Source organism: Cricetulus griseus, chromosome 3 (genome assembly GCF_003668045.3).
Source record: "Cricetulus griseus strain 17A/GY chromosome 3, alternate assembly CriGri-PICRH-1.0, whole genome shotgun sequence".
NCBI lineage: Eukaryota > Metazoa > Chordata > Mammalia > Rodentia > Cricetidae > Cricetulus > Cricetulus griseus.
In genome coordinates this window covers 260,893,430-260,960,691 of record NC_048596.1, presented here as the reverse complement: position 1 = coordinate 260,960,691, position 67,262 = coordinate 260,893,430, and the positions used below count along the sequence as shown (strand labels likewise).

The window sequence follows — 67,262 nt, the reverse complement described above, 5'->3', positions numbered from 1 at the left end:
GCAACCCCTTTGGGGGTAACGAACCTTCCATTGGGATCTCATATCAGATATCCTGCATGACAGGTATTTACATTACAATTCATAACCGTAGCCAAATTACAGTTATGAAGGAGCAACAAAATAATTTTATGGTTGGGGGGTCGTGCCACATGAGGAACTGGATTAAACAGTTGCAGCATTAGGAAGGTGGCGAACCACTGAAATAGGGTGTATCGGGCCTAGTCAGCTGTTCTTATCTCTTCCCTCCTCCATCGTCCAGCCTTTCCAATTGGGTTGATGACATCTCAGACTCTTCCTCGCCCCCCCCTTTTTTTCAGCCCATGCTTCTCCCCGCTCCATAGCAGAGAAGCACACTTCAGTTTCGACTAATTGTTGCTTAGTTGAAAGCAGGGGCGGGGGGGGGGGCGGGGGGTCAACAAAAACAAACAACAAGAAACGGTGATCACACAGTAGAGAAAGCACTCAACCCTTGGCCAACTGAGGCTGTTAAAGTTAGCCTCATGAATATGGAGCAAAGACACATGGGTCCCAGAAACAAGGCCCTGAGACGGACTCAGGGTCATCTTGAAAAGACAAACACAACATGAAGAAATGTGCATTCTAGTTTTCAAAGATGGGGGAAATAGATTCTGCAAAGGGGGCATTGTTACAAAAGACAGAGAGGGGTTACTGAGATGTTTCCGATTACAGCAGGCAGAGAGATGCAGCAGCTGGGCACAGATGCCTGCCCCTGAGCTGGATCCGATCTCTGAGGAAATAACCAAGGGCATTGTTGGGTCAGCTGTCAACACGGAAATACAGATGGTAAATTAAGCAAATTGAATCAGTGTTCAATGTACTCAAGTTGATAAATACTCTGGTGTTCTCTAAGGAAAAGAATGCCTCTCTTAGCAAAGATGTAGTCCAGTATCGTCGGGTGTTCTAAGATAAAGCAACATGTTACATATGTTACAGACCTGTGTTTCTTACACATGTTACTAGTAAGGGAACCTCAGTAAACTGTGTTTGCTACTACTATTCCTACAGTTTTCCATCCGTTTAGATTTTTTTATTTTTGCAGTGTCCAGGACTGAACCCAGGGTCCTGTGTATGTGAAACAAGCAGTCTCCTACTGAACTATGTCCCCAGTCCCTGGAAATGACTTACAAATGAAAAGCAAAAACAACACTATCTTAGCCTTATCTACAAGGGTTCAGTTTTCAGTCTCATCTCTATTAGCTATGTGACCGGGAGTTCCTTATCCCCCCCCCACACACACACACAAGCTGTAACATGTCACCGTGATGTGACTATGATGACGGTGCTAAATCAAGGCTGGAGAGATGGTGTGCATGCACATACATTTTTAAAAAAGGAATTAGAAACAGTAGCTAAATCAAAAGCCTGTTGAAAGGCTGCACACTACAAGTGGATACTGGTGAAGGCATGGAGTCAGGGCCTGACCAACGGTAACACACAACTGCTTTGGTATTCCGGGTTTCCTTTTCATTATAAATTGACTGGCACTGTATGAGATGTGATTTATGGAAATGATGTGTAATCATTAAATCAAGCTCAGTAGCATCCATCACCCCAAATAGTGCATCGAGAACATTTGTAATTCACTTCTAGCAATTTTTAAACATTTGATTTTCTACCATAAATTATATATAATATAATATAACATAATGTGTAATATAATAAAAAAAATCCTTCCTGTCTAATGGAGACTTCTTGGCTTTTGATCATCATCTATCTCTCCAACTCCCTTATATAAATATTTGATAAAAGAAATATTGGTACTATTCTTAAATTACACATAAAACAAGCACATGAAATTTTGCCCATTGGGATTTCCTGGGCTGACTATGATATTACTTGTCAACATTTCACAGACTTAACATGAACTGTTTCGATTGCGTGGTGCCAATCAAAATCAAGCAGAGTTAGAAATATGGGTGAGCTTAGGCTCCTCATGAGAACACACTTCTGCAAAAGCAAGGAGATAGATTAAGGATCAGACCCTGAGCTAAATGAGCACAAATCAGATGACTACTCATTACTCATCTGAACTCAGCTCTGCCATTACTTTGAGCTTCTGGAAAATAAGGAGAAGGGGATACGACACTATCCTCCACATCTCAACTTGTTTCTGGATGCAAAGCAACTAAAAACCCAGACAGCATCTTCTTACAGTCAAAACTGATGCTACGAATCCTACAGGACACTGTCTTGTGACATTCTAGACACATAATCAAGAGACCACTAATTCTTCCTATCTTTGGCCCCTGTACTATAATTGTCCGGGGAAAAGGGCAGAGTTGGCACAACCAAGAATCAGTTTTATCTAAAGCTCCTGGAAGCTCTTGCTAGGAAGGTCCTTATCTCATTCGGGCCTGGGTAAGTACTGTCCTCCTGGTCCTAGGGTCCTGCAGCCTACCCCAGGGGTGGGCCCGTACCATCCCCACCACTTTGCTCCAGGAAGGAATGAAGGGCAAGTTCACTGCACCAGGAAGGCAATGATAAACCAATGTCTTAAAGGTTCCCCAGGATGTAGCATCTGGTCAATGCAGCCACTAACAAGTGACACACCTGGAACCAACTGCCTTGACCTCCAGATCTCAGAACTGTTCTTACTAGCTTGATACCTACCCACTTGACAGAGGTGCAAGCAACATCCTCCACCCCCAGTCACTGAGAGAATGTCCTTTACATTACAATTACAATTTTAAGAAAGAAGTTCATTCAAATATCTTGGCCCCCTAACTTGAATCCCTGTGAGTCATCTGTTTTGAGTTTGTGTGAGCTTGAAAATAGATGATCTTCTGCATTAATAAACACACAAAAAATTATTAAGATTGTCTATGGTTAGCTTGTCTATTGTCTTGGTGGTGCACGCCTTTAATCCCTTTAATCCTCTGCCTCGGGAGGCAGAAGCAGGCGGATCTCTATGCATTAGAGGCCAGCCTGGTCTCCAGAGCAAGTGCCAGGATAGGCTCCAAAGCTACACAAAGAAACCCTGTCTTGAAAAAAAAAAATTGTCTATGGTTTTATAATACTAAATGAAACACTGACATTTCCTAATCCAGTAAGATATTCTATTGGGGGAGGGGGGTTAGAGAGATGGCTCTGTGGTTGAGAGTACTGCCCTGTCTTCCAGAGGACCCGAGTTTAGCTCCCAGCACCCACATAGCAGCTTACAACTTTCTATAACTCCAGTTCCAGGGGACCTAATGGCCCTGTGACCTCTGTGGGCACCATGAACACATATGGTATATAGATGTACATGCAAGCAAAATACCAATACACAATTTTTTTTAAAAAAGCTATTCTAGGGAGAGAGTGGTTATTATTGTTTGAAGAGAATGAATGCAAAACAATACAATGATGCACAAAGATAAAGATGGACAAGCACACCAACAGCAGATCTTTTCATAGAAAGCTTTTCTCCTCCCCATTTCCTCTCATCCACCCGTTTGATTATCAACAGACTATCTCACTGGCTACTTGGTTAAAATAAACAATAGCACAGGGCCTGAAAAGATGGTACAGTGGGTAAATGTGCTGTCCACTGCAGACAGAATTTTCTGGGGGGGGGGGCTACCAGCTCACAAAATAAAACATGGAGACTTATAGATTGTGAAAGCTTGGCGTATAGCTCAGGCCTATCCCATTACCTCTTATAACTTAATTTAACTCATTTACATTAATCTGTTTTGCCTCGTGGCTTTTTACCTCTCTTCTGCCTTCCACCTCCTATTTATTCTCCATGTCCTCTGGCATCTCCCCCATGCCTAGATTTATCCCCCCTTCTTTTCTCTCTGCCCCGAAGTCCTGCCTAACCTCTTCCTGCCTAGCTATTGGCCACTCACTTCTTTATTAAACCAATCAGAAGGTGCCTTGTCAAAGACGCATCTTCCCAGTATACAACAAGATTAGCCCACCACAACCCACAAAATTGTGAGGGCTCAAGTCTGACTCCCCAAAACTCACATTTTAAAAAGTCCCAGAGCATTCGTAGTCCCAGAGCTCTTATGAAGGAAAAAGAAGTGGAGACAGGAGACTTCTGGAAGTTTGCTGGCCGCCTCGTCTGCATAAGCAGCTATAAAAGGGCGACAATGAAACCCTGTCTCAAACAAGATGGAAGACGGGGACTGACACTCGATGTGGCCCTCTAACATCCACACAGGCACTGCGGCGTATGTGCACCTGTATTCCCATACACTCATGTCCCAGGATGAGTGAATTCATTAATTTAAAGAATAGATAATAGTACAGTAGGTCTGGTCACATATACCAGTTACTCTATGTAGTAGAGAGAAAGGACGAGGGTGGCGAAGCGGTGAGCGCAGGCAGAAGGTGTTAGCAGCAGGATCCATCCCCCATCCCAGAGCCGGCCTTCTCAGGCTCTGGGAAAGGGCAGCACATCGTTTGCTTTTCACTCCTCTCCTCAGCAGAGCCTGTCGTTGATTATCTGCCCGTGAAATTGGCATTTTCTCTGCCTCCATGACAAGCCATGGCCTTCAAGAAGGCTTCGTTCAGTCCCTGTGCTCTCTGCTTCTGAAACAGAAAAAATCCTGGCCTACCTCCATCCTAGTCCTGACCCTTCCCTGAATTGTTTTGTTTTGTTTTCTCCCCCAGCTTAATGGAGGTATAATTTGACAGATTGGAATTTTGTGTTTGTGGGGTGGCAAATGATGTTTTGATACACAAAGGCATTGTGAAATGATTACATCACAGTCAAAAAATTAATGTATCCATCACCTCATTTAGTTGGTGTTTGTGTATTCACAGGGGGGCTGTTAAAGATCTACTTTCTTAGCAAAATTCAAGCACACTGTGTGGTTTTATTAATGATAATCTTCAAGCTGTATGCTAGGAGAACTCACCTTACATAATTGGTGGCTACAAAAGGAACCTCCATCGTCTGTGACCAACAGCTCCCCTCCACTCTACACGGTTTTCCTTAGGTATTGACCTGGGGATTCTCCATTCACTGGGTCACACAAAAGAGCCGGTGACAGGAAGGGCTAGGAGGAACTGAGAAAGAGGGCCCTCTAGAAGGATGGAGCAGGCAGTGAGTGACATTTCTATGCAAGTGCCCAGTTGTATATGGATGTCCCTTTATAAGGACCCTTGAGACATTTCTCTTGGACCTGGGAAAGCTACTATTTATAAGATATGAAATGTCCATCGGTAGATAAATGCATAAAGAGACTGTGATGTTTACACAAAATGGAAGCCAGGAAAGGGGGCTTCACACCGTAATTTCAGCACTTGGGAGGCTGGGGAAGAATAATTGTGAGTCCCAGGTCATCCTGGAGAGACCTTGTTTCAGAACGCTCCCCCAAATAAATAGTAACTAGAAAATAAACAATATAATACAGTTGTAAAAAAAAAAAAAAGAATGAAATCTTGTCCTTTCCAGCAGCGTGGATGAAGCTGAAGGACACTGTGTGAATTAAAGAGCCAGGAGGAGACACAAAGACGCCATGTCCTTACCTATTGGCAAAGCTGACAAAGGTTAATCTCATAGAAAGGGGCAGTGTTAGCTCCTTCAATAGCTATCCTCATCTAATGTAACATCCTTTTAGCTGTCAGGTTAATCCTTTGGGAGTATTCATTTAGCAGGCCACTAACCTTCACCAAGCACAGACTAAGACTGTCACCTGACAGCATTTGGAACCTACAACACAGTCTTGCTGGCTTTGCTATAACCTGCCTACCTGATGTTCCCACCAGTGTGATTAGTGAATGTTGTGTGATATTTTGAATTCATTCTGACAATAAGCTTTCTTTGAGTCAGAGGGTGGAGCTAACCACTAGCTGACCAAAATTAACCATAGAGGTCTGGAGGACTGTGGACAGATAGGAGACAGGAAGTAGTAAGGTGGGGCTGTGGGAGGAGCTCAGCCTTTTGGAAGAAGGAACAGAAGAGGTGGGAAGTGACTGGTGGTTTCCCTGCAGCTTCTCTGATCATTCAGGTTCCTACCCCGATATCTGACTTCTGGTTTTTTATTGATAAACAATAATTAATTAAGGTTTCATGTGAATGCATTGATTTATGATTTTCTCTTGTCCTATGACTATCATTGCTCCCATGGTGGACCGTGACATTCAGTACCAACGGAATCTGTGTTCCATGGTCACTTCCTGCTCTAATCTTCATCAGCATCCATGAATGACCTCATATCTCCATCTGGCTCTCTGACCCCAGGGTCTTGGACTTACTTTGTGAATTTTCTCCCAGACATGGAAGCACCTGTTGAACACTTGCCCACCAGTTATGAAAGGAGTCACTTCTCCTCCAAGTTCCCCACCTCCAAGTTCCCACAGTCACTGAGTTCTGCATTCATGAATGTCACCAGGGTGGGGAGGCCATCGTACCCATCCCCGTCCCCCATCACCTTCTTTTCCATGGAAAGGAGATGCTAAGTGGCATGCAGCATCTCAAAATCCAAGTGTGAAACCCGAGTAACAAACGCCACGAAGAGGAATGTCTAAATTATGGGTAATAGGCACAAAAGATGCACAAATAATCTAAACCAGTTCAGAAGAGCCCTGCTGTGTAGCTAACTCCCTTCTTCTACAAGTATCCACACACCAGGGCTGAGTCACAGAAGAACAGTGAAGAATGGCCCTTCAGTTGCCTGCCAGGAGCCGTGAATGCTAAGGTCACAGACTGAAGTTCATGCCCTCTGGTTTCAGTAGCTTGTGAAGAATTAACCTTTCTGCCCAAAGTGTTCTTTTGTCTAAGCTTAAATTTCATTTTGGAAACTCTGGGCCAGCTCTCTCCAATTAAAATGAATCATGTTTCCGAGATATGGAAAAAAAATCTTCAGTGTTTCTGACCAGAGTTGGGGGGGGGGACCTTGGGAAAGTAGTCGGTCAAAGGGAATGAGAGCTATCGAGTCATTTTAGTCAGAAAGATGAGGGAACATACAATGATGCTTGTGAAAAAATGCTCCGTGGGGACACATACTTCTCTGGAATGAGCAGTTTCAGGAAATAGAATCTGAACAACTCCACACTCAAGTAGGAATAACAGAAATGTGGTCATTGGCATTTCAAGTTTCTATGGGAAGTCACCTAATTTCTACAACCAGCTACAGCGTTCCCTCTTGCAGATCAGTCAGGTTTCAATGGGAATTCTCTCAGACTCATCCTTCGAACAGAATAGCATAATTAACACACTGCCGTATCAGGACTCTTCAAAAGGCATCCATCTATCTTCATATTCATATTTAAATGGAGAGCAACATCATCTCCAAAATGGCAAATGGATTTATTAAGGAGCTAAACTAAATAAGTAATTTTCACTCAAATGAATTTCTTTAAAGATGAAATGAAGAATTGATTAATAGGAATGGAAGCAAAAATAACGAATAAAAAATTTTAAGTAGAATTTATAGGGTGGGTAAGATGGCACAGCAGATGATGGTTCCTGCTGCTGAGCCTGATGACCTGAGTGTGAGACCCAGGACTCACATGATGGATGAAGAAAACTTGACTGGAAAGCTGACCTCCACGGGCACACTGTGCCATATGTATCACACACACACACACAATAAATAAATAAGCAAATGATTCTCTAAAGTAGAATTGTGCTTAAAGCCAAAATTTTTGTTTTTAAAATCCTACATAAAGGCAAATGCCCAGCAAGTGTGCACAGGGGGAAAGGATAAAAGCTGAGTCTGTAACATTAGCATGAGACCTATGTATAGGTGGAGAAGGAAAGGCTGAGCGCAACTCTATACTAACATGTTTTAGAATCCAGCTAAAGAAGGACAGGCCCCCACAAAATTAACTATTAGGGTAAATAAAAAAAAAGGAACAGGAACTTCCATGGAAAATAATTTCTAGAAGGGAAAGTGAATGTTTTCAAATAATTACCCCAAATAAGACACTAGATTCAGATGAAGTTTAGACTTCATGCTACCAAAGACCCAGAGAAGATAGAAATAAGTCCTAAATGAGTCAAACTGTCCAAGAATAAATACAATTATGAACATCTTCTATTTCAAACCTGGAAGGATACCACAACTAGAGAAAGAAAAAAGAAATCAAATCCAATGAGACAGATGCAAAATCTCTAATTAAGATGTTTATGACTTAAAAGAATAATGCATCTTCTGTGCATTAAAATAATTACATACCACCAAGCGGTGGTGGCACACAGCTTTAGTCCCAACACTCGAGAGGCAGAGGCATAAGATCTCTGTGAGTTCAAGGCCAGCCTGGTCTAAAGATTGAGTTCCAGAACAGCCAAGGCCACACAGAGAAACCTTGTCTCAAAAAAAAAAAATCAACAAACAAAAAGAATTACATGCCATAACAAAGTACTTTTTAGCCCTGTCAGAATGGCTAATAACAGAAGTAACTCTGTTAGAATAAATTATCACAAAAATAAGTTGAAGCAAAATAAATCCATATGACCATCTTGTGTTTTACTTGAGAGATTTTCCAGAGATTCCACATCCATCCATAACATAAAAATGTTTTCCCTAAATTACAGTAGAGATGATTCCATAACGTGAAATCTAAAGCCAGCATCATGCATACTAAGGAAATAATGACATCATCTCCATAAAGCTGAAACAAAATTGTTCAAATCAGCACCACAAAATCATGAAAAAAAAAGATTGTTTTGGGTTTAAAACCAAATATTAAAAATAAGTGAATTTCTTATAAATATTAAAGAAAAAATAATAGGAAACAGGTGAGCCTTATAAGGGACTAGAACCAAAAATTTCAGGGGAACAGAGCTGCAGACTGTTTCCTTGAAGCCTCTGCCTCTGTCTTTACGTGAGCAACAAGATCCTGAATTTGATTTATTATCCTAAAGGAATCTGTGAACTCATGCTTACACATGTCATCCCCATACTGATCCAAAATTTGACTCAGCCCTCAAAGATGCCTATAGCCTGTTAGGCCTGTTAGTAGACACAGTCTTAGGATATCTCTATGCCCCGTTCTAACTCTTCTCTGTCCTTTTTGTGCACCCAGTTAAATGAATGTCAGAAGTTTTTCATGTGACGTGTGTCTCTTGCTGTCTTTAGATATGTGTATCTTTTTGTCTATCTACACTTCTCCTAACTATTCCTTCAGCTTGTAAATTCTTTCTTCAGCCATGGTCAATTATTCTTTGCAGTTATTTTATTTTCCAGTACTATAGTTTTAAATTACTTCCTTATACATTTGAAAACTACAGTTTTATTAGTCTCTAACTGAAACTGTTTCAGGATTTCAATATGTGAATGTTAATTCCATGTTTTCGTTTTTTGCTTTTACTAGCTATTAAAATTCCACAACAAATATCTTTCCATCATCAGCCATTTTGTTGCCTTGAATTGGCATTGGAAAGAAAAATGCATTCCAGAATAATAGTTGATGCTCCTGAAATCACCAGAGGAATCCAAAATGTTTTTCTTTGTTTGTAGTATTCTTATTGGTGCCCATGGGGACATCCATGTGGTCCAGGTGACCTGTCTGGTCAGTACCTGAGGTGGAGAGTGTGGATTGAGAAGAAACAAACTAGGGACAGAAGATGAAGTTGGGAAGGCATTCAGTGAACACTGGGATCTGCCTTAAGTTTGTTGCTCAAAGTCCTTTATCCCCAACCAAAGCGGGGGGGGGGGGGGGGGGAGGCAAAAGACTTCTTTACCATGATACAAGGAACAAACAGGCACAATTACTTCCTTAATTCTCAAAACATTTAGTAACCACACCTTAGATCAAACCTCTTGTTATCTGGCCTTGAGGATTAAGACATCTAGTAACCTTAGACCAAGTAGAATTATGCAACCATTTCTGGGTGTGATGGTACAGGCTTATAATCCAAGTACTTGGGAGGCTGAAGCAAAAGGAGCATCACAAGTTCAAGGACAGCCTGGACTACAGAATGAACCCCTACCCCAAGAAATAAAAAAGGAACAAATGAATGAAAGGAAGGAACGAAGGGATGACTATATGACTATTTCAAATAAATGATGCCCTAGAATATATGGTCTTCTGTGACTGGTTTCTTCCATGCAGCACTGTTTTTGAGACTCATCTGTACTCTAGACTGTATGAGGACCATAGTTTTCTTCACTGCTGGTCAGTGTTGTGTTGCGTGAATTTAGCTTACCTGTCCATTGATAGACATTAGGTTCCAGCCACCTTTTTGCTATTTTGATAATATTGCTATGTATATTCATCAGCAAATTTTTGTATGGACATGTTTTTACTTCACTTGGATAGACTTGCAGCAGTGGAACTATTGCTACAGCACACACTAATTATAACATTTTAAGGAACTTCCAACCTCTTTTCCAACATGACAGCAGGGTGGTGTTTTGTTTTGGTTTGGTTTTTGGGTTTTTTTTGTTTGTTTGTTTGGTTGGTTGGTTTTTCAAGACAGGGTTTCTCTGTGTACCTTTGGAGCCTATCCTGGCACTCGCTCTGGAGACCAGGCTGGCCTCAAACTCACAGAGATCCGCCTGCCTCTGCCTCCCGAGTGCTGGGATTAAAGGCATGCGCCACCAACGCCCGGTGACAGCAGGTTTTAATTGCCATGCTGGGGAAATCTAAGGTTTGGCTTTTCTCCATGTGTGCACTAACACTTGTCTGTTAGAGTCATTCCAGTGGGTGTGAGATGGTGTAACTCAAGGGTTTTGTTTACAATTCTCTGATTACTAATGGCAACAAGCACATTTTTATGTGTCTATTAACTTTTCATTGTGTCCTTTGGGAAATTTTTTATTCAACACTTCTCTCCATCTTTAAATTCAGCTGTCTATCCTTTTATTTTGAGTTGTAAGGATTCTTTATATATTTTTAATACTATCTATTTTCAGAAAGATAATTTGGGGAATTTTTCTGTGTGTTGTCCTCCTACTCTTGGTGGTGGGGGCAGGCACAAGGGATCAGGGCCCCCTTTTCATGCTAAGAAGGTGGCCTCTTCCTGAGTTATAACCTGGTCTCTATTTTCTGGATAATAACCTTTGGAGTTCCCAGAGTTTTTAATTTTGAAGAAGTCCAAGGTGGTAGTTATATTATCACTTGACCACATCTAGAACACCTAGGAGGCAAGCCTCTGGGTGTAGAAGACCTGCCCTGAAAATAGTGACAATGTGCCCTGCATTCGGATCCTGGACTCCACAAAAAAGGAAGAGGCTATCTGAGCACAAGCATTCATCTCTCTCAACTTCTAGCTACAGAAGCTATGTGTAATGTGTAAGTATAGCTGCTCCAGATGCCCACCACCTTGCCTTCCCCTCTGGGCTACTAGTTCTGTGTCTACTAGACACAAGCTAGAGTCATCAGAGAGGAGTGAGTCTCAATTGAGAACCTGCCTCCATGAGATCAGGCTGTAGGTAAGCCTGTAGGGCATTTTCTTAACTAGCAGTTGATGTGAGAGGGCCCAGGTCCTTTGTGGGTGGTGCTATCCCTGGGGTCATAGTACTAAGAAAACAGACTGAGCAAGTCATGAGAAACAAGCCAGTAAGCAGAACTCATCTGTGGCCTCCGCATTAGCTCCTGTCTCCATGCCCTGCTTGAGTCCCTACCCTAACTTCCTTCGGTGGTAACGTGGATGAGTAAGCCAAATAAACCCTTTCCTTTCCAACTTGCTTTTGGTCTATGTGTCAAAATAAATCCTTTCTTCCTTAGGCTGCCATTGTCAGGGTATTTCACCATAGCAACAGGAAAAGGAACGGATGTATGCTTGTACTTTGTTATCATACTAAGAAATTATTTACGATCTAAGATTATGAAAGTATCTATGGCTGTGTATTCCTCTGTAGGTTTACTGGTTTTATTTTTTACACATAAGTCTATGATCAATTTGGGGATAATTATTGTGTATCCTGTGGTTTGGGGGTAAAACTGAGATTTCTGCATATAGTATTCTTTTTTTTTCTGGTTCTGTTTCTTGAAAAAAAAACTATTATTTTTGTACTGAAAGGCTTTGGTAACTTTGTTAAAAAATAAGTTGACCATAACTGTACAGATTGATATCTTGATTTTCGATTCTGGTTCATGTTTCTCTTGTGCCAGCACCACACTGTCTTAATCACTAGAGCTTTGTGGTATGTTTAGCACTCAGGAAGCTGGGCATACCCTCTTGCCTTTTCAACAGCAGGTTGTCTAGGTGTCTTTGAATATTCAGATGAAGGGTGACAGGGATTGAGTTTGAAATCTGTAGACGGATTGGAATTATTGATACTCAGATAGCAGCCTTCTGATGGGTTATCATGAAATATTCTCCCATTTATTTAAAATTCTCTAGTTTTTCCAGTACTACTTTGCAGTTTCCAGTGTGTAGGATATCTTTTATTTAGTCCTGATCTCTTTAATCAGAGTTAGAAATCTGCACTAGGATCAGAAATGAAGATTCCCCCATGTTTTCTTCTAGTGTTTGTTCTGTGTGTGTGTACTTGTGTGCACATACATGTGTGTGTGCAGTTATAGATGCACATATATGCACGGACATGTGCAGGCCAAGGTTAAAACCTCAGATGTCATCCCTCAGGTGCTGTCTGGGTAAAGAAAGGAAGCTATGGATGAACAACCCACGTGGAGTTTATTGACAAGAAGAGGGGGCAGGGTGGGGTTGGATTGTCAGCCAACCCAAGAGGAGCCAGAGAGAGAGAAGGGGGGAAGGCTGGACCTTTCAAAGGGAAGGCTGCACATGCACACTGAGGGTTTCACGAATGTGCAGAGTCCTCACACATGCTGTAATGCGTGGCGGGTGACGTGGTGATGGCATAGCACATCTTCTTGTGCGAGCCCCGCCTGTCGTTAGGGGGCGGGGTCATGCAGGTATATGTTCTTACACTGTCCGTCCTGTTTTTTGAGACAGAGTATCTCACTGATCTAGGACTCACAAATTAAACTAGGCTAGCTTGCTGCTGAGGTGCAGGAATCTGCCCTTCTCCCTCTCCCCAGTGCTGGGATTACATGCATACTTGATCTTTTTTGTTTATATCTGAAATGCATTTGTGATTTAGCCTTGAGTTTAAACTTTTCTTAAAGCCCAATTTGAACTTCCTCTTTACAGCAACCCAGTTGCGGCTGGAGAGATGGCTCATGGGTTAAGAACACTGTCTACCCTTCCAGACGTCCTGAGTTCAATTCCCAGCAACCACATGGTGGCTCACAGCCATCTATAATAAGATCTGATGCTCTCCTCTTCTGGCATGTAGGATCTATGTGTAGATATATAAAATAAATAAATATCTTTAAAAAAAAAAAAGCAACCCAGTTGCTACAGCATGGTTTAGAAGCCTGGAATTCCCTTCTGACATCAGAGCTGGCTTTGCTAGGGATCCCACTAACGCACTGATCTAGAGTCTTTTCTTCAGGCAGTATCTAGCTAGCTGCTCTAATCTGGAAGATTTATGATGTTTTAGCTAAAACATAACAGGATTAACCATGCATGACAGTGTGGTCTTTCCAAGTATTTCCTGGTTATTCTCATGTGCTTATTCTTTCATATAAACTTTTAAATCAACACATCTCTTTCTAGGGAAGAAAACATATGAGGTTTATAACTGAGAGGTGCAATGTAGGACAAAATAACATTACTATGATGCCAAAGTTTTCCTATTTAGTAGTAGAGTATAAAAGCCAGGTACAATGGTACATCTGGGTAATCCCAGGACAGGGGAGGCCGAGATAGAAGGATCAGAAGTTCAAGATCATCCTCATCTTCATGACAAAGTCCCAAACCAGGCTTGGCTGGATGAGACCTCAAAAGATCAAGGAAGGTGGAGTGGAGACCACTTTCCAGTTGTTTAAAAGTATTGTTAATCCTGTCAAAAATGTCTTACAGTGTTCCCATCAGTTGCATATTTGTTAGATTCATATCTAGACATGTGCATTGTGTCATGGTACACAGGATCTTCTTTTTAAACTGCTTAATGTATCATTTCAATACGTTAATTTACTGTAGCATTGCCTTACTTTCTTATCTTTGTATTGCTTTCCCACTGGTCCTTTGGAGTTTTCCTGACATGTAACTGTATTTGCTGCAAAGGAAGGCAGTCTGCTTCCCTTTTCAACATGGATACCTCTAGTTGTCTATTAACTAACATTCTAAGGCTGCATGACAGGACTTCCAATCCCAAGTTGTAAATACACGTAAGGACCTGTTGGACCGCAGCTTTTACTCCCAAACCTCAAGACACTTTCAGAAATACAGCTCAAACTTCTAGTCATGCATTCAAGACCTGAAAATGATTATCATACAGTTGGTTTGCTCTCTAGATCTTGTGACCTCCAAGATTTCAACCTGTAAAGCCTCATTACCTTCACAGTTTTGCACACTAGTTCCCACCTCCAGTCATTCTGACCGTCTTACTCTGTATCTCTCGTGCTAATCCTCTCCAATTGCCCTCTAAATGCCCTGGAAAATAGGCAATCCTATGGGGCTTTCCCACACTCCTATGGCCCCTTTGCAAAATGATTAGCGCCTGATTTGGCACAAAGGAGTGGTTTTTTTCATTTTCCTAATCACATTTCCCTGCCTCCCAGCCAGAACTCCTCATTGGCTGAGTTCTTCAAGGAGGTACAATCTTCCCAGTGTCTAGAATCATTCCCTTCCCAGATTCCCCATCCTGTTGTTTGTGGATTCAGATCTTTATCTAATTTATATCCTGGGCCTTGAGGGTCCCTCCTTCCCTGATAGTGGGCTCAGTCATATGGTGGACTGCCTGTAACTTCTCAACTGTATGGTGAAGTGATACAAGCAGGAGCCAGCTGCGAGCTAAGGGAAACAAAGGCCTTGTAACTCCTACTTATCTGTGGTTCTCCGACCCCTCCTGGCTCTTTTTCAAAGTCATGGCCTCTTTCTTTCATCAATTATAGTTACATGCATATAAGTATATGCATATATATTCCTAAATATAACATGCTCAGTCTGTATAATGTTACTTGTGTTTTCATGGCAGAGCATTTGGCATTGGATAGCCAATAGATGTGCTTTTCCCTGGGAAAGACTATTTCTCCTATTCTGGGCATTCCTTGGTTGCCTGTAGATCTTTGTGTAGAGTTGAAGCCTCGTTCCCTGTCTACTTTCGTTTATCTATTGGTGTAGTTCTTGTTCAGCTCATGTTGGTGAGACTTTATAGGTGTAGCTTCTGATGTTACCAGGAAACACAGTCTCACAGTAAACTTCGAGACTTTCTGGCTTTTACAACCTTTCTGCCCCCTCTTTTACATTGTTCCCTGAGCCTTAGGTGCAGGAATTGATTTGTAGTGACATCCACTGGTACTGGGCTCTACAACTCTGCATTTTATTGGCTGTGGTTTTTCTGTAATTGTCTTTGTCTGCTACAAAAAGACATTCCCTTGATGAGAAAGGAGGATTATACTTAACTACGGGGATAAAGTCAAATATTTTGGATGTAGTTGGGGGAAGTACTTCTGTGTATGTTTATCTTATTGTTAAATAAAATACTGTTTTGGCCAATGAGACAACAAGTTAGAAAGGACTAGGAGTCAAAGAGGATTCTGGGAAATGTAGTAGAGAAGTGGTGATCCAGGCAGGAAGTGACATAGCAAGGAGACACATATTTAGCAAGGAAACAGGAAGTGTTCTCTCTTTTTTCCTGTTTGCCTCCTCCAGCGGCAGGATGTGAACCACTGGCAAGGAGGGACACCAATAAGGCGCCCGATAAGATAAGTCTTATAACATATATAGATTTATGATAATTAAGACTGAGCTAGGAGATGAGAAGCCCTATTCATTGGCCAAGCAGCTGTGAACCAAATACAAGTTTCTGTGTATTCACTTGGGCCTAACTCAGGAAGGCAGCTGGCGTAAAGCTCACACGTAGCAGTGGGGCTCAGGTGGCTTTTGGCAGGAAGATTTATCGTAACAGTTGGGGATTATGCTAGCTTGGTAAAGTGTTCATTGTAGGTTCTCTTCCAATATCCATGATTTCACTAGTCCTAGGTAGCTAGTTAGGTTTTCAATACCAGGCATGGCTTAACTCTTGTTGAGCAGATCTTCAGTACCATAAGAGAGCTGTTGGCTACAGCCAACATATGTGTGCCACTACTCTGCCCTTAGGGTTTCCATGCTATGCTGGCCATTATTGTGGTTCATAAGCCTCACAGCTGGGTAGGACTGTTGGTTGCCTCCCTCCTTTGGAAGCCTGCATGGTGCCTTCTGGTATTATGGAAGCTAGTGCTCAAAGAGAAGACATTCAGGTCATATCCAGCTCAAGAGCTTCTGGGCCCTATGTCTGAAGTGCATGGTGTCTTTAGCAATACGGACTTAACTTCCTCCTCTAAGGAGCAATCAAGGACACAATCAATAGTCTGTAATGTTCTAGGAATCTTGTGACCAACAACTCAAAAGAAGGCTTCTTATGCCTGGTATTGGCAGTTTTGTTAGGTGGTCTTTGGCTCGTGGAGGAAGCATTGCCAGGCCAAATGAGGAAATTTTATTTGAACTATCTATATATACTTCCACAAAGACTAACTGTGTACTATAGGTTTTTTTTTTTTAAGGTAGATAGTTAATAGTATGATTCATGAATGCTAAATGTACCGCATACTGAAAATAAAGTACAATGATTTATTTCTTGCAAGAGCAAAGGGAGCAGAGGAAAGAGGGTGTAGACACAAATAGAGGGGTTTTAAAATTCATATCAGGCCTCATAGACATGGATGATGAAGAGTAGTCACATTTTAGACTTGAAAGTCTCAGATCATGGTTAATTTAACCTTTAAGCTCTTCAACTTAGATCCTAGTGGGCAGCACTGTGACTATTAGAGCAACACACAACTTGGCAGAGGCCCTGCTCCTGCTTGTTGCAATCATGTTTAATTGTGTGTGTCTGTCTGTCTGTCTGTCTGTCTGTCTGTCTATCTGTCTATCTGTGTCTGGGACCATACATTTGTCAGGGTGCATGGTGGAGTTCAGAGGACAGCTTGTGGGAGTTATTTCTGTCCTTCCATCATGTGGGTACCAGAGCTCCGACTCATGTCAACAGGCTTGGTGGCAAATACCTTTGCCCACTCGGGCATCTTCCTGGCATCTGTTGCAATTCTTCCTTGGAATGTGTAACAAAGTGAATGGCAAGAGTCAATAATGAATGATAAGCATCTTGTCTATGCATGCAGCTGCAGCATCCAGTGTGTTCTAATATCATTCTTCTCCTTCTTCCTCCTCCTCCTCCTCTCTCTCCTCCTTACCCCCTCTCAAGCCAGACCCACTTCTTCCCCTTTCAGCAGCACGTTTTCTGATCAGCTAGAACTCTTGCTAGCGCTGGGCGTTGGTGGCGCACGCCTTTAATCCCAACACTCAGGAGGAAGAGGCAGGCGGATCTCTGTGAGTTTGAGGCCAGCCTGGTCTCCAGAGCGAGTTCCAGGATAGGTTCCAAAGCTACACAGAGAAACCCTGTCTCAAAGAACCAAAAAAAAAAAAAAAAAAAAAGAACTCTTGCTATCCCCGGGAGCCACCCTCGCCATAGTTGGATCAAACCCTCTGTTGGAACATTCCATGTGCCTCAGCTTGCCTTTAAATAGACAAGAACACTTGCTTTCCAGACGATGACAATTTATACCTTTCAAATTTTCCCATCACCAACAATAGGAGCCAGAAGACAATGGAACACTGACTTCAAAGTGCTGACGGAAAACAGCTATTTCTTAAGATTCTTCATCTAGCTCCTCTGTGGGGGAAGGCAAGATAAGATAGACTTAGGTAAAGACTGACAGGAGACCAAGCAAGACCATCTCTAAATGCACCAGCGTGTGATCCTCTGTATAAAAAGCTGAGGCCAGAGAGAGAATGAGACTGAAGAAACAATGGAGAAGAAACTGGGGTGAACGTGAGTGTAGATGAAGAAGTCCGGTCTTTAAAAATGGAAGAATCGGCTTTTCAGTATTGACTGATTTGCCTTCCTGATTTTATTTCTGTGTCTTTGTCTTTTCCTTTAATGTCTTTAGCTAGCCTTTCTTTAGTCCATACTCCCCCTCTCAGGTACAAACCGTGGACTGCCCAGCTGGCTCCAACTGCAGCCCCACAAACACACCTCTGATATACAAGTATGAAAGAGAGCTTTCGGATAAAAGAAGTGTGGTGAGTGAACACCAGGAGTAAAAATGTATATAGCTGTAGATATGAAACAGAGAATTATTGGTCAGATGAGTGTATGTTTACTTGGGTATATTTTAATAGCTAGAGAGCTGGAGTACAGGAGAAGCAAGTACAGAAATTTTTAGAATTTGTAAATTTTGTAAGTATTGAAGGGACCAGCTCCCCATTTCGGCAGCCATGGCAGCTTAATGCGTGCTTGCCTGACCTTGCCTTGGTCACTAGGAGGTCAGATGCCTGCCTTGTGGCAAGGAACCAATCAGAAGTTAGCTGGTAGTGCTATGCTTTACGGCTCTGGGTGTGCTTTACAGACAAGTGCACAGCAATGATGCACAGAGTATAGCAATCGCCCTGGGAGGGCCTATGGGCCATAACAACCAGTTGACCAATCAACACAGGGCAAGCCTGGAGGTACACCAATCCTGAGCCTGTGTGTACCCCTGGACACTCCCCTTACACTGCCCTATAAGATCTCTATGCAGTGGCTTCTCGCCATCTTTCCTAGCCACCTGCCATGGTGGATGGATGAAAGGCCCGAGCTAACATGGGGTTAGCTCATTAAACAACTACAATAAAGCCTCGTGCTGTTTGCATCAAGTTTCCACCTCTGCCTGGTGATTGGGGTCACTGGTCCTGGACCGAGATCCTGGGTGCCTGAGTCTCCAGGGGTCTTTCAATATCCTTCCCCTTGGCAGAGGTCACCACTGACCACAGCTGTCTCAGAGCTGTGCCTGGACTTGGGGAAGCAAAGGTGCGGCCCCACATATGCTGTAAGTCAGCAGGACCTGTGGGTGCCAAGAACTTAGAGTTGCTACAATGGTAGCCATTGACTTTTCAAACAGCTGCAGCCACAGATGACCTGCCGAGAGCCCACCCAGGTCCAGAGGGCAAAGGCAAGCTGAGGCCAGGCCATGCCTAGAAGCCCACAGCCTTTAGAGCTGCTGCCGTGGCTGACGCCCAACAAAGTGTATGGAAAAATTAACTGTTTTAAGATCTTATAGGAAAAAAAGGTGACATAGATGAATTTATTCGAATTTGTTCAGATTTTGGATGTTCATAATTCAAAGGTTACCTATAGCTACTGCATTACAAGAGGTTTATTCCAACAAACTAATTACAACCTAGGGAAAAGGAAGGCTAGAAGGTGTATGTGTTTTGTATGGTATGGACACACGTGTGTGAGGTGTGATTGTGAATGTCTGAATCCTAACAAAAGGACCTCCTTGTATTGCTTTGGATGCAGTAAAAAAAAAAAAAGGGGGGGGTGGCACCAGGTCAGATAGTGTCTTAACAGGAAAGTTTGGGGATCTGTGCCTCCCATGACTGACCCCCAGAGCCAGTATGACCTGAGAGACCAAGTATCCTGTCTGGATGGTTCAATAGCCTTTAGCAGAGGAGAGGATACAGAGATCCTCCTGATTTTATGGTTAGAAAAGAAATCTAGAGAATGGAGATTAATACAATGATTTGGGAGAAGTTATTGAGAAGCCTCAGGGAACTGGCGCCCTGTTAGGCCCTGCCTAGAAAGGTGTCTGTGAAGATGCAAATGAGACCATGTCAACTAATGAAAGCTTTACAGATTGGATTAGAAAAGACAACTCACAAACTTTAAATGATTTTCAAAAGTTATTGGGACATATGTTATATCCTAAAGAAATTAAGCCTAAAAAAAATGGAAATTAGGAAGGATAGCTTGCAATCTTTGAATGACTTTCAGAAGTTATTGGGAAATATTCAATGGATATGACCTTTGCTCCAGAAACATCTACTGGAGATTTGAGACCTTTAAGCGACATCTTAAAAGGAGACAGTAATCCCAGTTCGCCTAGACAGCTAACTAAAGGAGGTAGGCAAGTTCTACAGTTGGAGAATGCTGTCCAGCATCAGCAAATATGCTATATTGACTATGCAAAACCATGGAAAGCTTATATACTTCCCATGCGGCATAGTCTGACTTCTGTCTTATGGCAAGAGGGACCATTATTATGGTTACACCTACCTGTTTCCCCAGCCAAAGTGTTAAATCCTTACTATGAAGCAGTAGCTTGTATGGTACAGAAATGCCTTATGAAATCTAGGAGATATTTTGGCAGGGAGCCAAGTGTAATACATGTTCCTTATACCAAACAAGTTGATCGGTTATTTCAAAACAATGATTCTTGGGCAATTGCTTTTGCTCAGTTTTGGGGGGAAAATGATAATCAGTTTCCATCTGATAGACTATAACAATTTGTACCAATGCATCCTTTTATATTCCCTAACATTGTAAGGAGTAATCCTGTTTAAAAAAAAAATGCTATGTTAGGTTTTACTGATGGTTCTTCTAATGGAAAAGCAGCTTATGTTATTGATGGTAAAGAGTATGTAGTACAAACAACTCCAGCTTCAGCTCAAATAGTCGAGTTATGAGGTGTTGCAATGGTTTTTCAGCTTCTTGTGAATAATTCATTTAGTTTGTATACTAATAGTCATTATGTTTTTAAAGCTCTTTAAGTAATAGAGACAATTCCGTAGTACATTGGAACTAGTAATGGTCAGGTTAGAATACTGTTTGAGCAGCCAGGCGTTGGTGGCGCACACCTTTAATCCCAGCACTCAGGAGGCAGAGGCAGGCGGATCCCTGTGAGTTTGAGGCCAACCTGGTCTCCAGATCGAGTGCCAGGGTAGGCTCCAAAGCTACACAGAGAAACCTTGTCTCGAAAAAAAAAAAAAAAAAAAGAAGAAGAATACTGTTTAAGCAAATTCAAAATGCAATTCATCTAAGAAAATCGCCGTGCTTTGTGGGTCATATAAGAGCTCATTCAAACCTTCCTGGCCCACTCGTTGAAAGGAAAGAGTCAGCGGATAGATTAACAAAGATGTTAGCTTTATCCCAGGTAGAACTGGCTCAGCAGTCACACCTTTCATCATCAAAATAGCAGAAGTCTAAGAAAACAATTTGGTTTAACAAGAGAAACTGCTCATCAGATAGTCAAACAATGTGTGTGTGCCCACAATATTTACTGTAATTTAGGAGTAAATCCTGGAGGCCTGCTTCCTAATACATGCTTATACTAGTAAAGCATTTCAGCAATTTTGCTCCTAGTGGAAAATTGAACACAAAACAGGCGTTTCTTATAATCCTCAAGGACAAGGAATAGTGGAACGTGCCCATAGCTCCTTGAAAACTCAACTTCAGCCAGGTGGTGGTGGCATATACCAGCACTCCAGAGGCAGAGGCAGGTCGATCTCTGTGAGTTCAAGACCAGCCTGGTCTACAGAGTGAGTTCCAGGACAGCCTTCAAAGCCACAGAGAAACCCTGTCTCAAAAAACAAAACAAACAAACAAACAAACTACAAGAAATAAGTAAAGGGGAGTTGTGCCCACATAATGCATTAAATCATGCACTCTTCATTTAAAATTTTCTGAATGTGGGCTGACCGTGAGCAATCTGCCACAGACAGATTCTGGTGTGATGGAAAAGATTCCTGCACTGGATTATGGAAAGGACCCGATCCTGTTTTTAATTTGGGGTCGAGGGCATGTTTGTGTTTTCTTGAAGGAAGAAAATGGGGCTCAGTGGCTTCCAGAATGCCTGGTGAGGTGCGTGAAGCCAAGGAATGCCAGACCTGATGGTACGGTGACTACAGGAACCCACCCAAACAAATTCCAGTGAGATCTGCTGAAGCTGTGTTCCTGACCCTCTGATGTCATTGACCTGCACTCCAAGAAGGAAAGGAAACTATTGGTTGGAGAACTCCAGTTTCTCAACAAGCCTGCTGCTTCAACTTCCCAGACCTGTGAGTTTTCATCCTGGATCCAACCAAAGACTGAATGTCTAGCAGTTTGCCCACACTACTGAAGGAACCAGCTCCTCATTTCAGCAGCCAGAACAGCCGAACACTGACCTTCCGTTGGTCACTAGGAAGTCAGGTGCCTGCCTCGTGGCAAGGAACCAATCAGAAGTTAGCTAGTGGTGCTATGCTTTACGGCTCTGGGTGTGCTTTACAGACAAGCGCACAGCAATGACATGCAGAGCATAGCAACCACCCTGGGAGGGCCTATGGGCCATAACAACCAGTTGGCCAATCAACACAGGGCAAGCCTTCCAAGCCTGGAGGCACACCAATCCTGAGCCTGTGTGTACCCCTAGACACTCCCCTCACGCTGCCCTATAAAGATCTCTATGCAGCCGCTTCGAACTGTCTTTTGTAGCCATCCGCCATGGTGGGTGGATAAAAGACCCAAGCTAACATGGGGTTAGCTCGTTAAACTACAATAAAGCCTCATGCAGTTTGTATCAAGCTTTCGACTCAGCCTGGTGATTAGGGTGGCCGAGGTCCTGGGCTAAGATCCTGGAAGCCTGAGCTTTCCGGGGGTCTTACACTACGTCTTGGGACATGGAATTCATTTTTGCCAGTCTTCTCCTTTCGGGAAATAGGACTCATAAGGACAATTGAACACTATAGAAATGGTGTGTTGCAAAAACCCCTCAATATATGAAGAGGGGATGGACAAAAGTTTTGAGGCTGGTATTCAGCACTCAAAGACTGTGGCATCTCAAACTTATCTTCAGAAATTACAAGCAGCAGTGCGTTGAACTTTCAGAGAGGGAAAAAGAAAAGGTTCAGAATTGCAGAGTTGTTCATACTTCACCCACAATGAGAACATTTTATTGTCCTTTGATAGAACTGAAATGAGAATTGTAATTTAGTCAATTATGTGCCTATGGTTAATAATCATACTGGAGTTATTAATGTTTACAACCTTTGCTATACTATGTATTAATGGATGAAAAAGTCAGAGCTCATTCTGTTAGGAATTTGACATGATGCTTATGAGTTGTTAGATACAATGCAATTAAGAAAGCAGATTTTTGATACAGCTGTAGCTACTCCAGACATCCCAGACCAATTTGAAAAGTCCATTTTATTTCCATCATCCTTTATTCCTTTAATAGGAGATATTGTAGCCATAAAAGCATATGAATTGCTGCCAGGCTTGGTGGCGCACACCTTTAATCCCAGCACTGAGGGAGGCAGAGGCAGGTGAATCTCTGTGAGTTCGAGGCCAGCCTGGTCTCCAGAGCAAGTGCCAGGATAGGCTCCAAAGCTACACAAAGAAACCCTGTCTCGAAAAATAAAAAAAAAAAAAAAAAAAAAAAAAAAAAAAAAGCATATGCATTGCTTAGCATTATCAAGTTTGCTTGTGAATTCTCAATGAAAAGTTGGTTCAGGTGCATGGTATACCTATTCACGATCCCCTAACATTTTTTTTTCTTTTTCAGATTTTTTTATTTGAATTAGAAACAAGATTGTTTTACATGACGATCCCAGTTCCCTTCTTCCTCCCCTCCTCCCCTACCACCCCCCAAACTAAAACCCTACCTATCACATATCCTTTCTTCTAATCTACACCTGACTCAACCTTTCTGCTCCCTCATGTCCTCTGCATCCTTCCTCTTCTTCCCTTCTTATTCTCCTAGCTCCCTCCCCCCCCCTCTTCCCATGCTCTCAATTTGCTCAGGGATCGTGACCCTTTCCCCTTCTCCAGGGGACCATGTCTGTCTCTCTTAGGGTCCTCCTTGTTTCCTAGCTTCTCTGGCAGTGTGGATTGTAGGCTGGTAATCCTTTACTCTATGTCTAAAATCCACATATGAGTGAGTACATACCATGTTTGTATTTTTGTGATTGGGTTACCTCGATCCAAATGGTTTCTTTGAGTTCCATCCATTTTCCTGCAAATTTCAAGATTCCATTGTTTTTTTCTGCTGAGTAGTACTCCATTGTGTAAATGTACCACATTTTCTCTATCCATTCTTCAGTTAAGGGGCATCTAGGCTGCTTCCAGTTTCTGCCTTTTGGGTTGTTTTTTTTTTTGTTTTTGTTTTTGTTTTTTGTTTTTTTGGTTTTTTGAGACAGGGTTTCTCTGTGTAGCTTTGGAGCCTATCCTGGCACTGGCTCTGGAGACCAGGCTGGCCTCGAACTCACAGAGATCCACCTGCCTCTACCTCCCGAGTGCTAGGATTAAAGGCATGCGCCACCAACGCCCGGCCAGTTTCTGGCTATTACAAATAGTGCTGCTATGAACATCGTTGAACAGATGTCCTTGTTGTATGAATGTGCTTCTTTTGGGTATATGCCTAAGAGTGGCATTGCTAGATCTTTTTTTTATTATTATTCTTTTATTAGTTCAAATTAGGAACAAGCTTGTTTCACATGTCAATCCCTTCTCCCTCTCCCTCCCCTCTCCCCAACATCCCACCTGCCCCTAGCCACCCCCCCTCCACTCCCCAGGCAAAGTAAGGCCCTCAAAAGGGGCTCCCCAAAGTCTACCACATTATCCTGGGCCAGGCCTAGGCCCTTCCCCATGTGTCCAGGCCAAGAGAGCATCCCTTCACATGGGATGGGCTCTCAAAATCCCTTCATTTTTTTTAAGACCTTACATATTTAATACAGTGCATTAACCCTATACAAATGGAAAAAATTAATTTCAACATTTCTAGACCAATATGGCTGTTAATTTTTGTACAATGCCAACTCAACACGGTAATTTGGGATACTTTTTTCCAAAGTTGACAGTTGACAGCACAGCTAAAGTTTCCAAAAATTCAATATATATATATATATATATATATATATATATATATATAGGCAGTATGTTATGCATCAATAGCAGCAACAGCTTTTCCAGGTTCTGTAGTCATTTGAACAAAATTGTAGAGACACCCAGCACACTCTATTTAAAAAAGAAAAAAACATTGCTGGATCTTGTGGTAGACTCATTCCCATTTTCTTGAGGAGTCACCATACTGATTTCCACAGTGGCTGTACAAGTTGGCACTCCCACAAGCAGTGGAGAAGTGTTCCCCTTTCTCCACATCCTCTCCAACATGAACTGTCATTGGTGTTTTTGATTTTGGCCATTCTGACAGGAGTAAGATGGTATCTCAGAGTTGTTTTAATTTGCATTTCCCTGATGGCTAAGGATGTTGAACACTTTATGTGTCTTTCAGCCATTTTAGATTCCTCTATTGGGAATTGTCTATTTAGTTCTGTCCCCACTTTTTAATTGGATTGTTTGGTGTTTTGGAGACTAGCTTCTTGAGTTCTTTGTATATTTTGGAGATCAGCCCTCTGTCAGATGTGGGGTTGGTGAATATCTTTTCCCAGTCTGTGGGCTGTCGTTTTGTCTTGCTGACTGTGTCCTTTGCCTTACAGAAGCTTCTCAGTTTCAGGAGGTCCCATTTATTAATTGTTGATCTCAGTGTCTGTGCTACTGGTGTAATGTTCAGGAAACAGTCTCCTGTACCGATTAATTCAATGGTATTTCCCACTTTGTCTTCTAATAAGGTTAGTGTGGCTGGGTTTATGTTGAGGTCTTTGATCCATTGTGACTTAAGTTTTGTGCATGGCGATAGGCTTGGGTCTATCTGCAATCTTCTACATGTCCACATCCAGTTATGCCAGCACCATTTGTTGAAGATGTTCTCTTTGTTCCAGCTTATAAATTTGGATTTTTTGTCAAAAATCAGGTGTTCATAGGTGTGTGGATTAATATCAGGGTTTTCAACTCTATTCCATTGGTCTACCTGTCTGTTTTTGTGCCAATACCAAGCTGTTTTCAAGACTATAGCTCTGTAATAGAGCTTGAAGTCAGGGATGGTGATGCCTCCAGAAGTTCCTTTATTGTACAGGGTTGTTTGGCTATCCTGGGTCTTTTGTTTCTCCATATAAAGTTGAGAATTGTTCTTTCAAGGTCTGTGAAGAATTGTGTTGGGATTTTGATGGGGATTGCATTGAATCTGTAGATTGCTTTTGGCAAGACTACCATTTTTACTATGTTAATCCTACCTATCCAAGAGCATGGGAGATCTTTCCATTTTCTTCTTTAATTTCTTTCTTTAGAGACTCAAAATTCTTTTTTGGTTTTTCAAGACAGGGTTTCTCTGTGGCTTTGGAGGCTGTCCTGGAACCAGCTCTTGTAGACCAGGCTGGTCTCGAACTCACAGAGACCTGCCTGCCTCTGCCTCTCAAGTGCTGGGATTAAAGACGTGCGCCACCATGGCCTGGAGATTCAAAATTCTTATGGCACAGGTCTTTCACTTTTTTGGTTAGTGTTACCCCAAGGTATTTTATGTTGTTTGTGGCAATTGTAAAGGGTGATGTTTCTCTGATTTCTTTCTCCACCAATGTGTCATCGGTATATAGTAGGGCTACAGATTTTTTTGAGTTAATCTTGTATCCTGCCACTTTGCTGAAGGTGTTTATCAGCTGTAGGAGTTCCCTGGTATTTTTGGGGGTCACTTATGTTCCTCTAACATTTTTATTTACAGAAGCTTGTGGTCAAAGACTGGTAAGATCTTTTTGCCTCCAGGTGACCTAACACAGGTCACACATGAGGGAATGTGTATTCTGATGACAGGTAAGGCTGGAAGATGGAAGAAGACAACCTAAGGCAGGCACAGTCATCTGTCCTGTAACAGAAGCGTAGTTATTATTTAATTATATTAAAAAGGAAGAATTTGTTGGTGCCAATAAAGATGGCTCTACTGCATCTTGGCTCAAGGGCCGAGAGTTCAAAACTGTCCTCAGTAAGTCATAAGACCTAAAGGTCAAAGGCGTGGCTACAGTAGGATGTTCAATCTTGGCCTTGACTGTCTTATTCTAAATAACAACAGACCTGGTCTGAGGTGTGGTTACTCCTGACTCTCAAGGCCAGGTAACAAGTTGAATCTAAGGTGTGGTTAATGAATCCTTGGAGAAAAGAGGAAGAAAAGTCTCTTTGTTTCATATACATGATACCATGTTCCCCTTTTTGGTTAAGGTATATAAGAGTGGTGAAAAATAAACTCATGGCTTTTCAAAAAAAAATTTAAGAATCATCTGGACATGATTGTACCACCTATATGCCTAGCACTTGGAGGGCTAAAGCATGGAGGCTTCTGCGTGTTCAAGGCCAGCCTGGGATACAAGCAAAGTCCTGTATCTACAAAACTAATTTTTTTTTAAATTAGAAACAAGCCTGCTTCACATGTCAATCCTAGCTTCCTCTCTCTCCCCTCCTCCCCTTCCCCCACCAACTCCCCACCCTATCCCCCCTCATGTCATTCGGGCAGGGCCTAGACCCTCCCCCATGTGTCCAGGCTGAGACGGCATCCCTCCACGTGGAATGAGCTCCCAAAGTCCATTCGTATGCCAGGGATAAATACTGATCCACTGCCAGAGGCCCCATAGATTGCCGAGGCCTCCGCACTGACACCCACGTTCAGGGGCTCTGGGTCAGTTCCATGCTGTCCTCCCAGCCATCAGCCACTCCTTGTCATTCTTGAGTGAAGACAATCATTCTGACCTCTGCATCCTTCACGGTATGGCTGCTCACTGTGTCTAAATTTCCCTCCTCTTATACATTAGTCATTAGGTTAGGGGTTGGGGCCAGCCTTCATCCCTGTGACCGCATCTTAGCAAGACTGTGTCTGCAAATAAGGTCATTTCCACAGGGTCCCAGTCGACATCGATTCTGCCAGGTAGTGCAGAGGATAAAGGAAAGGTAGACATCACCCAGGAGAAAATACAGACACTTAGCCCCGTCCCCCAGACACAGACGATGGATTAAGGAAAGGAAGAGACTACATTTAACACATATCTTGGCAGTTCTTCTGTGTGTGAGAAGTGACACCCTAGGTACCAGAAGGCTACAGGGTCACAGGGGTCCGGGGAAGCCTGCATGAAAACGGTGGCCCTTGAGTCCAAGGTGAGGAGTGACCAGACTGGCCAAGGGGTATGTGTGACAACATGGGCACAGTGCTGAGCAATGTCAAAGGATCGAATCTGATTGGCTGATGATGTGGAGATAGGAAGGGCTCTAGTGTAGGATGGGAAATCTTTCTGCATTTCATTTTCTAGTGTAGGAAGGAGAACTTAGGCTTTTTCTAATCTATAATCACCAATATATTTGAATAAATTTTACATTCATGAAAATTTCATAATTTTGATTTCTTTTCATACATTTTATCTCTACATCAAATTCAATGTGACTCTCGGTGTACTCAGCACTGAGGCATTACTGACAAATAAACTATCCTGCTTAGAAGCCAGAAGGACACTGCCACAACCCAGAAAGCTTACTGCAATATTCATTTCTGGCCCTGGTGGTCCAAAGGAAGACAGAACACCATAGAGATAATGGCATCACTCCCTGGAAACATAGCTACAGTCTACAAACTACAAGCTGGTGTTCAGACCCCCAAAATTGTAAGCCACCCTCATCAGAGTCTTGCTACCTTCAGAGTCAAATAAATAAAGGATTCAGATTTCTGCTGCCAACCCTTGGCAATCCTGCCACTCTGCTCACACAACACTGTGTTGCTCTCCCTAAAGGTCCCCCAGACCCCTACAAATCCTTCACCCTGCTGGATAATCCATAGTTGGGCTTCCCTAAACCCAAGCCCACTGAGTCCCTGTGGAGGGAAGAAAGGCAGCAATGGAAGACACAAAGGCTGGCTTCTTGGTCTTGGGGGTAGGGATGAAAGCAAAGGAAAAAAGCGCCACAGCAGTAAGTACATCCCACCACACTGGCTCACAGAAGTAGACCTCTTGTGTTTGCATCCGAATAAGTTTTCCTTTGTGCTGGATGATACAAAGTGACCCAGAAGCTTCTAAAACAGAAAATATTTTCTTCTCTAAGCAACAAATAGGAGCCCAGGGTTTGGTGCTTATTAACAGCATCCACTGCTGAGCTCTTGGGACCTCAGTTTCTCTTCCCATGAGGATAATGTCTTCCCTGCCTCCCATACCTACTGCAAGGAGGAGGAGGAGGAAGAGAAGGAGGAGGAGGAGGAGGAGGTCCATGAAAACAATATATATAGGAAAAAGAACTTTTTTCAAATTGAAGGTACTGGCCAGCACAGAGCATTAGTCCCACACTCCTACAAGTAAATACCAGGCCTATCGTTTCTTGGCCTTTTGGTTAAGATCAAGAGTAATATCTGTTCTTATCAGTAAATACACAGGCCTTTGAGTCAATCACCCTTTCCCTGTTCATCTTCTGAAATCCTCTCATTTCCCTGGGAGACGAAATCCAAATGCTATCTCTGACTGCTCTTTTCCTCAGGTGTCAGCCCCTCATCAGTGGGAGTCACAGGGCCTGGAATTACAGCTCTAGATGGAGAAGGTGGCTGACCTGCTGTCCTGTCCCAAAGACGTGTGATCTGTCCCCCACCCCACTCTGTTCTACTTTAATGACTTACATGTTCATTCTCACTGCCTTATGTGAATCAGATTAAACCTTATACCTATGGCCCCCAATAGGATGCATAGATCACCAAACTTCCATCCCCAACACCCTTGTGAAGCACACACTCCTGACCCCAGCTGGAATAGAAGCTATACTCAATCCTAAATCTTAAAAACTGTCGCCACCTTGTGGTCAAAAGCTGCTGTGTTTTGGAAGGAACTTTTGACCTTTTCCAATGAGAAGTAAAATAGACAATAAGTGGAACCAGAGCCTGGCAAAATGAACATCCCATTAGCATATTCTGGTGAGGGTTGGTTATACATGAACATCTCATTAACATACTCTGGTGACTGCTGGTTATACAAAGCAGTGTGTTTACAGGAGCTGTGGAGGCTGAATCAGGCTGCTGGGATTTTAGGCTTGGATTCAAACAAGAAGACTGGATACAGCAGCTTGCAGGCTGAAGTGTTATTTTGATATAAGCCCTACCATGTATTGAAACATTATTGGTTCCGCATAGTGAGGATGGTGACATTTAGCTAAATACATCCACCAACAGATGTTGACTCCCTGCCTGAGATCAGGCTGCTGACGGGAAGGAAGTCTGTTTTCAGAGTATATGTAATAAAGCAATGGTTTGGAAAGAGTGTCCGACGCTCAAGCAAGCCTCCCCTAGAGCATGGCTTAGAGATGAAACGGGGACTGACCAGAAGGTGAGGAGTGGAGAGGCAAGTGTGCACAGCCTATGGCAGGAGGACCACATTGGTGCAACCAAGATGGCTTCCATGGCTGTAGAAATGGAAAGTGGAGGTTAGGAGCTACTGCTGGAGGGGCTGTATATGCCGCCAGATAGAAAGGCTCAGAGCACATTAAGGATTGCAGCCTTTCTTTTCTTCCCAGAAATCAACAGGAAACCATGCACATGTCATAAGCAAGGAGGTGACAAAAATTGAGCTTCAGAAAGATCACTCTGGTGGGAGTGAGGAGAAACCACTAGAGACAGACCTTAAGGGCAGAAAATACTACGGACATAGTCTAGGTGAGCACCACAATAGGGAATGCTCAGAATACACGGGCCTAATAAACGCATCATCTTTACTGATTCATTTAATCCCTGTAAAACCACATGAACTACATTGATCGTTATAAAATCTGCCGTCTTACAGATGAAAAGTGAAGTGTACAGAAAGCTGATCCCAGAGACTACACTTGAAACCACTATCCTACAAGCTCCTGTAGTACAGTGGTTAACTGCGGCACGGAGAAAAGGATACAGAACTAGTTCAGAAGGCCAATTGGCAAGGCCTGATGAAGTTGGGTGTAGGACACCAGGCCGGGGGTGTAGAGGGCCACACTGAGGCTATGGATGTAAACAATTGTTTGGGGGCACAGAAAAAAAAAAGAACACCAGGTTAGAACCTGGTTAGGGACCATACATAAATTTGATGTTGAGTTTGACCTGTAGTTTGTATGTGTATTATGTGTGCAAGGGATGTGTGTGTGTGTGTGTGTGTGTGTGTGTGTGTGTGTGTGTGTGTGTGTGCACATGTGTGGAGGCCAGCAGTCAATGTTGAGTGTCTTCCTCAGTCACTTCTCCACATTATTTTCAATCATCACAGAGCCATGCCTTCCTTTCTTTTTAGTTTTTAAACAGGGTCTCTCTCTGACCCTTGGGCTCACTGATTTAGCTAGGCCAGTTAGCCAATGATCTCCAGGAATCCACTGATCTCTCCGCCCAGGATTACAAATGCTTGTTGATCTGTACACCCCACACTTTCTCAGCCCCACCACATGCCCCCGGTCCCCAGTACTACGAATCTGAACCTGGGTCCTAATGTTTTGGCAACATTCTTACCGACCAACCACCTCCCCAATCCCTCAGTCTTTAAGACAGCCAAAGGAGGTACTAAGAAGGGAGTTGGCTCAAGAAAGAAACAGGGTCCCAGTGATGAAAACATTTGAAGGCACAAGTACAACAGCCCAGAGAAGGCACACAGGGTAAGAGCAGGGCTAGAACTAAGGCTCGTGAGCTGTCAGGTTCTGCTTCAGGCTGTTCATGGGATAGGGGCAGGGCCAAATGAGCAGGAATACAATCCAGAATTTGTGCCATATAGTCCAAGGAAAAGCACATTTCGAGGAAGGAAGGAAGGAAGGAAGGAAGGAAGGAAGGAAGGAAGGAAGGAAGGAAGGAAGGAAGGAAGGAAAGAACCACAGGAAATGCCAGGTCAACTTGAGGACTTAAAGTTGTCCCCCAGTTTCTGCCAGAGATGTCACAGAGGCAGTAGGGTCTGACATGAAGAGAAGGCTTTTCCTTCATTCCTTCAAGAGTATTTGTGTGAAAAGGACAGATCCAGTTGACATGGAGTGAGAAGTCACTGGCAGTGTCGATTTGCTGGAAAGGAGGAAGGAAGGGAGACACATCTAGACAGGCAGTGTTTGTCCTATGTCAGGAGGAAGGCAAGGTGGGAGTAGACACAGAATGTGCTGGACACCAGGCTAAGGTTCTCATTGGCTTCTACACAAGATGCCCAAGTCCATCATGAATAGGATAGGTCAGTGTAGGCTCACAGTTCTGTTCTCACTAATGAGTCTTAATGTTTAATGAAACTCATTCCCAAACATGAGTATGCATACTCTACTTATCTCTGATATTGTAGTCACACACTTTCAACTAAATATTACAGCAAATAAGGAGAGAGGTGATGTTCCTATGGAAAATTGTTTGAATGTACTGAGAAATTTTCAAGGAGGCAAGATGCTAAAAGTCCTGTCCATCTAAGTGGTTAAGTTTAAAATACACATACTGAGCCAGATGCAGTTCTAGAGGGACTGAGGCTAGCCTGAGTTATGCACTGAGCCGGAGACCGTCACAAGACACAGAGTGAGACTGTCTCAAATACATGCAGGTACACATACTATGGTATCATGGATAATATGGTTTAAAAAAACAAACTCTTTGCAAAGGTCTGTTCTTCAGATAACAAGACTGAATCAGAGAATTAAATCTGACCTTTGCAAAGACAAGATGAAAGAAACTCACTGGATCTGCAATCAGGTTAAAAAGGGAGCCGGGAGAATTGTCCTGGTCTTATTCAGAAATAATATAGAATGAATGCATGTTTTGTGAATCCCTCTTAACTGACATTTTTAATGAACTGAGCAACTTCTGGAGCAAGTTGTCCTTGGAAGACTTCTACAGTTACAAAGATGAATGAATAGCAGGGATAGTAACTGGTTGTTTATATATTAATACAGTGAATATTCTAAAAGTCAGACCTAAGTCTCCCATTTAAAAGACCAAGGAAAAGTACCAAGTTATAACATTTGGATAGGATCTCATTTCTCTTAACTTTTAATCTAGTGTTGTGGGATATTTTGATTGCACTATGACACTTTGAGACTGTTAAATAAATAACAGTTAAATAAAGTTTACCCTGAATGAGGGGGGCAGAGCCAGTGACTAACTGACTAGAACTAGCTATAGAGAAATCAGCAATTTGGATGAGAGGACACACAGGAAGGAAAGGGTAGATGAGAGTCTGAGCTTCCTTTTGGTTCTGGAATGAGGGAAGAGACATGTCTCTTGCAGTGTCTCCAGCCAAAAAAAACAAGGTCAGCTAGTTGCTACTCAACTTCTCTGAGCTAGTAGGTTTTCACCCCAGCCTTTGACTCCTAAGACTTACTGATAAATAAGATGATACTTAATTTAAAACTGCATATGGTGACCATGGCAGTCAGGCTACAGCACTGGAAGACACACCAAGCTGTGGCCTGAGTGGCTGGTGAGACACTGACTGCAGGACTGTGGAGCCGCAGATGTTAATTAAAATATCAGTAGATTCATGTGCAGCTGCTAAGCTGACTGAAAAACATCAACCTAGGATCTAGGTTGGCCATTTTTGTTTCTGTCACATGACTTAGTCTCACTCTCAATCTGTCTCTTCCAACATGTTCTATCCCACCATCCTCCATTGCTGGCTGATCTGCATTCTTTACCTGTTGTATCTTATCACCAACCCTGTGAAATCAACCCCCATAAAGTTCTTCTGACTGTTCCTTTCCAGGATTACAGACTCTTATTTTAGGCATGAACCACTGCATCAGCTTCCTGTTACCAATTCCTGACAGACAGCAGCACCATCACTCAGCTCCAACCCTTGTTCTTGCCATTCTGTTTTGCTCCCAGGATATCATCACTCTGCGGTGGGTGCCCCTGTTTCTCTATCAGTCTTTCTCAGCATCCATAATGGACTTTTTGTCAATGTCTGAAATGGTGATGTTCTTTAGGGGCCTGTTCCTGTGCTGCTATCACAGAATACCCTAGCCTGGGTAATTTATCATGTGGAACCCCTTTCTCTCAGTTCCCAAGCTGAAAGCCGAAGAGCAAGACACTGGTGGAGTGATATCTGAGTCTAGGATGATGTCCCTTGACATGGTCTACGAGCAAAAACAGAGCAAGCCCACCCCCTCAACACATTTAATATTTTTAGTCTCATTAACCATTCATGAAGGCAGAATCCCCCAGTTCCAGACACCCCCCCCCAAAAGCCTCATCATCCAACATTTGTGGCACTGGGCTACTCTTGAAACAAATTGTCAGAGACAAAAATAGTCAAACCATAGCCATGCTGTGTAGGTTACTTCTTCCAGCTCTTTCCAGGGGGAGGGAGGGTGTCATATCCTTTACTTATCACTTCATTATCCACATTAACCTAAACACCAAGTTAGAACTCTCATACCTCACATTCTGTCAAAGTGACAAAAAAGTATTCCCAAACTCAGTTAGAGGCCTTCAACTAGACTTGAACCTTCTAATACTCAAGCTCAAATCTCTTCCTACATGCAATGCTCTGTTATCAACTACCAACCTAAAATGTTGACGTTATCATCCACCCCCCTCCTTGCATTCACAGGCCAATCTCATCTTACTCTTTAACCCCAAAGGCCCCATATTTAGTACTACTGTCCAAATGGCCATGTCTCTGCCCAGCCCAGTGAAAGGGACATCCTGTTTATAGTATGTCAAATCTGTCCTCATAGGTAACATGATCTTTCTAAACCATCTGTACCCAATCCAGGTGCCTGGAAGAATAGTCATTCAAGAACACCAATTTGTATTCACATTTGTGAAATATTCCAAGCCTGCTGTGGCATAAGGCTGAGGCAGGGGGATGGTGACTTGAGGTCAGCCTAGGCTACATTCAAGAAGCAGTTATCAGAAATACTGCAGGGGCTGGAGAGATGGCTCAGGGTTAAAAACTGCTCTTCCAGAGGTTGTGAATTCAAGTCCCAGAAACCACATGACAGCTCACAACCATCTGTAATAAGATCTGGTGCCCTCTTTTGGCCTGCAGGGATACATGCAGACAGAATGCTGTGTACATACAAAACAAAAACAAAACTTCAATACCATCACATGTGGCTTGTATATCGTTATATACAATGTCCTTTGTAGTCTAGCTCTTTCACACATCGCTACTGTCAAACCATTTGCATTCTCAGTTCCAGAAATAACACACAGCTTCACATGCAAGGCCCTGTCCTTGTGTATGCCTACTACCTGGAAAACTACGACTGTAGCTAGTGCCTTCTCTCCAAGTCCTTCAAAAACAGCATCATCTTTATGCCAGGTGGTTGGACCAGTGGTGCAGATGGGAGTAAGAACAGTCTCATAGTTCCTCCAGAACATTTTGCTCTATTTCTAAGTGCTGCTCACCATGCCAAGTCTTTGACACTAGAAGTGATTCTCCTAACCAACCCTGGCAAAGTCCCGTTTCCTGTCCTATATTCTGGCACCTGAGCACTGAAGAAAAACATTGGCTCAGACACTGGAATCCATGGTTTTTCTACTTCCAACAGGTTCTCCCTGGATCCGCTCACTTGGCAGTATTCAGTTCCTCTGATCTTCCTGGTTGTCAGTGTTAAAAGTGAAACATGTGCTACAGCAAGCAAATCAGCAAGCTCTTGAGGCTGTTGAATGATGGAAGGTTCAGTATGATTAAGCACACCGACAGGCTGGGCTACATTGTCTTTTAGGCTCTACATTAATTTCCTAGCATGGTGGATGCTATTACTATCCTCCCAATTCTTAAGACTTCTAAAGTTGGTGAAGTGGGGTGCAGAAGTGTGGACCCATAAAAAGAAAAAAAAAAAAGAAAAGAAAAAACCCTTTAGAATCCCATCATATCCAAAGCACCCAGTGCACTCATTATCCTTAATCAACGAGACATACGCTTGCTTACTTTCATTTTCCTTTATTCTGTGCAAGAAGCTTTAGATATTCTAAGACAGGAACATCACTCATTTGCATATCCCTCATCTGTATTTTACATCTTGTTATTTATATAAAGGTACTATTAACACACACAGCTCTAATTCCTTACAATGTATTTGCCAAGCAACAAGGTGACAATGCATCATAGCACAGGACAGAGGGGCTCCTGTTAGAAACCACAGCAGCAGTGTTTGGTGAATGGTTATGCATAGAACTGGCATGGAGGTTAATGCTAGACCGTCCTCAGCAGGCAGCATGTGCTCCGACAAATGGAGATGCAGCTTCTACTAATACAGGGTAAAAACGTAATATGTTAGAAGTTTCTAACTCAGGGACACTTGAACAGCAGACAATACAAGGTACTTTGATTCTAGATTCTATAACCCAACGCCATTCGACAGTTGCCTGAGCTTTTCCGAGCTCAGAGGACTGCCCATTGGCTTTATGAAGTCAATTTCAAATATAAAAGCACTTTACCAGTCAAGATCTGCAGTTACACTGGTTACCAGTCACAGTCAGACACCGTCTCAGGAAAACTGACTTTAAAAAAGATTGCACTGTGGACTCAGAATAACTTCAAACATCGTTCCTCTTAACATGAAACATGTACTGCTTTCCATCATGTTCCAGACGTCAGCACATACATATTCTAAACTTTTAACAAAATACCATTTTGAAATGGTCAAGTCTAATCTAAACAAAGAGGCCAAGATGTCCATGAAATAGCTATCCAGTATCTACTTCCACGGTGAGAAGCCATTCAGTTAAAAAGCTATCTTCGGGTGTATTTAACGCCTCAACTAACTTTTAGACAAATCTTTAGTGTTTTGGCATTTAAATCTGAGCCATGCCACAACATGGGCAATGTGCAAACACACACACACACACACACACACACACACACACACACACACACACACACACACACACACACACCTACCTTCAGAGGCAAACCACAGAAAATTTGGGAAGGGTTGGCTGTGAAGAAACTACAACAATCTACCTGAGTCCTCAAGTTTCTAATCCATCCTCAAAGAGATGATGTCATCAGGCAAGACTCTAGTAGTGGTATGTTGTGTCTTTAAACTTGGAAGTTTGGCCACACCCCTTGCAATGAGAACCTGAGAATGCAGGTGTGACACTTATAACAACTACAAAAGCACTTCACCAGGAGGGACAATGGTTTCTCTTCTCTTGGTGGGGTAAAGGAGATCCATGAAAGCAATTTTTCACAAAGCACTATGCCTTAGACGCTTCATACTGGCATCCAAAATGTCTTCACGGAAGTATGAGCTGTTACACCATAAGGTACTATTTCTCGGGCCAACCAGTTTTTGTTAAAGTTTTATAATATATGCTAGAAACATAAACACCAATAAATAATGCCCTATATATATATATCTACAGATTAGTTTGGGCCTGGTTATAGGTTGGACGGGTGAGGGGTGATGACATCAGCCACCATTCTTTAATACTGACACAACAGAGAGCTCACCTGCAGCTTAAAGTTTTTCCTATTGCTATATAAACCTTAGATAACCACTGCAAAACATAAGCAAAAAAAAAAAAAAAAACCTGGAGCTCAAAACATTAGATTATGAAAAAAAAAATCTAACGTAAACAACCTCCGGGTATCAAGATGCCTTGGGGCACCTTAACCCACTTAGTGACATTTAGTTAGTATAAGAATCGTTAAAAACCAATGCTAGAAACAATACCACTGCTCTTCATGCCTTCTGGTCATAGTATGCCCTATGAAGAACAGAACAGATGCCACTCTCAGCTGTTGGGCATCTTCCCCAGAAAATGTATACATGAAGGCTTTCCTCTAAACTTCCTGTGTGCCCAAAGGGCTAGGATGTCTACAAACAGTTCTTAAGGAACTCAATTTGGGGCAGTGCCAGTAGACAATAAATAAAATCTGCCAGAATGAAGAATGAGGTATCAAACAAGATTAAACACAACCATGAAGAACAGGAACCAGGAAAGGAACTTGACTTTGCAGCTCATTTCTGTCTAGAGCAGACAACACTAGAAAGTTCATTAATCCATCTCTCTTTAGTAAACAGTCCAAAGTTCAGTTAAAACAAACACGGACTCCTGGCAAGAGGCATTTTACACAGGTAAGCAGGTTTTTTCAACCACTGTTTCAAGCCCTAGTACTCTTTGAGGTCTGAAGTATTTTCTCCACAACACAAGCCCTCATAAAGAGTCCCCATATAAAGGAGGGACCAATCTCACTCTCCCTAAAGGAGAAGACAGTTCTTAGATTCCTAACTATACCTCTAAAACCCCCAATAGGTTTACCCCAAAAGCATTTCATAGAAAATAACTGTTAACACTGTAAGACTTATAATTAAGTTCTCCAATAAATAAATGCTATCTTGAAAAGTAAATTTACAAATTTTTACTTAATCTAGGTGAGCATCAATTAAGATGCCCCATATGTAGCTCTAAGAAAAAAACACTGCCCGTTAAGCTAGGACATATGCCTTGTATCACAGAAAAACATTTTAGTTTGTATTTATCCCATGTTCTAAAATAGTTTTATCACATAAATCTTGTGCCTATGTAAAGAATGTGTGAAATTAACTGGTTAAGTTATAACTGTAACTTCACATTCCAAGCACCCTTCTTCCAAACCACTTCAAATTAGTCATTAGATCTGTTTTGTGATGCGGCATTTCCTGACGGGATGCCTACCACTGCCTTCTGTCTAATACCAGCAGGCAGCTCCGGAGAGAGCATTTCATGTCTTAACAGCAGTCCTCTCTGTGAAGTGGCCACACCAGTCTCTTCTTGCTTTGAATTTTGTTAGATCATTTCTGAGGATTTTGGCAATTTCTCCGGCCCTGTTTTGCAAATGTCTCACTGACAAAATATAGCATATCTTCATCAACTTGTGGGTATCTTCTTTTCTTAAGTCCAGTAAAAGCATTTTGTTGTTTCTTTGCAAAGAAACATTGACTTGTGATCATTTCTCCAGCAGCGAATGTTGGCATCACTAATATCAAACATGCTTGCTCCACTGCTGTCTACATGGTTTTCTGCATATGCAATAACCTTCCATTTCAATGCTGATTAATGGTACTTTTTGAAGACATTTTTAAAATGCCAATTAGACCTGATATATTTGATACCAACAGTATACACATCAGCTGAGGTAATGACACTGTAACTAGATGCAAACTCACATATGTATGAGCTAGGATAATGACAAGACTACCACCTGGTTGACAGTAATGAGATACATCCTGAATTAACAAGCTAAAATGTCAAGAAAAGGGTACATTTTATGACTATTAACATCATGTTTTTTCAAGCCTGAAATGTTTACAGATTTACACCAGTGCAAAAAGAAAAAAGAAAAATCCAAAGAGTAAGAGTGTTAAGTAGACCCAGTGAAGCAAAATATCCAAGACGAAATCTGTAACAGTCCAATTTGGTTTAAATTCCCTTTATTTTCTATATGGCTTACTTGTAAATTTTTTTTGAACTGGATAGAAATCCAATTGCAAATGTTCCTCAGTCACAGTAACTTTCAAAGCCAGGTCACTAAAGACAGAGGCTCCTAACTGCCTTAGAGCATATTCTCGTAGGGCGGTCAGTGGCCTTCGTCAGCAGCAGGCGCTCTTCTCTGTCGAGCAGATCTGATCCTATGTGGTGAAGCCGAAGGGTCCTCTTCTGTTTCAGACCCGGAGGGCTCATGATCTCCTTCCTGGGATCCTGTGTCTCCCACCAGTTCCCGTAGAAACTTGAATTTAGATAAAAATAGATGCCATACAAAATACCAACCTAAAGAAAGACAAAAACATTGAGAAAAATTATTCCACCATTTTCAACTCAGGACGCTGTAAGGTCTATTACAAAGCAGTAGGTATAGATACTACAGTGTGCACTCATACAACAAACACAAGACTATGATGTGTGAGGCATGAGGATGGATTCCAGGCTCACACAGGAGGACAAGGTTCTGTTTTCATGGAATTCCAAACCCATCACTAATACTAAATTGACGCAGAGTCTGGGACTGAAGCAGGTGGAAGGCAAGTTCAAGGCTAGTCTGGGACTAGACTGGGACTCCAGTCTTAATTGCCAGCCTTCCATACAAATATATATGAAATTGGAACTAAGTAGGAGTACTTACATATTAAGATCGATTTTGAGTATTTTTGTGGAAAAGAAATACACTTGACTAATGAGGGGACACACCGTACCTCAGTTCTACTCAGTGTGAGCCTTCAGGTCAGAATGAAAAGATGTTATTAAGCAGCAGGAGTCAATTGGGCCACAGTGAAAATGCCCCGGTCAAGACCACATTGCTGAATGAAAAGTTCACAAAAAATGTCACAGAAAACATAAAATTTCTGTCAGTACATGATAGAAAAATAAAGCCTGTGAACCAACAATGTTAGTTCAAGATTTTTAGAAGAAGGCATTTTTACATCAAATTCTTTAAGGAAGAAACATCATTCAATAACGATCAGTCAACTAAAACATAGTCGGCTTGTCCTGAAGCATTAAGAACAGAATACCTGAGAAGCCAGGTGAAGACAGCCAGTACACCATTGTTTCCTGCCCCTGTTTCCTTCACACTGTCATTCAAAAAGGCCAGCAGGCCACAGCATTTCTGGTGTCATGTCCTTCAGGAAAACAAAGCCCAATGGCTTTTCCAACCTTGTGTTAAACTAGGCCATGGTAATGGCCACCACCTAAGGGCAGTGTTTAATTTGTCTTGTTCCCTCCAGTTACCAAAATTATCTGCTAAACAGATGGAGCCTTAGAGGAAGGACCATGGCATGGGGAAAGCTTCTGACCTGAGGCTCACAAAGCTGCACTGTGTCTTGAGGGGTGGAAGAGGAACCACCTAGACGGCTGAGGTGCCTGTTACTTACCATGTGTTCCATAAACTACTCAACTGACATGAATTCAAATGCTAACAGGTCAGGGAAATCTGAGGTAACATTTTTTTTCAAATTATATTTTTACAGATATGATTCACATACCATAAAGTTTATCCTTTTGAAGCATACAATTTAATGGCTTCTGGGATATTCCTAAGGTTGTACAATCAACACTCCTGAGCCCCAACTCTAAGAGACTCCTCCAGAGCCACTCATGGCAGGGGAAGGATTTCTGCTGACAGAGAGTCTAGCTACCTGTATAAAGTCCTGGGTTTAATCCCTAGCACCACATAAAACCAGGCATGGTGTAGTGCTGCACACCTGTAAAACCTGGTGTAGTGTTACACACCTATGATCCAAACCCTTAGAAGTGGAAGCAGGGAGATTGGAAATTGAGGGTTATCGTTTACTATATAGTGAGTCTGAGATAGCCTGGGCTACATGAGACTTTGAAAAATGAAAAAGGAACTCTGGGACTCTGTAAGATCTCCCCGCACTGCTGGAGTGATGACTCACACCTTTAAGCCCATCACTGGAGAGGCAGAGACAGGTGGATCTCTGTGTGTTCAAGGCCAGCATAGTCTACATAGCAAGCTCCAGGCTAGATATAAGCACTTTCCATTATATTCCATACTCTCTTCCTCCCAAATTGCACTGCCAGTGACAACAACAACAATGTAAAAACTGTGTCAGTGTCAGACTAACATTCAGAAGGTAGCATCTGGCACAGCCAATAGCAGCCATGCACCAGTCTCCTGCCACGTAGCAGTCACTAACTAGTGTTGTATCACTATGGATTTAATGCCATGAGCATGCTACATAAACAGAATCGGTATCTAGCCTTTGTGTCTAGCTTCATTTCTAACAGCTCTTTTCAAGGTCTATCTGTGTTGGCGGCTGCACTATGTACATCCCACCAGTAACAACACGAGGCCCCATTTCTCCACCAACTCTTCTTATTGCCAATCTTTTATACACAGTCAATCCACTAGGTATTGAAATGACACACTACAGTGGTGGCTTTGATTTTCACTGGTCTACATAACTAATAACATGTTTCCATTTTAATTTAAGTATTTGGCAATTTTTTTTGCATTTTAAAAAAAAGTCTATCCAATTCTGCTTAGTATAAAGCTTTTTTTGGTTTTTTATTGTTTTGTTTTTTTAATCTTGAGCTATAAGCTCATTTGTGTTCTAGATAGTAGATGTTTTCTCCCCATTTCATCCAGTGTCTTTTCACTATTTTTGGAATGATTTTTGAAGAATGATGTTTAGTTTTGATGAGACCCAATAAATCACTTTAACTGAGCTGCCTGGGCAGAAAACTACTGGGTGATTCAAGATTGGTAAAATTTAGAATCTGGCAATCATCTAAGAGTTCTACAGATTTTAACACATAAGTCTGGTCTATTGTTAATTTTGACAACAGAGTTGGGTCCAGATTCATTCCCTAGCATATGAATATCAAGTTATTCCAGATCGTGTATTTAATTAATTAAGTTAGTTAGTTAGTTAGTTAGTTAGTTAGTTAGTTAGTTTTTTGAGACAGGGTTTCTCTGTGGCTTTGGAGGCTGTCCTGGAACTAGCTCTTGTAGACCAGGCTGGCCTTGAACTCACAGAGATCCGCCTGCCTCTGCCTCCTAAGTGCTGGGATTAAAAGCATGGGCTACCACAGCCCGGCCACAGATCATTTATTGAAAGGACTATTCTTCTCTTGGAAACTTGGTAAAAAACCAGCCATAAGTAGTGCTTTTCTTCTGGACTTTTAAAACACTATATGCCAAGCTTATGCTGACATACACTATCTGAACTACAGTAGCTTTGCATTACATTTTTGAAGCCATGAAGTGTATGTATGCCCACCAACTTTGTTCTTTCCCTAGACTGTTTTGACTTCTTGGGTTCCCTGTATGTCTAGGGGAACCTTAAGAGTCAGTTAGTCAGTACACTGAGTCTGTAGGTCAAAGTGGGGCCTGCGCTGGTTCTGTAATGCCATTCTGTTCAACTAAAATTTCCCACAATTAGCACACATAGCTGCATGTGTGTATGGAGGCCAGAGGTCGATGCCAGTGTCTTCCTCTATTGCTCAGGAATTACAGATGTGCACCACCATACCTGGCTTTGTATGTGGTGCTGGGACTCTTAACTCAGACATTTTGAATAGAAATGTAAATTCACTATCAGGAAATTCTCATAAATCACTTCAAAGAGGTCTTTACATCCTTAAGGCCAAATATTCTATAGAGAATGAGGGAAGAGATGGATAACAAGATGTCTCTGAGTGAAAAGCACTACAAGGGTTGGAGAAGGATTGAGTGAGGGCTGCTGGGAAGCTGCTCAAAACACACATACAATTTTTGTTTGCTTGGTTTTTGAGACAAGGTCTCACTCTGTAGCCCAGGCTGGCCTGGAACTTGAAGTGTAGTCGAGACTGGCCTTATACTTGGGGTAATTCCGATGTGCAAGCCTCCCAAGTGAAATCAGAGACACGCTATCACATCCAATTCACAGGCAAATCTGCTAGTTAAAGTAACTAAAAAGCTGGACTTGGTGACACCTACTATCATATTTGAGAGGTGAGCTGGAAGCAGGAGAATCCCGAGTTTCAGGTTAGCCTGCATCAACACAAAGTAACCAAAACGTTCCCTGAGTCCTTTACAACGTTAACACACATTATCTTGACTGAATGTCTACACGGCAAGAGGCTCCAACTGATAGAGCAGAACAACTGCTTGGTGTGGAGCAAGGCAGGGCCAGCAGGATGGGAGGCACCATCTCTCTCTGAGGTACAAGTTCACTGTAAACACGAGGCACAGTCACAACAACCAAATGTAATGACCCTACTTAAAGATACCTGGTTGCAGCAATTCCTGAATAGCATCACTCAAACTGACTGTTCATCAAACCTGCTAAGGAGTTTTCAGAAACTAAGATTCTCAGAAATTTGTCCCACAAACCCCAAGTCAATCTAGGAGCTATGCTTATTCATTTTTTTTATTTGTTTGGTTTTTTTGAGACAGGATCTCACTATGTAGCTTTGCCTGTCCTGAAACTCCTGTAGACCAAGCTGCCCTCAAACTCAAGAGATCCACCTGCCTCTACCTCCAGTGTGCCGGGATTAAAGGTGTGCATCACCATGCCCAGCTATGCTTACTCATTTGAAGTTTCACATATTACTCTAATGTTCATGCAAGTTTGGAAAACACAGAAATAGCTGTCAAAAAATGGATCAGTCAGACTGGCCAAAGAGAAGGAGAAAGGGAGATTCGTGCTTGAATGCCCATAGGGAGGAAGTGAAGGACCAGTTGACCAGCAATTGCCTCAGAACACTCCATTTCCAAAAGTCACATTAGTATTTATTAATGAGACATGGCGATTACATAAGGAAAAATGTTCTGGCTAGTTTTAGGTTAACTTGACACAAGCTAGAGGTATTCAGGAAGAGGGAACCTCTACTGAGAAAATGTTCCCACCAGATTGGCCTGTGAGCAAGCCTGTGTTACAATTCCTTGATTGACAATTGATGTGGGAGGGCCCCACTCACTATGGGCAGTGCCACCCTTGAGTTGGGGGTCCTGACTTCTATAAGCGTGTAGGCTGTACAAGCCATGGAAGCAAGCCAGTAAGCCGCACCCTTCCACGGCCTCTGCATCAGCGCCTGCTCCGAGTCTCTGCCCTGACTTCCCCAGATGATGACTACAAGCTATAAGCAGAAATAAACCCTTTCCTCCCCAAGTTGCCTTTGGTCATGGTGTTTTAGCACAGCAACAGAAACCCCAACTAAGACAGAAGACTATACAAAGAAACTGTCCAGAAGTGGAGGTTATAACTCAGTGTCAAGCACATGTAAGGTCCTAGTTTTTATACTCAACACCTCAATTATGATTTTTTCCCCAAATATCACCAAGGAGTTGGGTGGTGTCACAGGAAGTTCATAAATTAAATAACTGATATAAAGGTCAGAGCTGTTTAAATGTCCCCTCCAAAACTCATGTAGATAAGTATTTGAATTCTTAATATAAAGAAGTGATTAAGAAACATTAAGAAATGAGTTAATGGCCAGCCGTTGGTGGCGCATGCCTTTAATCCCAGCACTCGGGAGGCAGAGGCAGGCGGATCTCTGTGAGTTTGAGGCCAGCCTGGTCTCCAGAGCGAGTGCCAGGATAGGCTCTAAAGTCACAGGGAAACCCTGTCTCAAAAAACCAAGAAAAAAAAAAAAAAGAGTTAATGTCAGCATGGAGGGAATGTGTTAAGTATCACAAGTCCCTCCGTGCTTGCCCTTCCACCCCATAATGCCACAGCAAAGGCCCTCACTGGGTATTAGTACCTCAGTCCTCTGCCACTATGCCCCCAACAAACAATTATCCTCTATGATGTACCTAGTGTGTGGTGGGGTTTTGCTGTAATAGCAGAAAACAGATTAGCCAGATGGTCAGAGTTAGGCAGAAAGCTTGGTTATGCTCTAAGTTGTGCTGTGTCTGCTCCACGGGATTGTTTAATGTCCCACGTGTGTTTGGAGCTCTCCGGTACACTTGGCATGTAAGAAAACACAAGTGCAATGGAGCTTCACCCTCGACATATCACTGGACAGACAAACACATCAAATGTGTCGGGGTGTGTATGAGGTGTGTGAGTTACCAATGCAAGCCGCCACACAGACACACAAGACACCATTACCAGTTCAGATTCACAACTTCAATTTAGCCTGAAAGTAGACTGGCCTAATTGGACTCTGGGCTCTGGGATCACTTCTCCCAGGTGTGCCCATGTAATGGGCGAACAGGAGGATGGAAGAAGAAACTCATTAACACCTAGATGACCTTTTACTGCAAAGCATATGGGCTAGCTCAGGGAAGCACAGCCCACTAGATCCCTCCCACAGGACAAACTTCTTGCTTACTCTTGTTCTATGGACATGGGTCTTGCACCATGTCCTGGGATTTAGAAAGAAAAACAGGAAGGAGTGAAAGGGGAGGAGAAAGGGAAATTCTATTTATGTCAACCAAACACCAAGCTACATTTCTCTGTGTAGATTTGGAGCCTATCCTGGCACTCGCTCTGGAGAACAGGCTGGCCTCGAACTCACAGAGATCTGCCTGCCTCTGCCTCCCAGAGTGTTGGGATTAAAGGCGTGCACCACCAACGCCCGGCCCCCAAGCTACATATTAAAATGAGTTCTTCACAGCTTTCTAAACAGGTTCAGGCCTTTGTTCCACCCTTAGACTGATAAGCACTGTAAGTCAGAAAAACTGGCTGGCAGAGGCCCTGTGTTCTGGGACAATAAAAGACGACTGACTCACTTGTGCCAGTAACTAAGCATTAGTACAAAAGGTAATGTTACAAAACACACTGTATGAGATTTCTAGAGATAAACGTGCCAGAAAGGTAGTGATGATAGATGAGCTGACCACTTAACCATCACCACCAATATAACTAAAAGTTCACCATCAGTTGTTTTCAATTCCCACAATGAAATAACATTCAACATTTCACTTAATCCTCATTATCTCTCTAAATTAGTAAAGGCTGCCAACCATTACTCCCATTCCTATATAAAAGACTTGATGACTAATGGAGGATTTTTGTTTTGTTTTATTCATAGGTACCAACTGGTTAATCTGAGAGAAAGACAACACAGGGCAGGCAAGTTCTAAGTCTCAGCAACTGCTGAGAGGGAGGAGACAGAAGAGGAAGAAAGTCCCATGCCTTGGGTTCAGCAGGCAGCTGCCGTGGGAGGAGCTGGAGACACAGAGTATCCAGACTGTGGGTAAGTACACTTAAGATCTGGGCCCGAATATGGATAGGAAGGGGAAGGGAAAGTTACTTTGAGTCAGAACTCAGAAGAGTGAACAGTTCTGGGAATCCTGCAGAGGAGAGTGAAGAAGGATTGTAGGAGCCAGAGGAGTCAATGACACATAAAAACTACCCACAAAATTGCCTAACCAGGGCTCACAGGGGCTCCCAGAGATTGAACTGACAATCGGGAAGCCTGTATGGGTCTGACCTATATCCTCTGCATACATGTTTCTGGTTGTGTAGCTTGGGGTTCCTGTGGGACTCCCAACAGTGGGAGTGGGGTCTGTCTCTGACTCTCTTGACTGCTTTTAGGACCCTTTTCCTTTTACTGGGTTGCCTCTTCCAGCCTTGATGTAAGGTGATGTGCCTAGTTTTACTGTAACTTGATATGCCATGTTTGGTAGACATCCCTCAGAGGCCTGCCCTTTTCTGAAGGGAACAAAGGAGGAGCAGATCTGGGGGAGTGGGAATTTGGGGGGGGGGGGAACTACAGTCAAGATATAATATGTGAGAAGGGAAAAAAACTGATCAGGCTCTTACAAGTGAAGACCTATAAGCAACTGTTGTTTGTTAGCCCTCGCCCCCCCCCCTTAAGATATGGCCTTGTTATGGTAGCCCAGGCTGGCTTGCCTCAGCCTCCCAAGTGCTAGGATTGTCACGCCCGGCTATCAAAGACAGCCAGCTACTTAGACCAGAGCAATGGATTTAAGTATATCAAGTTACTGGGTTTTCATGACAGAAGTATGACAAAGCACCATTTCAGGGCTGATCAGTACCCACTACAGTCAGACATCCGTGACTGCTCAAATTCACCCAGCGCAACACAATCCCCACTGGGATTGTACTGGAGACTGGCCCTTGGGGAGGTGATCAGGTCAGAAGGTACAGTTGTCACGAAAGCATCGGGCATGGTCACTGATGCCTGCATCATTAGTGTATTCTGGACTGAAAGGACTGTTCGGTGTCTTTGTACAAAGGCACCAGCAGCTGGGACTGGATTCTGTAGTTAGTACATTATCCAGTAGGAACTTTCAGTCAAGTCAACTGGTAGACATTTTAAATTCTTTTTTTTTTTTTTTTTTTTTGAGTTTTTGAGACAGGGTTTCTCTGTGGCTTTGGAGGCTGTCCTGAAGATTTTATTTTTATTTATTACTTATACAGTCTATACAGCCTTCTGCCTGCATGCCAGCAGAGGGCACCAGATCTCATTCAAGGTGGTTGTCAGCCACCATATGGTTGCTGGGAATTGAACTCACGACCTTTGGAAGAACAGTCAGTGTTCTTAACTGACTGCTGAGCCATCTCTCCAGCCTGACATTTTAAATTCTTACACTGGTCTGGTGTAATAGTGCATTTCTCTAATCCCTGCGCTCAGGAAGAGGAGGCATCTCTGTGACTTCAGTATTTACTTGGTCTACATGGGAGTTCCAGGCCACAATGAGACCCTATCTCAAAAAACCAAAACAACCAACTAAACAAACAAACAAAATCTTTAAATTCTTGTAGGATTTTGGTAAGGAATGCAGGGCAAGAAAGGGGGAAACTGAACGTTTGGTTGTGTCTACTTTGTCGACTCAGTGAGACTTGGGGAATATACTGGGAGTCTGATGAAACTCCACTTCTCACTTCTTAAGAAACGTGTGTCCCCAGAACAGGATAACCCCCAGTAATGCCTTCTGAATGTTGGCTTGACACTGAAACTGTTTTACATTTTTTGTTGTTGGTATTAACATTTTATCTGTTGATTATATTTAAGTAAGGCTGACTAAAATCATAAATTAAAATCAATTATTTGTCAAATTTTTAACAAACCCATCACTTTCAGATGGATCCAGAACCTTGGATTCTTACACAGGCAAGCTGAAACCCAAGTTGCCATCAACAATGAAGCCAAAAGAGCCTACCCACTCTGAACCAATCAGCCTCTGGCTAGAAATTCCCCATATTTCCAGTATTTTCTACCTTGTTTACTTCCAAGAGCCTTTTCTGCTTGGGCATTTTGCCGAGCCCCAAGACGAGGTATGGTGCTGCCTTGACTTAAATCTATTTTCCTAAGACCAGAGTAAACTAAAACCATGCTTAATCTTTGAAAATCCACTTCCAAGCACAGATTAATTCCCACCTGTACTTCAGTGCTAGGCAAGCAAACATCATTTATGGGTAGTTCGCTATCTGTGAACTTGTCTTTATTAACACTAGAAGCTGGAACAGTGCTCAAAGCAGTCGCAGGTCTGCCTGAGTCAATTTCATGCACTCTACCACACCTGCAAACTAGTGTGCCGGGCTCTTGGTACTTCACCTGCCAATCAGTGTGCTCAGGCTGAACCAGGGGGCACACACAGCCTTGCCAACTTATAGAGAGGGTGTGACCCTAGGTTAATACAACCCCTCTCCTCATACAGGCTACACTCTGACCTCCTAGGACCTATGCGGACGTGAGTTCTAAGCCAGCCCAGAAGCTTCAAAGCTCATGTGCTCTTCACTGGGACACAGCAGAGAGAAGTGCCACCACTGTTGCTGAGTTACACTACAATCACAAAGCCACTGGTATTCCCAATTCTACTACTGTCTCCTTGGCTAAAACTGCCATCAATACAGCAGAAACCACCTAACTGGTTTCCTTCCTCCCAGGCTGTAGCTCTAACAACCCGGAGAATCTTGACGATTCCATAAAACCTCTTAGCTGCCTACATCTGCCCCAAAGTCTTGATGCCCCTTGCACTCATTATCACCTCATCCCAGCTGACTAGTCAAGGGCAGAAAACTGAGTCGCCTATTCATTCTTTCACTCAAATATTTGTCAGTGCCTACTATGGTCCAAATGCTGTCTTGCTGCAACATGTACCTCTAATGACAATGAAACCTATGAAGAGCAGAGGAAGGGAAGCTGCTATCTTTAGAGGCCAGGGTGTCCATGAAATGGAAAGGCTGTAGAAGCAAGTTCTCGGTCGGGCGTTGGTAGCGTACACCTTTAATCCCAGCACTCGGGAGGCAGAGGCAGGAGGGTCTCTGTGAATTTGAGGCCAGCATGGTCTACAGAGCGAGTTCCAGGATAGGCTCCAAAGCTACAGAGAAATCCTGTCTCGAAAAACCAAAAAAAAAAAAAAAAAAAAAAAAACCATTAAAAATTCAAAACACATGCTTGGCAGTGGTGGCGTACGCCTTTAATCCCAGCACTTGGGAGGCAGAGGCAGGCGGATCTCTGTTGAGTTCGAGGCCAGCCTGGTCTCCAGAGCGAGTGCCAGGATAGGCTCCAAAGCAGTTTCAGGAGCTCTGAGCTTCAATGGCCATTGCACTCACTCTTCAAGAGTGTGGAGAACCCACACCTCCCTGCCCCTTCTAAAGGTCAGGAGTGGGGCTCAAAACTCCCCTGTCTCTAATCACATGCTTGGTGTTTCCTGTGACCAGTCTTCATCCTAAAATAATCTAGGGGCCCCAGAGACACTTCATGGGCATAAACTCTGCTTGTGACTGGGTTCTGATAACATGACACTCCTATCACATAGGCTAGTCTAAGGGAAGTGGAGTTCCAGGGCTTTGTGCCAAATCTATTTTTCATGATAGGGCAGAGATAAACTTGTGAAGTCCTGGGAGGCTGGGGTGGGGTTGGAAAGCAGGGTGATAAAAAGAATGAGCATACGGTCACCTTGATGAACATCTGAGAGCAGTGAACCGACTGTTCAAACACCTGAAGTGTTTCTGAATGACTAAGTTGGATTCCCTTTCCAGCTGTGTCTTAAAGAGAGAACCAGTGTGTGGTTACCTTTGTGCCTCCGAATACACATCAAATATTTAGGTGAACAGGTATGATACCTAACCCAGTGAACAGGAAATAAGGAAGATAAAGTCATCCAGCAGGGTTTATAGCAACCCGAGGAGTATGTTTTAGGTGAAGATTCAGAGCTATGTGAGGCTGTGAGGCCTTCAGATAACCAGTAGTTTACATAATAACACTCTGCCAGAAGTGCTGTTCTAAACAGTTAACCCTAGCATGCTGGAGGCAGAGGCAGGCGGGTATCTGAGAATTACAGGCCAGCCAGGTACACAATGAGACCCTGCCCGTGCCCCCAAGAAAAAATCAACATAACAAAAAACTTTCCAGGTTGACAGATGTACCAAGACATTTCTGGCTTAGTAAGGACAGCCATTCAGCGAGAGGAGCAAAAAGGAGCTCCAACAGTAACAGAACCACAGAAAGCCTTGCTTTTACAGACTTTTAAGGGGAGGGATCTGAGTTTTAGAGTCTAGTGAAGGTACAAGATAAAACAAGGCATCCTCTCTCTACAGGGAGAGCCTACGCCCTAACAACCAGAGGGGCTACCAGTTATCTATTTCTGGAAGATGAAGTCCTCGGGGACACAGGTAGAGCTCTGTTCACTTTGGATGCCTGTGACCACCTTCCCTAGCAAGCAAATGTACCTAAGAATCCAGTAAGTGTACTTCACTCAATAAGTTATCCATTTGAGGCAATCCTGGTTTATACCACACCTAATCATTATTACTGGAATTTAATAATTAGCAGAGGGATTTTCCTTCATTATACAGATGAGGGCCTACTATGTTATATGCCAGGGTCTACAGATCCTGAACAAAGCAAATGAAGTCACTGACATCAGTGCTTATACAGTGTTAAATAACAGATTGCCATTGTCTTAACTGACCTTCTGAACAAACCAGGCTGAAAATCAGTCATTCTTCCTAAGTTGCATGTCCAAACACTGAAACTATTTTTTACGTGACCTTTCTCAAGAGATCAGGATTAAAGAGATGTCAAGAAATCAGTAAATCAGTATTAGATAACAGCTCAGCCTCCAACAGGCCACCAGTTTCAATTGGCATGATAATCAAGCTCTTTCTGCCTTAATCCTTCTCTCTCTCTCTCTCTCTCTCTCTCTCTCTCTCTCTCTCTCTCTCTCTCTCTCTACCTCTTGAGTAATCTCTATTAACCAGTTTTTTTCCAAGTGTTCTGTCATCTCCATCTTACAAGGCAATGAGCATCTGCTGTTTGTTCTTCCTTCCTGTCTAGAAAAACCATCTTCTGCTAAAACCATCATTAACACTCACTTTGTAGAATAAATAGCTGATTCTAGAATAAAAAGTAAGTTGATTAAGATACACACACACACACACACACACACACACACACACACACACCACGTTGTTGTGCTAGGAATACTACTAACTACACACCTCCAGCCCTCTGCTAAGTCTAAGAGAACAGCCCAATTCACTGTTTCTGTGGGACAAGTCAGTCAGGAAGCTAGCTACACTATGGCCATGAATTAGATACTGGAAGGAAACCAGCAGGACCCCAAGTGTCAATTCACTGGATTCCCCTAGTCAGCCTCCAAGTGGAGACTGTGAAGGTGTGAGCCAACTCCTTAGCCAGAGATGCAAAGGGAGAAAAGAGTCACATGGGGACAGCTGGAGGAGAAGGACTGAGGGTGTTTCTGAGCAACTGTCACAGGTTAAGTATATCACTTCAGTTATGGCATACTAAGCAGGGCTTTTCTCCATTGCAGGTGCCTAAGTCCACTCTTAATAAATCAGTTGCCTTTTCAAAATCTGATAAGAAAAAAATTCTAAGGAGTGGGAGAGATAAGGGAGCTTAATCAGCTAGTAGGTGTGAACTAAAACCAATAAAGCCTGTTCCCGTACAGGAATGTGGACCAGACCCTAGACTTAACCCCAGCAGTCACCTCCTGTTCAGATGCACACAGATAAGCTTCTAGCCTCAGGCACCCAGGACACTTATCCTTACCCTGAAGTAGCTAGTCCAAAACCTAGGCTCTTTGTGATTCCCACCTTTACTCTTGGACAGCCCTAAAAGAGTTGATGATAGTGAAATGCTCTCAAGAGGCTCTCAGATGCAACTGCCTCTCAGATCCAGCTGCCATGCATCTGTGGTGGCTCCAGAGCCTGTCCCAGGACTTGGTCCATTCAGGCTAGATTCTGGACCAGCCCACTAAACCTTTCCATTTCAGAGACTCTCTCCACTATCAATTTTGGTTTAATATTACTAAAAACTTAATGGCAGAGAGGGGTATATCAGTTGGACTCAAAACACAATCAAGAATCTCAGAAAAGGGCAGAGGGAAGAAAAAGGAACTGGCAAGTAGGAAGTAAGAGAATTCCTCTCTGAGAAAACAATCAAATGTTGATACATTCGTAGATCAGATCTCCATGTTCACAATTGAGAGTGCGTGTAAACTAGAGACTACATCATTTCCAAATCACAGTGCATGGGTGAGCCACAGAACAAGAACCCAGGGGTGTTTGTTTTTACTTTCCTGTTTTCTTTTTGAGACAAGATTTCTCTGTGTAGCCCTGACTGTCCCAAAACTTCCTTTATAGACCAGGCTGACCTTGAACTCAGAGATCCACCTGCCTCTTCTAGGCAAGTACTGATATTAAAGATGTGTGCCTCACACCAGCGGGTAAGAACCTATTGTTTTGTTTTAGTTACCTCTTCCTTGAATAACCTCTCTAGATGTCCAAGAAAAGAGTCCAGGGTTAAAGCCTGGGTTCAACACCCATGGAAGAAAGAAGAGGAAGTAGCAGAAGAGACAAGTCCAAAGGAAATAAAGAGAAAACAAAGACAAAGCAGGAAGAGAGAGAGAAGGAAATTAATTACTAATCTAGAAGAAAGCACTTCCAGAAACAAAGGGGGATTCTCAATTGCATATGTTCAGAAAAACAAAAGAAGCCAGACATTCCATTATGCCAGTGATGAAAGGGCTATCCAAAAAGTCATCTAGAGACAGAAACCAAATCACAGCACACACTGGATTTCTCAAAATTAGCCCTGAAGCTGAAAAAACAGGCAATATTTTTTTTTTAAAGTCTAGACAAAAAACAGTTTGCAACCTCAGATTACTCAGAGAACTGGTCAGATATCAAAGCAGTAAATCAGAAGACTTTTTAAACCTGCAGTTCAAAACATTCTTTTTCTTTCTTTTTAAATTTAGTCCATTCATATACTAGGGATAAATACTGATCTACTACCAGAGGCCCCATAGATTTCCAAGGCCTCCTCACTGACACCCACATTCATGGGGTCTGGTTCGGTCCTATGCTGGCTTCCCAGCTATCAGTCTGGGGTCCATGAGCTCCCCCTTGTTCAGGTCAGCTGTTTCTGTGGTTTTCACCAGCCTGGTCTTGAACCCTTTGCTCATCACTCCTCCCTCTCTGCAACTGGATTCCAGGAGTTCTGCTCAACGCAAAACATTCTTTTTCATGTACCTTCTCTTATAAATTTCCCTCATACAAATGAAGAACATATGAGAAAGCTGGTGACATGAGATGCAGGACCAGGCAGCAGAGTGTAGGACAAGGCAGCAGAGAAAGCACATCGCAGTGTCTGAGAATGGCAGCTGCTGAGAAGGAAGGGGGCTCTGGGGAGGGATGGGAACAAGCAACAGACTGAACATATGGGAGGGAAATATTTCTCATGACCATAGAGATTCTGGAGACTGGAGGGGAGAACAAATAACAAAAGGTACAAACAGAGAACAAAACACTAGGGGCTAGGGATGGAGCTCACTGTGACATCACTTGCCTGGTATGTCCAGGAACCTGGGTTATATTCACAGCACTGGAAGTGAAAACAGTGGGTAAACTTAAAAGGCAATTGCTAAGTTGTGGGAGCCCACAGAGACTCCGTTCCATCCTGACTTAAGGTCAGAAAGTTCAAACTTATTCTTGCTCCTCAAGGCCAAATAACAGGATGTTTGGCCAAAGGCATGGCTACTTGATGTTTTGAGAATTAGAGAGATAATTATGCTTATTTGTTCCTTGTATCATGGTAAGGAAGTCTTTCGCCCTTCCCCTTTGCTTTGGGTATAAAAGGGGTATGATAAATAAATTGCAGGCATCTACACTATTCATCGAGAACCCTCCTGACTCTAACTTCTGTCTCTTTTCTTAATCCTCACTCCTTTTCAGGCACATTCAACAGGTCGGCTGGTCCCAACTCTAAGTTCAAACAAAATGAAATTATAAGTGGCTAAATTATATTGTTGGTCCAGCAGGGAATATTTACACAGTCCAAATATAAACCCTGAGAATTAATTTGGCCAAAAATTGTTATAAACGGTAAGCAGAGAAAACAAAGCCACCTCAGCTAATAAATACCTAAATTACAGAAACAGGTGTAGCAATGACGATTATCAAGACAAGAGACCTTGTCTTTGGCGGGGAAAAGGATTTGGAAAAGAGTATCAGCCACCGTGGACAGAAAACACAAGAAAGCCCATGCTTCTCACAGAGAAACCTCAATTATACAGAAGAGGGCTAACTAGCAATGAACACCCATTCAGTAATATGAAAGCCATTTACTACCCACCTCGACAAAGGGCAGCTCAGGTTGAATGGTGCAGGCAGAAACACTTTAGAATGAATGAAAAAGCAGAAACAACTGATATAAGGAAAACCTCCCTAGGAACCTGAAATTTAAAAACTAGAACTCACTGAGTGAAACAGCTTGTCAGTGTTCCCCAGCAAACTCAAGGTTGAGTGCTTGGGGCTAACCTGGTGACAGATTGTGATCTGGTGTCTAGTGGGCACTGAAGAGAAAGGTGGGCTGAACAGAATGAGAGCAGAAAACAGGCCAGCCAGCCCATAGGGTGGAGGCTGGTAATTTGAACTCTCTGTTCTGGTTTAACAAAATCTCCTAAATAAGACCAAAAAAAAAAAAAAAAAAAAAAAGTGTTGGTAAGAAGGAAAAATAATATTCATACGTTTTTTTTTTTTTCCTTGGAAAATTTTCAAAACATTAACCAGGTTCTCAAAAGAGCCAATGGCCATCAGAAAGGTAAGAATTTCTTTAAGGGCATATGTCTAAACTAGGTAGCTATCTCCTACCCTTCAGCAAGGGCTAGAGACTGATTATGTGTTACAGACTGAACTGTGTCCCTTCCTCTGCTGAATTTACATGTCCTAATTCCCAATGTGACTCTGTCTGGAAAGTAAATAAGGTCATAAGGGCCAGGGCCCAGATCCAATGACTGGTATATCAGGTACATACAGTGAGATGAGCCTTTGAAAATACCAGGAAAAGATGGCCATCTCCATGCTAGGATTTCTCCCCCTCCCCCAAACAGGGTTTCTCTGTGGCTTTGGAACCTGTCCGGGAACTCGCTCTGTAGACCAGGCTGGCCTTGAACTCACAGAGATCCACGCCTCTGCCTCCAGAGTGCTGGGATTAAAGGTGTGTGCCACCACCGCCCAGCTAAGAGGTGTTCTTAAAGCCCTTCAAGCCTCCAGGACTATGAGAGAGAAATTTCTGTGGGGTAAGTGAGCCAGTCTGTGGTATTCTGCAATGTAGTTCAGCAAACTAACATGGCACCCCATGTCCCAAGTCTGGTCTGCCCCCTCCCTCTTCTCTTCAACCTTCAGCCACATTCTAGTAAATTCCCAACAAGGAACAGTTTGAACTACTTTATAAAGCTATTAAAGTCTCTTACCTTACCTCTTACTCATTGGGTTTTCTGAAATGAATGACATGGCCTGTTTAAGAAAATGAGTAAAGCTGGTGGTGGTGGCACTTGATGGTGGCACACGCCTTTGATCCCAGCACTTGGGAGGCAGAGGCAGGTGATCTCCTGCCAGTCTGGTATACACAGTGAGTTCCAGGACAGCCACACAGAGAAACCCTGCCAAAAAAAAAAAAAAAGAAAGAAAGAAAGAAAAAGAAAAAAGCAGCCTGATGGCCACTGAAAGTTGAGAAAACCATCAGAATTAAAATGTCTTGGAGCAAGATGGGCAAGTGTGCAAGTAAGTGTTCTACACAAGACGGAGTATGGTTTGTATGTCACATTCTCATCCCAAGTGGATGCCAAGTAGAAAGGGTAACTTAGGCCTTCATCCTTCATTCATCCCACTCAAGGATTTGTTTATTCTTATTTCAAGAACCTTGAACTTCTAGCATAGTTTGCCTAGCCTGCCAGAAGCCTGGAGTTCCATCCCTAGCATTGAATAAACCGGATGTAGCACTCTGTGGATCATCAACTCAAGGTCGACCTCCACCAACCACACAGCAAGTTCAGTGCCAACCATATTTACCTGAGGCCCCATCTCAGACAAAAAAAAAATCTTAAAACATCAACAATTAATGGAATCACCTGTTCACAAGTCAGAAAATTAAGAGCGACTATTTCATTGTTTGACATCATGAGAAAAGAAATACTGGGCCAGGTGCGGCAGTGAACATCTTTAATCGAGCTCTTGGCGCACACCTTAATCCCAGCACTCGGCAAGCAGAGGCAGGCAGAGCTCTGTGAGTTCGAGACCAGCCTGGTCTACAGATCGAGTTCCAGGACAGGCTCCAAAGCCAGAGAAACTGTCTCAAAAAAAAAAAAAAAAACCTTTTAGCTCTAGCTCTAGTGTCACTAAAATTTTTGGGTTGGAGATCAGCACAACAGTTCACCACGTGTTTAGTATATGTGTGGTCTTTGGTTCACAATCTGCATCGCTGACAAAAATTAAATACACATATCTAAATACAAGTGCGAACATATCTCTTCCAATTTACAGTCACTGGAGTGAGCAATAACCATGTAATAATAAGCTCTACGGTATTTATAAAATTGTAACCAAATACTCCATCACGTCAAAGCCATACTTTGGTCTTGTAAATAGCAGTACTCGTTGGCATCTATCTGAAATACTTGCCAGATTCTCACAATTGTTTGGCCTCTTTGCTGAGACCTGTGGTATCAGCTACTGTGCATAACGAAACATGCCTTGACAACAGTTTAACGTTCTCTCATTCTGAGAAGGAAAATACATACAGCAAACCAAAGAGCACCATTACAGCAGAACCAAGAATTAGGTTACCGGACCCCCGTAGGTCTATTTAGTGTCTTTAGGCTCTGCCTGGTATCACATCTGCCCGGAATTTGGTTAAAGCCTGAACTCGAGGTAAACAAACAACTTCACGTACACTGGAAACCCGAGGGTGCTCCAACCCCCGGTTAAATGAATGTGGTGAAATCTCTCACCAGGCTCGGAGTCTCCAAATAAAAAAGATGAAACCAATCACTTCTCCTTCGATTACAGGCCACGGAGACAATCTGGGTAGACCTTGGCGTTAATGGCAACCAAGGACAAACCTGTCCGGGAAGCAGGAACCTGCTTCTCCTACCTAGAGTCAGGATGCCAGTCCTGAACGCTGGGTTTTCCTCCGTGGTGCCCGGGCCATCTGCCCTGAGCAGGAGGCATGGCTCCTCTCAGCTCGATCTTGGGGAGGCCAGGTGACCACCGAGAGAGCTCCAAGACACTTGTCCACGCTCGCTTTCTCGACCCCTCCCCCGCAAGGCGCTGCCCGGACTCACCGCACACCATCAGCAGCAGGACGATCAGCAGCGTGGCCACGAACACCAGCAGGGTCAGCCCCACGTTGTGCCACATCTTGAGAGCCGGAGGGTGGGCGCGGGCTCAGCAGCGAGCGGCGGAGTGGCTGGGCGGCATCGGCAGCATGGGCGGCGGGCGCCCGAGGGCAGCGCCCCCCCAGGGGGCGGGACTGGGCGGTGCGGGGGCGGACCGCGGCGGGGACGGCCCGCAGACCTGCCCCTCGGCGGGCCGGGGCGACCGAGTCTCGGGAGGAGCGGGCCGCGAGGCGCCACTACCGCCTTATCGCTCCGGGGAGCCGGGGCCACGGCGCGCAGAGGCCGGGGGCGAACGGACGCGCTGCCATGGCGGACACCGAAGCGGAGAGCGTGAGCCGCGCGAGGTCCCCTCGGCCCTGGGAGACGCCAGATGTCAACCACTCCCCGAGACCGCCGCAGCTGCTCCTCCGCTCCCCGCCCCCTCCCCCGCAGCAGCTCATCACCAGGCACCCACTCCGCGTCGATTCTGCCGCTGTGCGGGGCCTTCTGGGAAATGGAGTGCGAAGCTCCGTGCAAGCTGCGGGTCTCCGCCCGATAAGGAACTACAATTCCCAGAACTCAACAGTGCTCAGGGTTTCGCCTTGCTCTCCTTTTCCCTTCCCCTGTGCCTTTGGTGTTCTGAAGCCACCACCTCTGAACAGTGCTGGCTAGGGTTCTCAAAAAGCCTGTGCCTTGCGCTGTCTCCCTTACCGGGCTACGTCGAGGCGCCAGTGACATTTCAGCCATTAGTCCGAATGCAAAATTGTTTTTAGTTAGCAAGAGGGAAAGGGAAGGTGGTTGCTTGAAAAACTGGTTGCACTTGAACCCAACCTATTGCCGCTGGCAAAGGTTGGATACTTGTGAGGAAGTCCCCTGATGGAAAGATGTCAGACTATGAAAAGCCTTTTCCCCTCCCCCCAGCATCTCCCCCCCACATAACACATCTGTGTTATGTGTTCACAGATAATACACGTCAGAAGTAACTGGTGAGTGACTTAGGGCCATCTGTGCCCTTAATTCACCTACCTGCTTAGCAAGTTTTGTTGAACTGTTGCCGTGAAGTCGAGCGACATATGACGCACAACTGAAGATTTTGCCACATTTGCATAAACAAGGTGTTTTAGTAATCTTAAGCATTTTTCTTCCACTTGAAATTAAAACTCCCTAGTTCTGCCACATCCGTTAATACAAGAGGGGCCCCACACATAGGAGGGCATCAGCGCTTTCCTCCTTGAGAATTAGAGGCTTGCAAGTTCCCCCGCAACTCTATTGTTCCCCACAAGACGCTTCTACAAATATCTGTTCCCTGTCTTCATGTCTCCACACACACATAAATCTAAGGAATCTTTTGATTTAATAAATATACCCTACCCTTCCCCAGATAACTACTGTGTAAGCTGCCTTCCAACTAAGAAGCAATATTGCGAATAAATGCATATAAAAATATCTTAAGGGATTAGTTACTCTGCACAAGATTTAGTATACAGTTCCTGTGAACTAAGTGAGCTGAACGGAATAAATTTAGGAATCAACTTATTCGTTTTTAGTGGATGATCCAATTCACTTGCATAACAGCACATTTGATTACAATCTGGTTGAAAGGAACAAATTTGAATAGATCTAGTTCAAAAGAAATCAGAACGCATTCAGGGTTTTTACCTTTTCTTTCATTCACATTTTACAAGCACTTTTGTGTGCCATGGACTTCTTTGAGGCACCCAGGATAGAGCCGTGAGCTAAAAATGGTGCCTGAGCTCAAGATGCTCATATTGTAGATAGAGATACAGCCAGGCCCAGGGAAAGTGGTTTTTTTTTTTTTTTTTTAGCACCCCAGGTAATTCTCCAAACCTATGGGCTTTCAAAGAATTATCTCAGATCAGCAAGATCCTCTGAGCCGGGGTCAAAACTGCCCTAGAACTATTGACTCAAAATCACTATAGTAATCTAAGCAAAAGGCTTGGATGAGGGCAGTCATCTCTGGCTTGGTGAAACGTGGACAGATATAAAACACACTTTGGGAGAAAATCGTTAGGATTAGTGGGTGGATTGGATGTAAGGGCCAAGAAAACAGAAAACTAGACTGACTTGAAAAGCCTGGATCAGTGGTGTATGACAGTATTCTTAGGCCTTGGGAGGTGGGGGCAAGAGGATCAGAAGGTCAAGGCCAGCCCTTGCTATATAGTGGGGTCAAGCCCTTACACACTAACAAAAATGTAAATTTACACTGTGATTATAGGAAACCAAATGTAGGTGCCTCAAAGTGCTAAAATTAGAAGTACCACATGATCCAGGAATCTTGTTGAGTTTTTTGGTTTGTTTTTGTTTTTCAAAGCGGGGGGGGGGGGGGAGGTTGTTTTTTTTATTTTATTTTGGTTTTTCGAGACAGGGTTTCTCTGTGGCTTTGGAGGCTGTCCTGGAACTAGCTCTTGTAGACCAGGCTGGTCTCAAACTCACAGAGATCTGCCTGCCTCATGCCTCCCGAGTGCTGGGATTAAAGGCGTGCGCTAGCAACACCCTGCTTGATCCAGGAATCCTATTCCTGGGCATATATTTAAAGAAAGTGAAATCAAGCCGGACGTTGGTGGTGCACGCCTTTAATCCCAACACGTGGAAGGCAGAGGCAGGCAGATCTCTGAGTTCGAGACCAGCCTGGTCTATAGAGTTCCAGGACAAGCTCCAAAACAATACAGAGAAACCCTGTCTCTGGGAAAAGGAAGGAAGGAAGGAAGGAAGGGAAGAAAGAAAGGGAAATCAGTGTGCTGACAGGACATCTGTGTCACCATGTTCATTACAGCAATAATTGACAGTAACCAGGATGGAGGATCAAGCTAATTTTCCATCAACAGAATGAATAAAGAAATTATGGCTGAATAGGACACAAAGCATTCTATTCAGCAACAATAAAGAACAAAATCATATCATTTGCAAAAATATGGATGAACTTAGAGGATATTATATCAAGTGAAATAAGCCACCCAGACAAATACATCATGATGTCTTTCTAAAAATGTGGATCTCTAAAAGGAGAGAATTGAATCCACCCCTCCCCCAAAACAGCAGGTGGATAAGGGGAACTGGGAGGTGAGAGGTGTTGGTCAAAGTTTATATATTACAGTTAGGATAGTTAGATACCTTTTGTGTGGATGGTACTCATCATAACAATACTTTATATCTTTTGCAGAACAGGAAGATAGTGGATGTTAACTACGATAACCCTGAACCTGGAGAGACAGTAACACACTTAAAGAGTTCACACTGCTGTTGCAGAGGAACCAGATTCAGTTCCCAGCATCCATGTCAGTATAACTCCAGCTCCAGAGGTTGTGGCCACCATGAATCTTGTACTCATATGCACAAATCCACACAAAGACACTTATATATACACATAAATTTTGCATCTTTAAAAACAAGTGTGAAGCAAATCATATATATATATATATATGATACTTTAAGATATCATGTTGTGCACATTAAATGAAACAGTATCACCTGTCATTTAAAACTCCCAAGTTTCTAACCACAGCTCCTAGGTGAATGATGACACAATTCCCTGCCATAGGGAGGAGAGTGTAACTGTTTTCTCTGAATACTTTAAGACTTCCTATCTTTACCGCTGTGGTGGTTCATGTTTGTAATTCCAGCTCCTGGAAAGTGAGGCAGGTGAGGGACCAGGGAATCAAGGCCAGGCCTGAATACACAAAACCTAAAGGAAATCCTCCATCCTAAAACCTCAGTCATAGAATAGGCCCAGGGCTTCAAGAAACCTGCCATCCATAGAATGCCAGAAAGCAGCCTGTGGCCTTGGGGAGGGGTAGAAGTATTTAGCCTAGGAAGGATGGGGAAAAGGGCTCTGTCTCTACATCCATGGAGGAGTCACCATCCCTGCTGGATTCAGACTTTCTCATGTGGCTGTTTTAAGGCCACCCCACACTCCTGCCCATAACTTCTCACCCATTGCTCTGTAAGCAAGCCTAATAAAGTCATTGGTTCCCCCAGAGTAAACTCCAGATGGACCAGTTTTTCAGTTTGCTGATTTGTTTGTATCTTGGGAGATGTTGTATGTATCTCTCTTAGGGAAGAAATTTTGGCAGCAGGTCTGATCTCACTTACACTTGAAATCTAAAATGGTTAATCACATCTAAATTAGGAGCAGAATAGGTGTTACCAGAGACTGGGGGTTGATCTATAGGGATAGGGGAATGCAAGCAAATGGGTCAGCATCATGTATTGGCCCAGTTTCTTCACCTGTATTTACTGCACCCCTCTCCAAACAATGCACTTACAAGCTCAGAACTTCCTCAGACCCCCACCTGCAGCAAACTATAAACATCCCTCTGTGTAAGTTTTTACACCCCTAAAACGATCAGATTTGGATATTTCTACTTGTGGATATTCCCACTGTATCAGGGTAGGAATCATGCAGAGGCTGATGATTCAGCCTAAACTGGTTTGGGGTACAAACCCAGTGAGGCAAAACTGTTCTAACAAGTGAACTTTTAGGGAGAATCTCCTATTTGCCATCTCTAGTTGTTCTTTTTACTCTTTGTTCTTCAGGAACCCATCACCCAGCTCCCAAATAAATACATGGAGACCTACTCTTACTTATGAATGCCCAGCCTTAGCTTGGCTTCTTCTAGCCAGCTTTTCTTAACTTAAATTATCCTATCTACCTTTGCCTCTGGGCCCTTACTTTTCTCTATTCTATATACCTCTCTTTCCTTCTTACTCTGAGGCCAGCTATGTGGCTGTGTGGCTGGCCCCTGGCGTCCTCCTCTCCTTTTTCTGGCTCCTTCTGCTCTTCTTTCTTCTCCTCTTATTTATTCTCTCTGCCTGACAGCCCCACCTATTTCTCTCTCCTGTGTGGCTATTGGCTTTTCACTCTTTACTAAACCAATCAGGTATTTTAGATAGGCAAAGTAACACAGCTTTACAGAGATAAACAAATGCAACATAAAAGAATGCAACACATCTTTGTATCATTAAACAAATATTCCAAACATAAGAGAATGTAACACATTACTTTACTATTCCACAACAACCATCTTGTGCCTATATATAATTAGGTGTGTATATAATTAGAATTAGATGCATTATGGGAAAGAACAGACACAGTAAGGGGAAATAAAGTTAAATAATCTGTCAATCAGAACAAAGAACCACCCTCTTTTTTTTTTTTTTTTTCTTGGCTTTTCAAGACAGGGTTTCTCTGTGGCTTTGGAGCCTGTCCTGGAACTAGCTCTTGTAGACCAGGCTGGTCTTGAACTCACAGAAATCTGGCTGCCTCTGCCTCCCGAGTGCTGGGATTAAAAGAGTACACCACCAAAGCCCGGCTAAACCGCCCTCTTTAGTAAATAAATATCTCCTGAATTATATAAAAAGAAAGCCCCAAACAATAATCAAACCCTTAAGTGGCCCCAGTCATGTGGCACTTGTCAAACTTGACAGTGTCCCTCTTTAATATATAGTATCACTTTGCTTCAAAAAATTATTTTGCTATTTTGCAATCTTGTGAACTCTTACTTTCAGTTCTCTGGACAAAAGGTCAAGAATCTGGAAGCAATAAGCACTACCACCACCCCCAGTGTATTTTGATTGTGCTTTTTGTAAAGGTAGATTACGTAGATAAGGTCCATTCTAGAGTTGGATACAAATAAAAAAATAAAAAAAAACAACAAACAACAATTAAAAAACAAAAACAAAAAACCCTCCTCTCCCAAAACTCCTTGCCAAGGTCAAACATCCAATAAGATAAGGAGGAATAGTTGGGCCATGATTGGGCAGATGGTAGGAACAGAAATGAAAGAAGGTGAGGCCTTGGGGCGTTTGCTCTGGGCGGCAAGGTGGGGGTTGGGGGTGGAGCTAAGCACACTGAATGATGCTGCCCACAGCTCCTCCTTGTGGAGGACAAAGTAGACATCTGGGCTAGGGTGCTGGGGACTGGAAGGCATTCAGGGCTGAGACAACAAAGGGCAGTCCCACAGGAATAAAGGCACCAAAAATAAACTTGCAGCCTGGGTCAGCTTTGTCTGGTCCTGTGACCTTGAAACATTCAAATTCTGAAATTGGATTAAGCAAATCCTGGATTAGTGTTGCCCTGGGGCCTGGGAGACACACACCAAGAAGCAATTAGGCCTCAAATTGCTTCTACAAATAGCTTCCGCCACAATCTCCAACTTGGGCTCTGCACACGCGCGCGTGCGTGCGTGCGTGCGTGCGTGCGTGCGTGCGTGCGTGCGTGCGTGCGTGTGTGTGTGTGTGTGTGTGTGTGTGTGTGTGTGTGTGTGTGTGTTATGTGTGTTTAAAGACAGGATCTTATGTAGCACACACATGCTGGCTTTGAACTCTGGATCCTACTATTCTGCTCCTGAGTATTCGATCCAACCCCGCCGGCCCCCCCCCCACACACACAAATGGCAGTGCTGGTGACAGTGTCAACAGAAGGACTCTGATTGGGTAAGCAGAAGGATTGTTATTGGGTAAAGAGATGCCTAAACTCAGCATTCCTCAGGAATCTTGTGAGGTGGGATTTGTTTCCCAGGACCATCCATAATCCACTACCTCCTCAAGGCATCTAGTTCCCACGTTGAGCCTGACAGCCTATGTCAGCTCAAAGACCCCGCCCGCACTGATGACTACCGTATAAAATCTGCTTGCTTTCCAGACATTTTCCTTCTCTTTGCCCTCCCCACTACCTCAGAGACAGCCTTGGCAGTTGGATCCCCCAATAAACCTTTCTTTCTACCCAAGGAGTGGTCTAGTTTGGTGGTTTCATTGCACCTTCACTTACACGGAATACTGGGATTATAGGCATGTGGCACCAGGTACAGCTTTAAACAGTTAAAAATGGAATGTTTGCCATCTGGATATGGAGGTACTTGCCTGTAATGTAGCAAGCACATGGGGAGTGGAGGCAGGAGGATCAATATTTCAAGTCTGTCATCAGCAACAGAATTTGGGGCTAGCCTAGGCTACATGAGACCCTGTCCCGACAAACAGAAAAATCAAGAATTATTTTCCTAATTTAGATTTAAAAATTGTACATGGGCATTTAGACATGCCTGTTTATAAATTATCGAACTTGTTACTTTACATTGTGAGATACAAACGATAGGCCAAGGAGATGAGATGAAGAGAAATATAAAGTTTAACTGCTGGGTGTTGTTTTATCCAAGGCAAAGTGGCTGCACCTGAACCTATGGCTGCCTCAGATGCTGACGCCACCTCCTTTGCCTTGCTACTGAGTCTCGGCCTGGGAAGCCTTCACCTCCTCCTGCCATTGCCTCTGCTGCAGCCTCAGCTGACTCCATGTAGGGAGGTGAGTGTTGGTTTTGACTAAGTCTCTATCATTTTATTTTATCAGTAAAGACTTGGGAGCCAGATGCCAGGGTGAAAACCTGCTAGCTCAGAGAGGGAGAGAAAGTCCCCAGCTGCTTCCTCCTCCCCTGCTGTCCCAGAAACAGGACTCTGTCCTATGGCACCTGAACCAAAAACTCCTCCAACCGGATGTCCTTCCCATGCCTCTCTATCCCACCTTGACCTATGGTTGATTTTATTTAAATAGTGCAATCTTGGGGTTCACAGTGTGATAAAAAAAATCATGCAACATTTGGAGATTCATTTTTAATAAGTTAAATGTTTACTATATTGTACTACTACCAAATACAAAGTACCTGTGGTGATTTGAAAGAAAATGGCCCCCAAAAGGAATGACACTATTAGGAGGTGTGGTCTTCTTATTAGAGGAAGTGTGTCACTGTGGAGGCAGGCTTTGAGGTCTCATATATGCTCGTCATGCCCAGTGAAACAGTTCACTTCCTATTGCCTATGCAAGATGTAGAACTCTTCAGGTACCTCTCTGCACCATGCGTGGTGGCCTGCACGCCACCATGTCCCACCATGATGAATATGGACTGAACTGCAAAAATTGTAAGTCACCCCAATAATGTTTTCCTTCATAAGAATTGCTGTGGTCATCGCCGGGCTTTGGTGGCGCTCGCCTTTAATCCCAGCACTCAGGAAGCAGAGGCAGGCAGATCTCTGTGAGTTCGAGACCAGCCTGGTCTACAAGAGCTAGTTCCAGGACAGCCTCCAAAGTCACAGAGAAACCCTGTCTCGAAAAAACAAAAAAACAAAAAAACAAAACAAAACAACAAAAAAAAAAAAAAAAAAGAAAGAAAGAAAAAAAAAAAAGAATTGCTGTGGTCATGTTGTCTTTTTCACAGCAATGGAAATCCTGACTAAAACAGTACCATAAACCTAGGTGGCTTCAAACATCAGAAACTGCTTTTCAAATGAATGTTCAAAAATCAAGGAACCTTGAGGGTGGCACTCTGTAGTAGCAGGTATTTCTTGGCCTACTCAATATACATCTGTCTCTGCTTTCTCTTCCCCATGAGTCCTTGTCATCTCTCTGTATGAAACTACTCATATAAGAGACTATGGCACCTTCTTTTTAAAACAAAAAATTATTATGTAGACAGTGTTTTGCCTGCATATATACCAGCAGGCCAGAAGAGGGCACAGGCTCTCATTGCAGATGGTTGTGAGCCACCATGTGATTGCTGGGAATTGAACTCAGAACCTTTAGAAGAACAGCCAGTACTCTTAACTGCTAAGCCATCTCTCCAACTCTGACGACAGCACCTTCTTAAGACCTCATCTCAACTGAAAAAGTTATATATGTCTTCAATAGCCCTATTTTTTTCTTTTTTTAAGATTTATTTATTTATCATGTATGCAGTTCGTGCCAGAAGAGGGCACCAGATCACATTAAAAAATGGTTGTGAGCCACCATGTGGTTGCTGGGAATTGAACTCAGAACCTCTGGAAGAATAGTCGGTGCTCTTAACCCCTGAGCCGTCTCTCTAGCCCCCAATAGCCCTATTTTCAAATCAGATCATTGTAAGGCACTAGGGATGTCTTTTATTTTAAACAAAAATTATTATAGAAAACTTTAATAAAAACATATATTTTTGCCGGGCTTTGGTGGCACACACCTTTAACCCCAGCACTCGGGAGGCAGAGGTAGGCAGATCTCTGTGAGTTCAAGTCCAGCCTGGTCTCCAGAGTGAGTGCCAGTATAGGCTCCAAAGCTACACAGAGAAACCCTTTCTCGAAAAACCAAAAAAAAACATATATTTTTATACCATGCACAACTTCATTCTAATAGTCTTGTTGAAAACTTTAAATGACATAGATAATTTTCTTGAAATACAGCAATTATAAAGAAAAGTTAAACCCTTAAATATGCCAGGAACTTTAGAGAAAGTTGGAAATTAATACTGGTGGCTATTGAAAGATACCTATGTGTACTATAGTAAAACCTTAAATCATTTTGTTGATCCTATAAGGGCCGTAAAACAGACCTAGAATTTATAGACAGGAAACTGAAGTTTAAGAAAAACTAAATAAACTAATGAATAAATAAATAAACAAGCAAACAAACAAACTAATAGGAAGTAGCAGAGTTGTTTTTTAAACAATGTTTTTATTCCTTGAAAATTTCATTTAAGCCAGGCGTTGGTGGCGCATGCCTTTATCCCCAGCACTCGGGAGGCAGAGGCAGGCGGATCTCTGTGAGTTCGAGGCCAGCCTGGTCTCCAGAGCGAGTGTCAGGACAGGCTCCAAAGCTACACAG

At 43.1% G+C, this 67,262-nt stretch overlaps 1 protein-coding gene, 1 long non-coding RNA gene and 1 pseudogene across 2 annotated transcripts; 2 read left to right on the top strand and 1 right to left on the bottom strand.

The window, feature by feature from the left end:
- The first annotated feature begins 28,998 nt into the window (after positions 1 to 28,998).
- On the top strand, positions 28,999 to 29,155 carry LOC113835111 (annotated as a pseudogene).
- Positions 29,156 to 32,350: 3,195 nt separating this feature from the next.
- LOC113835105 lies at positions 32,351 to 49,246 on the top strand. The gene is made up of 4 exons (XR_004769391.1): positions 32,351 to 33,488; positions 46,066 to 46,230; positions 48,085 to 48,278; positions 48,662 to 49,246. It is a non-coding gene; the product is annotated as an uncharacterized LOC113835105 (long non-coding RNA).
- Smim13 (small integral membrane protein 13) lies at positions 35,524 to 57,937 on the bottom strand. The gene is made up of 2 exons (XM_027410411.2): positions 57,593 to 57,937; positions 35,524 to 39,354 (listed from the first exon to the last, which is right to left on the bottom strand). Exons 1-2 carry the CDS (start codon positions 57,666 to 57,668, stop codon positions 39,164 to 39,166), a joined length of 267 nt encoding a protein of 88 aa, XP_027266212.1. The 5' UTR covers positions 57,669 to 57,937; the 3' UTR covers positions 35,524 to 39,163.
- Positions 57,938 to 67,262: the final 9,325 nt, after the last annotated feature.

Excerpts from the sequence above, each read along its gene's own strand:
- Smim13 (XM_027410411.2), bottom strand. The coding sequence starts at position 57,668 with ATGTGGCACAACGTGGGGCTGACCCTGCTGGTGTTCGTGGCCACGCTG. Across the intron at positions 39,355-57,592 it reads CCTGCTGCTGATGGTGTGCG|GTTGGTATTTTGTATGGCAT; the intron begins GTGAGTCCGGGC and ends GTCTTTCTTTAG.